This window comes from Heptranchias perlo, chromosome 10, assembly GCF_035084215.1.
Source record: "Heptranchias perlo isolate sHepPer1 chromosome 10, sHepPer1.hap1, whole genome shotgun sequence".
Taxonomy (NCBI): domain Eukaryota; kingdom Metazoa; phylum Chordata; class Chondrichthyes; order Hexanchiformes; family Hexanchidae; genus Heptranchias; species Heptranchias perlo.
The window spans coordinates 70,542,430-70,600,423 of record NC_090334.1 but is presented as its reverse complement, the minus strand read 5'-3'; the positions used below and the strand labels follow the sequence as shown (position 1 = coordinate 70,600,423).

Genomic DNA, 57,994 nt, shown 5'->3' with positions numbered 1-57,994 from the left:
TCACTATCATCACAGTTCTGATGAATGAACGAACTTTTTCCTTCTCCCACCTCTGGGGGACAAAGCGAGGTGGGCTGGATATGGACATAATGTACAATCCCGGATCCCTATCGCACCAGAAGATGTTACTCTAATGCACTGCTTGATTGCACCATCCCTAAAATACATCTCTACAGAGCTGGAGGCACAATGTCGATCTTTCTAAGAGGTTTTCTTCCTTAACCAACACCGCCCCCCCCACCCCAACCCCAAAACACTTCAAGTGTACACAGCTGTGATGGTTAACAGAACCATTCTTCTGCTTACTCTTTTTTAAAATGGAGACAATGTATTCAAATGAATCCTTTTGTCTTGTCACTAGGGTCCACACACACACAATGAGTTGGCAGATAAAGAAAGAGTCGCCATTCACTAGGCCCAATATAGAGATGAATGCTCAATCTGCATAAGAATAGAAGTAGCTCCAATATGGACATGTGGTACGAACAATATGTGTTTTTAGCTTTTTTCAATTCCAACCTCTTCAGGTTCCATTAGCGAGGGGGTGGTAATTAATGTGGTCGTTGCTGCTTAAGGTGTTTTTTGATACTAATTTATTTATTTACACATCTGCGTTCTTTCAAAATTTGGCACCAAGGTGGAATATTGCATAACCCCATTTCTTTTTAAAAAGAAAAGGCCCAATAATTCTGTTTTCATGTGCACTTCTGTAGGAAGTATCCGGTTTTGTTCCTGCCAAATGGAAGGCGTAAAACAATGGCAGTGAAATTGTTTGCAGTTAGTGCTGAAGCCTGGCATTATGCAAAGTTTAATTTTGTTGCAACAAGGTGAACACTGCCCTTTCATCTCTACATGATGAGAATCCATCCAAGGCAAACAGGATAAAGGTCTCACTTTGCTGAAGTGGTACAATGGGCTTGCTGAACACTGACCTATCATCTCTCAGATCTAGAAGAGAATCCATCCCAAACCAAATGGAATGAAGGTCTCTCTGTGTCTGATTAGATGTCACAGTGGGCTTTGGGGATACGCCCTTAATCGCTTGAACTTTGGATTCAAATCATTTCCTTGCACAGACAATGATTGTCTCCTTTTTCTGATTGGGGAAGGAGAGTCTGATGGTAGAAAGCTCTTCTTATGGGAGATAGAGTTATACAGCATGGATACAGATGGATCACTTCAGTCCAAAGAGAAAGGATAATGGATCTCAAATAAAGTGTGGACTGTCCCAATCTTACTAGATATGAGCCAGTAGCATAAAATTACCCACAAGATATACAATCAACACTGGGAAGATGTGGAGGAAGGAAGAGAATGAAAAGAGAGAGTTTAAGCATGGTCATAAGTGAACCTGTCAAATTCCAGAAATTCAATTCATTAGGCAAGATGGTCAGCACCATAATCTTTTGGCAATTATGCCTGTATATTTTGTGTGTATATATATATACATATACATATATGTATATATATATATGTATATATATATATAAAAATGTGCACATTTGTGTGTGTGCATCTACATGTGTGCATGTATGCTTGTGTGAATGTATATGTGTGTGTGCATCTATAATGGAATTAGATGAAGAAAAGTGGGAGGAGGCTTGTGTGGAGCATAAACTCCGGCATGGACCTGTTGGGCTGTAAATTCTATGTAATTCTATACAATAATAAAACCATAGAGGCTTACAGCACAGAAGGAGGCTATTCAGTCCATCATATCCAAAATTAATCGCACTGCCCTGCTATCTCCCCATAACCTTGTACATTACTGCAAATATTTATCCAATTTTCTCTTAAAAGATACAGTGGTGTCAGTCTCAACCTGTCTTGGTGACAAAGCACTCCACGCTCCAACAATCCCATACAGAAAAATATTTTTCCAATCCCTTCTCACTCTGACAATTTTAAATTGATGACTGACTACCGACCAGAGGAAATAGTCTTTCCTATTCACTTTATCCAAACTCTTCATAATTTTAAAAGCCTCTATTTAATCTCTTATCAGCCTTCTCTTCAGTGGAAATAATCCCAGTATCTCAAATCTCTCCTCATAACTATAGTTTGCCACCCCCGCTTTCATTCTGGTGAATCTACACCATTATGGCTTTAATATCCTTTCTATAATGAGGTACTCAAAACTGCACACATCACTCTTAACTGTGGCATAACCAATATTTTGTACAAATTTATCATTACTTCTTTACTCTTGTATGCCCCTTTTATAAAGCTCAAAATTGCTGTTTGCCTTTTTATGGCTTTACCTGCATTTGCACTTTCAGCAAATTTTGTCTTTGAATTCCACATCCTTCAGTGTCTTTCCATTGAATGTGTACATGGAGAAGCTGTATAATCTAAATGGTACTATTTTGGTGGGGGGGGGGTGCAAGAGCAGAGAGACCGGGGGATGCATATTCATAAATCTTTGAAGAAGGCAGGGCAAGTGGATAAGGCGATATAGAAAGCATATGGGATACTTTGTAAATAGGGGCATTGAATACAAAAACAAGGAAGTCATGTAAAACCTTTGCAAATCACTGGTTAGGCCTCAGCTGGAGTATTGTGTTGAATACTTAAGGAAGGATGTCAAGGCCTTGGAGAGGGTACAGAGGAGCTTTACCAGGATGATACCAGGGATGAGGGATTTCAGTTATGTGGAGAGATTGGAGAAGCTGGTTTTGTTCTCCATAGAGCAGAGAAAATTGAGAGACCTAATAGAAGTATTCAAAATTATGAGGGGTTTTGATAGAGCAAGTAGGGACAAACTGTTTCCTCTGACAAGTGGGTCGGTAATCAGGGTCATAGATTTGAAATAATTGGCAAAAGAACTAGAGGGGGAATGAGGAGAAATATTTTCACACAGAGGGTTGTTAAGATCTGGGACGCACTATCTGGAAGGATGGTGGAAGCAGATTCCACAGGAACTTTCAAAAGGTAATTGGACATGTACTTGAAGAGGACTAATTTGCAGGGTTATGGGGAAAAATCTGGCGTGTGGGACTAAATTGGACAGCTCTTTCAAAGAGTGGGCACATGCATGACAGGCCTCTGTGCTGTAAGATTCTATGATTCTCCTTCCAGTCCTTGTTTTTCCTCCCAAAATGTATTATCTTACACTTATCCACATTGAATTGCATCTGCCACCTGTCTGCCCATTCCACTAACCTGTTCGTGTCTTCCTGAAGCTTTACACAATTCTCCTCACTCTTTGTAAATCCCCCTATGTCCACGTCCAAATCATCTATATATGCCGAGCACAAAACTGGACCTAGCACTGATCCCTGCCGTAAACAACTTCCAACCTTTTTCCAATCTGACCAATACCCATGTACCCTGTTTGTGGTATAGATTTGTGTATGTGCACAGGTGCATGTGTGGGTATAGTGTGCCTCTATAGTGGAAGTCTGTACATATATGTGTGTGCTTATGTGTATAGTGTGTATCTATAGTGTGATCTGTATGTGTTTATATAGTGAGACTCTGTATGGGTGCATGTGTATGGTGTGTTTCTATAGTCTGAGTCTATATATGTAGCTGCCCATGTATGTTTGGTGTGTATAGTGTGTATGGGTAAGGAAGTATGATTTTGTATAGTGTATCTATAGAGTAAATTGTGTGTGTAGATATACATTGGTGTGTCTGTACATCTATTGTGCATGTGTTTTCCTTAAAGGAATTTAACTAGCAGGACACCAGGAGACCAGCAGGAAATCTGATTTTGTCCTGACAGTTACTTGGAAAATACATTCTTAGCCTTTCCCAATCAATGTTGACCAGCAACCATAAACCACTTGTGTTTTAGCTTTGCAAGGCATTGTAACAGATTTTACATCTTCAAGGAGTTGCACATGACAATAGGTTCATATCCTTTTCCTTTCTTCTTTGTGTTTCTCAAGATGTCTGGTTTGGATGTTGCTGCATCCAGTGTCAGCATCAATTCCTTCCCCCCTCCTCCCAGGTCAGGTATACTGAATGCTGAGTAAAGCTCCAATAGTATACTTGAACCAAATCAACAACAAATTGCATTTATATAGCACCTTTAACGTAGTAAGATGTCCCAATGTGCTTCACCAAAGCGCTTATCAAACACAATTTGATACCAAGCTGCATAAGGAGATATTAGGACAGGTGACCAAAAGCTTGGTCAAAGAGGTAGGTTTTAAGGATAGTCTTAGAGGAAAGGCCTCAGAAAAGCACTGCTACTGCAAGAGCGGTACTTCCATTTTGTAGGCCTCATTGTTGTGACCTCTAGGGGTGAGATTATAAATGTAGTTCTGATTTGTACTGAACTGTGGCTAATTATGTGTTGTGGACTCACACACATTGGGAACTAGTTTGAGACTAGTTCAAATCTTATTCATGCAGGACCTTTACAGCCAGCAGAGGGAGCTGACTTTCAGTCTGGGCTCAATCAAACCCGAGTCTCAGAACTAAAATGACAGCTCACCCAATTCCCTAATGGGAATATGGTCAAAATTGACATTTAATTATGTTTTGGGGTAGCACATAGCCACATGAAACCTGGCTGTAAATGGACACATTGGTGTCTGATCCTGTAAAGGAACTAGTCTGAAAAACTGAAAATGATGAAAAATAAAATCCTCCAATTTTATATATCTGACACATACCTTATCAGCAACAATTTTAATAAATTACTAGTGGAGTTGACCATAGGTTTAAGAAACAGAAGTAATAAAGAACTTGCACCTTTCACGACTTCAAGATGCCCGAAAGTGCTTTACAGCCAACAAAGTACTTTTGAAGTGTGGTCACTGTTGTAATTTGGGCACCACACTTTAGGAAGGATGTGAAGGCCTTGGAGAGGGTGCAGAAAAAATTTACTAGAATGATTCCAGGGATGAAGGACTTCAGTTACGTGGATAGACTGGAGAAGCTGGGGTTGTTCTCCTTAGAGCAGAGAAGGTTGAAAGGAGATTTGATAGAAGTGTTCAAAATCATGACAGGTTTAGATAAAGTAAATAAAGAGAAACTGTTCCCATTGGCAGAAGGGTCACAAACCAGAGGACACAGATTTAAAGTGATTGGCAAAAGAACCAAAGGTGACATGAGGAAAAAATTTTTTATCCAGAGAGTATTTATGATCTGGAATGCGCTGCTTGAAAGGGTGGTGGATGTAGATTCAATTGTGGCTTTCAAAAAGGAATTGGATAAATATTTGAAGAGAAAAAATTTGCAGGGCTGCAGGGAAAGAGCAGGGGAATGGGACTAACTGGATTGCTCTCACACAGAGCCAGCATGGGCTTGGGCTTGATGGGCCGAATGGCCTCCTGTGCTGTAATGATTCTATAATTTAGGGAAACGCAGCAGCCAATTTGCACACAGTAAGGTCCCACAAACAGCAAAATGATAATGACCAAATAATCTGTTTTTAGTGATGATGTATGAGGGATTGGTCAGGACACCGGGGAGAACTCCCCTATTCTTCTCTTAATAGTAACATGGGATCTTTTACGTCCACCTGAGGGGGCAGACAGGGCCTCAGTTTAACGTCTCGTCCAAAGGACAGCACCTCTGACAGTGCAGCGCACCCTCAGTACTGCATAGAGTATCAGCCTAGTTACTGGAGTGGGACTTGAATTGATATGAGTAAAGTTGCTTATTTTAGACAATAAGAAACATCTGAGCCTAGAATTTCTGAGACTAGCAGGTGTTCTGGGTTACCCTCTACTGCCAGACAAAAGAGCAGAAAATATGACTATTGCACTCAAGGCTGGGTGAAGCAGTTTATCAGCAGTGCAAAAACAGAAGGAAACGACAGTAGCTGCAAGCAAGAAAGGACAAGGCTGTGAGGAATGAAAGGGTTTGCATGCATGGGGCACTGTGAGGGAAGGTACACTTGCAGGTTGCCTGCAGGGAAGTAATGGGACTAGGGATCAGTCATCTCTGGATTAGCCCTTGTGCACAGTGAAGGAAAGGCCTGAATGATTACCACACATATAAAGTGCATTCAAGGGGAAAAAAAAACTTGCATTTTTATAGCGCCTTTCACAACCGCAGGATATCCCAAAGAGCTTTACAGCCAATTATGTACTTTTGAAGTGTAGTCACTGTTATAATGTAGGAAACGTGGCAGCCAATTTGCACGCAGCAAGCTCCCACAAACAGCAGTGTGATAATGACCAGATAATCTGTTTCAGTGGTGCTGGTTGAAGGATAAATATCGGCCAGGACACCAGGGGGGAGAACTCCCCTGTTCTTCAAATGCTGCCATGGATCTTTTACAACCAACTGAGGGGACAGACAGGGCCTCGCTTCAACATCCAAAGGACGGCACCTCCAACAGTGCAGCACTACCTCAAAACCTTCTGATTCAGAGGTGAGAGTGCTACCACTGAACCATGGCTGACAATGCATAAGAGTGAGCTAACTCTGGCTGCTCAGGTCGTCATTAAATTTCTTTCAGCCCTGCACCGCAGTTCTTCGGGTCAGTGAAATGGCACTGACTTATCTAGGAGCATGAGTAGGCCATTCAGCCCCTTGAGTCTGTTCCTCAGATCATGGATTATCTGTACCTTAACTCCTTTTACCTGACTTTGCTCCATATCCCTTGCTATCCTTAACTAACAATAATCTTAATCTTGAAAATTTCAATTGAGCCTTTTGGGGGAGCGAGTTCTAGATTTCCGCTAGCCTTTGTGTGAAAAAGTGCTTCCTGTTTTCTCTCCTGACTGACCTAGTTCTAATTTTAAGATTAAGCAGTCAGAGGTTTTTTGCTACCGACCCTGAACAGTCTATCTCTCCTATGGTGCATTGCACTGAGGACCACATCCAGGTCCAGCTCAGAGAAACTTCCAGCTCTTCACTTTCCAGCTGCCTTTGCTGCCACCTTCAATAGACAATTTGCAAAATCTTTCGGTACTGCCATCGCCCCTTTAAGCAGTAGATTTTATATCCTGTTGCTATAAAACTTCTCCACCCCTCCCTCCCTCCCTCACCCACTCCCACCATACTGCTCCAGTTGTGAGCAGGAGTTACAATCTCAGCCTATCTCACCATGCGATCTACCCCTCTCTGATAGGAATCAGTAACAGTTGATGCTGTGGTATCAGGAGAACTGCATTAATGGAGATACATGTCCATTATCTGAACAAACTGAAGATCAGGACTGGCTGAAAGGGATGGGGGGGGGGGGGGCGGATGGGGGAAATGACAATGAAAGCTGCTTTGTGACCTCTACCACCTAGAAGGACAAAGACAGCAGGCACATGGGAACAACATCACCGCCAAATTCCTCTCCAAGTCACACACCATCCTGACTTGGAACAAATTTTGCTATTCCTTCCTTCATCGTCGCTGGGTTAAAAACCTGGAACTCCCTCCTAACAGCACTGTGGGAGAACCTTCACCACACGGACTGCAGCGGTTCAAGGCGGCGGCTCACCACCACCTTCTCAAGGGTAACTAGGAAAGGGCAATAAATGCTGGCCTTGCCAGTGACGCCCATATCCCAAGAATGAATTTGTTAAAATTGTAGCCCCCCAATCATCCTGTTCTTTCAAAGTGTTCTGTGAGACTTTTGGCAGGGGGGCAGGGGGAAGGCAATAGACACCATCAGCACTGTCTTGTCGTCAGGGCTCCTTTTAAAGTGAGACTCACCCATTTGCACCTTACTTCCTTTTAAAAGAAGGATGTCTCACTATTTGCTTCTGATTGGAAAAGAGATTCTCAGTACTAGGACTATTTTTTGAAAAAAAAAAGTCTCACAGAGATGGGTCCCTATTTTAACTTATCAAAAAGAAATTATTGAGCCTGCATAAGATGGAACAGCTGGAGAGAGAGGAACAGTCAGTAGCATGGACGGGCAGATGGTCAGAGTGCAGTGGAGCACGAGCCAGTGGCCAATGAAGGGGAAAGGAGGCAGGTACAAGGTCCTGCGGCCTACAGTCAGGTCCGACAACGGGGATCCGTCGGTTGTTGTTTGTGAATGGATGTAGTCAGTGACACAGAGTGTGCAATGACCCCTGCTGGTAAAGGAACAACATTTCAGTAGTACTGATCGAGCTGGCTGTATTTTCTTAAACAAACCTCGGTGAAAAGACAAAGCACGGAGCCCAGGACCTACCCAGGCTGAAAACAGCACAAGAGAATTTGAGGTAAATCAGGAAGTAGTGATGTCAGAAGCTGCAAAGTGTTGAAGGCAAAGAAGACTGAGGAATGCAAAGTTCTGAGATCCTGGGAAAGAATGAGTTGGAGTAAGAGAGACAGTGTTAAGGGTCTTGATTCCAACACAGTACTCGGAGAGAGAGAAGGAAGAGAGCCTGTAAGGTGCTGTAGTTTCAGTTTAGGAGAAACAGAAGGACAGGAGCACTAACCATAACAGTACTGATCAAATAGTGACAAGAAAATTTACAATGGAGAGAGCACGACAATGGAAGCCAGAGGTGAGAGAGGGATTGCCAGTAACAGGGCATCCCCCATATTTAAAGAAGGGAGAGAGAGAAAAAAAAACAGGTAACTACAGACCAGTCAGTTTAACATCAGTTGCTAGGAAGTTACTGTCATCAGAGACAGAGTGACTGAGCACCTGGACAGGTATCTGTTGATCAAAGGAGAGTCAGCATGGATTTGTAGCAGGTAGGTCACGTCCAACTAATCTAACCTCAATGCTCCTGGATTAGAAAAGGCAAAATCAGCCATGATTCCCTTGCCTGATTGTATAGCTTGTGACACCTACTGAAAGTGCTTGTGTGTACAAGTTTTAACTTGGATTCCATGGTTAAAATAGACTATCGCTACTCAGCTAAGGCTCAGAAATGAATAATGGCCACTTGGACAACCAGTGCCTGGGGAACTGTACCACAGACGAGGAGTCAATACCTTCAAGAAAGGAGAGAAATCTGTCAAGAAAAAAAATATTTTATATCATGTACAAGATAAAAGTTAATATATTTATGTCATGTCTGGCATGCAACGGACAAAGTGCCAAATTTGAAAGTGTACATCACACTTGCACCTGATTGGCTGCATATAATTCATAAAATAGCAACAAATCATAACTGAATAAGGACAAATGACATCTTAAAAAAAGTATATAAAAGAAGAAAGTCTGCTGGTTTCTTTAAGCCAATTTACAAGCAGCTGTCAATCTACAAACATCCCTTAGCGACAGTAATTAGCTTTTGTGGTCTTAATGGGACAGCTTTAACACAACTAACTTAGCACCAGAATAATACATTGTGTGTTACATGTTTTAACAATCCTGTCACTAAAGGACAGCATAACCGACAATGTATCAGCAAACCATGGGTGTTCTGTTAAAATATAAACAAAAGTGGTGGAAGGGGAAGTACAGTTAGTTCGTCTAATGTCTGCTTTCAACTGGAGGTAGATAGACTGCCTCTTAACCAGAGGGTAGCCACTAAACCATCTACCTAACACAGTGTTGTTAACTCTTTCCCACCTGAGAGTTTTCTGTAGGGGACGCCCTCTTCCCACATCAATACACTGCGAACATTTGAAATAATTTCGATATGCAGCAAGAGGTGAGGCGTACTTTTACTGTGACATAAAACGTGCACCACTGCAGCAGACATCATGTCACAGCAGAAACGAGGAGAGGATACAGAGACATGCACCATACCACACCAGGCATTAAGTGAATGATTCCCTATTACAGAAGCCAACACTAAAACTCCAGCTGTACAGTACCCGACAAATAAACAGTTCCCCTGTACCCAGAGCATCCAGCAAATTTACACAAGAGATTCACGATCCCTACGTTGCCAGACAAGGGTGAACACTCCGGCTTCACTTGGAATGTAGTGTATGTGACAAATTACAGAAATCGATTAAAAACATTTTGCTGGATCCTGTCCTGGCAATACTTTAAAAAACAAAATGTGCATGACAGCTGTTTTCACTTGAGCTGAAAAGGAGAGTCAATATGAAACTGGAAGGGTAGTAAAAGGATGGACACTTGTATCAAAGTGCTGCTAATAACCATTCCCTTCATCTGTTCAAATAGTCGACCAAGGAGAACCATCCATTCCAGAAAGGAGCAAGTGGTGTAGCCACAAGAACGCACAGTTACGGCTGTATCGAGTTAACTATTGTCATGTTTCAGCACCATTAATAGCAGTCACAGTACAGCTCCTCATCTACTTGCTCACATTCGAATCAAATTATCTAATGCTTTTTTTAAAAAAGGTTTTGAGTTGTATTTAAAATGACAACAGGGCAGTTTAGTGGCAGACACTGTGGGAGCCTCAATGTGTGATATCATGGGGTGGCGGGGCGTGGGTTCCTGCCCACGAGCCTCTTCCCACTCCTGACGATGCCGAATGCCTGATCGCGGGCGTGCCACCAGTTAGACACTTTCCCACATGCCAGGAGGGAAAAAAGAAAGGACTTCCTGACACCAGGTTTCATACTGGTAGAAGCCACTGAGTAGGTAAACCTCAAGAGTTTGAAAAAAATAAACATTTTTTTTTAAAAAGTCTCCAAAACATGCAATTGCATTTTCTTCTGATAAGAGAAAATCCCATAACCTCTTCCCATGAGCTTCTGGCTTTTGCAACTTCAAGGGGAAAAAAAAATGCAGAAATCCAAGTCAGATTGGATGAATCTGGATTGCAAGTGAATTACAACCGTAATAATTTCAAAACATTTCTGATACTATCAAGGGACATGCTGCACCGTGTGACTTATCTTCCTCCCCTTTTATCACCTGATATCTCGGAAACATCTTTCACATCCAGGGAAGAACAACAGTTTGGTATGGTCAGCCTCACCAGTATTGGGGAAGGGGTGGGCTCCAGGAGAAGCAGCACACCTGGTCAATAGAGACTAGTAGGAGGGGGGGGATTTTGGACATTGCTTTACTTGAGAAAGGATAGTGGGAAGGAAGAGTAAGAGATGGGATTGGAAAAGTGAGGGTCAGGGAAAGCGGAGGGTCGGAGGTGATCCTCTTGTGGAAGAGGAGGAGCTGTCTGGTCAGTGGAGGGCTATTTAATCAGCACAGACATTATTACCCAGTATATCTCCTGTCTGCATGATCATTGTCATTTGTTCAAGGTTAAAGACTTTGCTGAACACAGTGTCTCGTTGGTTCTTCGCCGATAGACACATTGTCTCTTAGCTGACAAGACCTATGATCAGCACAAGTGTTGCTATAACTGGATAAACATGTGCAGGTGCATTTCCAGTCTTCATGGCAACTGGCCAAGTTCTGCTGGCGTTCTTTGCTCAGGGTTGTTGCAATTGTTTGTGGTCAGGATAGGTACACAAGTTCCCAAATCTGCTCGGTCCACTCCGCTCTCCAACCCAGCTGCTGTCGTTAGGCATTAGGTCGGGCAGGGTATTTCCTGCATGTGCCTCATCTGTAACCATTCAGCTTGTTCCAGTGCACAGAGCTGAAAAAGGAGTGAGATTTTATCTCCTGTATTCCATTCTCCCCCGAGCCGAGCCGGCAGCGATAATCCCACTGCAACAACTGGGAGAGAGAGAGAGAGAGATGAAACAAATCTGGTTAGTCTTGCCTGTCATATGTACACGAAACAGGTGTACAGAAAGGTACTAAACCGTGCTGGGAAATGGACTATTACCAGTCTTCAGTGATGATCTCAAAACACATGGAGCATTGCTCAGTTGCCCACATTCTCAAACTCTGACCCAAGAAAGGAAGCACGTTATACCTGCTTTCCTCACATTAATGCTCAGTTAATTATAACATGGGTTCCATCTATTTTCAGACCCTCCATTTAATTGAAGCCACTACTTTAGTGACCCAAGACCATTCGTCTTTTAGTAATGTCTACTGATGGTGTCCTGCACAACTATGTGCCTTACCCTTTCATACTGGTTTCTCAATCTATCTCTATTAAAATTATTACTTTAGGCCATGTGTAGAACGAAATAGTCTTTTCAGATGGATACTGAACATTTCTATGTTCTTTCCCTTCTCATTAAGTAGTAAGTTTTCTCCTTTTTTCCATGCACCAGTACTTGCCTCATTAGGTGAATGGATAACCTATTCGTAGGCCTTTGCCAATCCTACTCTGATTCAATAGTGTACAATATTGTTACAGCTGTACAGAGCTCTGGTTAGACGCCATCTGGCATTTGCATTCAGTTCAGGATACGCACCACAAGGAGGAGATATTGGCCTTGGAGGGGGTGCAGCGCAGATTCACCAGAATGATACCGGGGCTAAAAGGATTAAGTTACGAGGACAGGTTGTGTAGCCTAGGCTTGTATTCCTTTGAACATTGGAGATTAAGGGGTGATCTAATTGAAGTGTTTAAGATGATTAAAGGATTTGATAGGGTAGATAGAGAGAAACTATTTCCTCTGGTGGAAGACACCAGAACGGGGGGGGAGGGGGGAGAGGAGGGGAGGGGAGGGAGGGGAGGGGAGGGGAGGGGGGGGGAGGGGAGGGGGGGGGAGGGGAGGGGGGGGAGGGGAGGGGAGGGGAGGGGGCAGAACCTTGAAATTAGAGCTCGGTCGTTCAGGGGTGATGTCAGAAAGCACTTCTTCATGCAAAGGGAAGTGGAAATCTGGACCACTCTCCTTCAAAGAGCTGTTGAGGCTGGGGGTCAATTGAAAATGTCAAAACTGAGACAGATAGATTTTTGTTAGGCAAGGGCATTAAGGCTTACAGAACCAAGGCGAGTAGATGGAGTTAAAATGCAGCTCAGCCACGATCTAAATGAATGGCAGAACAGGTTCGAGGGGCTGAATGGCCTACTCCTGTTCCTATGTTCTAATGCATTGTCCAAATCTTTCCCTCTAGTGAAGAAGTGCTCAGTTTCTGTTCAATGCACTTCCTGATGTGTCATTGTTCAGCTCAGACAAGGAGCTCACTGTGCAGGGAAAAACGGAAGGCAAAAAGCTCGATCTTACCAGTCTGCGGCACAGCATGATGATTGTGTGGCAATGCCCTTCCACACACTGCCACTCTAACTCAGTTATCAAGATGTTATACACCTTGTCCCTCTTCCCCCGTGCCCCCCCCCACCTCAAACCCACAGTCTCACCCCACCTCCCAAAAGCCAAATCAGCATCTATAATCTGCTGATGCTCATTTTCTCAAACAATCCACATTATGTTGTGTCACTCAGCCAGCTCCATATCTCAACCTCGCACTTCTAACAGACCTACTACTATTTAAACCGGGTGCTGCAGTGGTACTAGTGATCACAATGCTGGCTTAGTGACCAGTGAGACTCTGGTTCAAGTCCCACGTCAGGTTGTCACTTGAATCCTGTGACTACAGTTAGAATGTATTTGTTCAGTTTTTACCAGAGACTGGTAGTGACAATTCTGGAACGTTTTCCCCATCTCAGCCCAGCACCACAATGAACCCTGTCAGCAGGTAACTGATCCAATAAAACGCCCATCACTTGGGCTGACCCCTCATGAGCAAAGTGATTTAGATTATAAACAGACTGTATACAAACCATGCAGTGTTCTAGATCATAGTGTATCACACTGTATCTAAACTTCCCTCATGTTTAGATCACAGCAATAGAGACGGCAATTGAGCAAAATCTTCATGCTTAGAGCTGTCAATTTATGAAATGGATTCTCACCGATTCAAAGAGAGGTGGTACACAGGTTCAGGATGTGAGAAATGACAAACATGAATTATATCAAAACCTGGAAACTGGATGTTTTCTTCATTCCTACATTTTTCTTGGGCACGGTGTTACTTTAGATCGCTTCGGACTATATCTCAAGCACAACATTGTTCTGGGTCACTCCCATGACTACATCTGTCAATTGGTAGCACTCCTACCTCAAAGTCAGAAGGTTCAAGCCCTGCCCACTTCAAGGCTTGAGCACAAAATCCAGGCTGACACTTCAGTGCAATATTGGAGAGTGCTACATTGTCACAAATGCTGACATTAGGAAGAGAGATGTTAAACTGAGGCCCTGTTAGGATGGACTCAAAAGACTATTTGAAGAAGTGCAGAGAGTTTTCCTGGTGTTCTAGTCAATATTCTTCCCTCCACCAATGCTACTAAAAATAGATAATCTCAATTGCTGCTTGTGGGACCTTGCTGTGCACAAACTGCCTGTTGCATCTGCCTACAAAAATAATGACTACACTTGAAAGTTGTTCATTGGATTTGAAGCACAGACATCACGATAAGGTGCTTATATAAGTGGATATCATCTATTCTTATATCGAAAGCGCTGTTATTCTAGATCAAGTTATGCCAGATGGAACTAAAACATCGTTACTTGTCCCGTACGGACATCGAATTTCCTCAGAGAATGTCTGGACGTACACAGCACAAACTGCTAATTGGTATCCTCACCTGTTGGAGAAGTGACACCGCTGCAGGACTGAGATGGTCTGGGAGTCGGAGCTGGGTGTGAGAATGGATTCTGGAGGGGTAGCACTGAGACAGGGTCTGGGACACACAGAAGGAAACAGAACATGAATATACAACAATGGGGATCACACGATTCTGGGTGAACAATAGTTTGGATTTTATTTCCTCATTAGGGGCAAATCTTTTGACAAGTCAATTCGCAAGACTATCACCTTCATTAATCTGTTTAAAAGTCTGACAGAATTATTTTTAATATGATATTATGGAAATGATTTTTTTTTGCAGTTCACTATCCCCCAATAATCTGCGACACAGAGATCCTACAACACACTGCCCTAATTATACAAACTCACCCACAACAAAGGAACTAGCTACAAATACAGAACAGCAGTCACTGAATTGCAATCCAATGCCTTTTAAAAATCCACGTACATAACATCCACTGCATTTCCTTAATCAATCACTGTGTATTGATAATGTTGTATATATGGAGTTTTAAAAAGGTGTTTGATAAGGTGCCAGATAAGAAACCCATTGATAAAAATTAAGGCACATGGTATTAAAAGGGAATGCGACACAATGGATAGCGAAATTGAACAGAAACAAAGAGTAAAATGGATATTTTTCAGACTGGAGGGATGTAAACAGTGGTATCCTCCAGGGGTAAGTGTAGAGGAGAGGGAGGTATTCATAAGGGAAGACATAAACAACATTAAAAAAAACCCAAAATTTATGACTTGTGTAAATGAGATTGAAGTCCTGGACAAGCTGAAAGGGTTTAAAACGAATACACCCCCAGAGATAGACAATATTTATCTCAGAGTCTTGACAGACACGAGGACGGAGAACTGTGGGACACGAACAATCATTATGAGGGAGTCAACAGACTCAGACGTACCAGCAGATTGGGAACAGGCTAGTGTGGTACCCGTTGCTGACAACATAGGTACAGGCAACTACAAATCCATTGATCTTACTTCAATTCCATGTAAAATAATGGAATTGATGATAAGGAGTACATTTGAGGATTATCTGTATATCAACAACCTAGTTAACAAAGCTTTAGAAGGGGAATATCCTGCCTGCCAAGCTCTTTGATTTCTCTGAGGAAGCCATAATCCAAGTGGATCGTGGTAAGCCATACAACACAGTGTACCTAGACTTCCAAAAGGCATTTAATAAAGTTCCACATGAACATTAAGCTCAAAGCTGCGGGGATTCAGGACAAAAACTTGGGAATGGATAAGGACTTGGCTGAAGGGTAGAAAACAATTGGTATTTGTTAGAGGAGTCATGAGGGTGGACGGGAGGTGGAGTATGAACTTAGGGTTCAGTGTCGAGACCACTACTGTTCCTAATTTATTTCAAATGACTTGGATTCATAACTCGATTGCAAATTGGTCAACTTTGCAGATGCTAACTAACAAGGAATGACAGGGGCACTGAAGGAGGCAGCTCAGAAATTACAGAATGAGATAAACAAAATGTGCGAGTGGGTCGGACAATGGCAGATGAAATTTAATGCCGATAAATGTAAAGTAGTGCACATAAGAAAGTAAAATGGGAACATGTCCTCTATGAATAGTGTTTGAATAGCTTAAGGATGAAGTTGAAAGAGACCAAAGGGTCTTAGCAGACTCAACACTCAAGTCCAACCAATGCAGAGCAGCAATCGACAAAGTCAACAGAATGTTGAAGTACATAACCAAAATTAGTCAGAGGGAGTTGTGACCAAACTATAGTGTGTTCTGGTCGCTGGAACAATCGGAGAAGAGTTGAGGAATGTCAGGGGTTTGAGCTAAGAGAAAAAGTAGAGAAGCTTGGACTTTTGAGCCTAGAAAGGAGGTCATGATGTGGAGATGCCGGTGATGGACTGGGGTTGACAATTGTAAACAATTTTACAACACCAAGTTATAGTCCAATGATTTTATTTTAAAATCCACAAGCTTTCGGAGGCTTCCTCCTTCCTCAGGTGAATCCACATTCACCTGAGGAAGGAGGAAGCCTCCGAAAGCTTGTGGATTTTAAAATAAAATTGTTGGACTATAACTTGGTGTTGTAAAATTGTTTACAATTAGAAAGGAGGTGTCAGAGGTGACCTTATAGAGGCATTCAAGATAGCTAAGGGAACGGACAAGGTAAATCCAGAATATCACATGAATTTAAATTGCGAGAGTAGAAGGGGACACAGAATCAAACTAGTAAAAGGCAAATTTAGGACTGATATCAGGATGTTCTTCATGTAAAAGAATGATCAACAAATGAATGGACTCCAAGAGAGTAGTGGTGGTGAAAACTCTGGGTTCATTTAAGGAACAATTATCTGGAGCAATGGTTGGGGGGGGTGGGGGTGTGGTCAGGGACTTTAGGGCCTTTCTGAATGGATGAAGATTATCAAATGGCCTTCCTCATCTATAATTACCTTGTGACAAGGTTGGGTTTGCTTGTAATGCCCCAAGGGTTGGATAGCCTGTCGTCACTTGGCATCAAGTATCAAAGCCTTGGAACTGTACTCCAGTAAGGAGCAGTCAACACCTCCAGAGCAAAATGGGTGGGGAGGTGAGGAAAGGAAAATTGATTAGCAAAAAATGGAATTAGGTGGTTTTATTTTACATACAAGAAAACCTCTCTCAGCTAAAGATGTTGCATGGCTCTGGGACACCAGAAAGGAAGAGGAGAAATAAGAGACGTACGTATAGATTACAATTCATGGAGCGCTTGGTTTAATTTTTATTTCATCTCAGAGGTAGACTCCTTACCCATGAAATGTAGATCATACCAAATACTTCAACCCATCATAACAATCTGTCCTAGTCAATGCACCTACCCACGTACATACAGCCGGTATAAATCTGAATAAAGCAGATATAACACAAGGTCAGGATGTCACAAAAGCATCAACAAGAACAGTTACCGTCCCGGTTAGAAGCTCATACAACAAAGCGCCAAGGCTCCACCAGTCACAGGCCTCTGTTACTCCTCCAACCCCACCGACCTCTGTCAAAATCGAAAGAAACATTTAGAAAATCAGGGAGGTCGTATTGCTGACATCAAATGGATAAAAACATTAAAGATTTCAACACTCCATACTTCTAATTTTTAAAAAAAACTTACTTTTCTCCTTTCCCTCCTCAATTAATGGCATTATGCAACTTTCCCCCTCTATTTGAGTCTCCTAGATCATTAACCATTCCACTATTTCTAGGCCTCAGTCAATGTTGCAGTGCATGTGGCAGCAGAGACCAGCGAAGGAGCGATTCTCCCTTTAGCTTTTCTTCCATTAGTAGCACTCGTGCCTCAGGGTAAAATATACTTAAAAGGAAGACTATTTCGCTCATCTTAGTTCATCCATCCAAATCAGTCCTACATTCCCCCATTGTTGCATCTAATTGTTTTGTTAAATTTTCCAGGGGTTTCATCTCCACCATTCTGCTTCAAAGGCTATTCCAAGTCTGGATCACTTTGTGTGAAGAGTTTCCTGGTATCAGCCCTAAAATTATCTTTTACTAGTTTGAATCTGTGCGTCCTTAACTAATCCTTGGAGCTAGGACATATTGGAGTAGAGAGGGTTTTGCTTTGAATCCAACTTGTGCCACATCTCAGCATTAACTGAGGCCTACAAGTAATGGAATTCTCTACTCCAGAGGGCTGTGGATGCTCAGTTGTTGAGTATATTCAAGACCAAGATCGAAGAATCTTTGGACACTAGGGATATGGGGATTGGGCGAGAAAGTGGAGTTGAGGTAAAAGATCATCCATGATCTTATAGAATGGCGGAGCAGGCTCGAGGGGCCGTATGGCCTACTCTTGCTCCTATTTCTTATGTTCTTACAACTAGCTGCTCGAGTCTGCTATGGAAAGAGGACGGCACATTATCATAGAAATTTCAGCAAAGAAGGAGACCAGTTAGCCCATCATGCCCCTAACAGTGCTAGCCATATATCAGAGCTATTGACTCTGATCCCTTATCGTGTTCTTTCCCCATACTCTGATATTTTTCCTCTTCAAATGTTTATCTAATTCGCTCTCAAATATTATATAGAATTGCATGGAATGTACAGCACAGAATCAGGCCATTCAGCCCAAAAGGTCCATGCCGGTGTTTATGCTCCACACGAGCCTCCTCTCCTCCTACTTCATCTAACCCTATCAGCATATCCCTCATGTATCCATCTAGCTTCCCCTAAAGTGCATCTGCACTAGTCACCTCAACTACTCCTTGTGGTAGCGAGTTCCACATTCTAGCCACTCTCTGGGTAAAGAATTTTCTCCTGAATTCCCTATTGGATTTATTAATGACTATGTTAAATTTACGGCCCCGAGTTCTGGTCTCTCCCGCAAGTGGAAATATCTCCTCTACGTCTACCCTATCAAACCCTTCCATAATCTTAAAAAAACTCCATCAGGTCATCCCTCAGTCTTCTCTTTTCTACAGAAAAGAGCCCCAGCCTGTTCAATCTTTCCTGATAGGTATAACCTCTCCGTTCTGGTATCATCCTAGTAAATCTATTGTGCACCTTCTCCAGTGCCTCTATATCCTTTTTAATAATGTGGAGAGCCGAACAGATCACAGTACTCCAATTGTGGTCTAATCAAGGTTCTATACAAGTTTAACATAACTTCTCTGCTTATCAATTCTATCCCTCTAGAAATGAACCCTAGTACTTGGTTTGCTTTATGGTCTTATTAACCTGTGTTTTTTGGGGGTAGTCAAAATCTCCTATGATTATTATTCTTTACTCATTTCACATAGTTGTTTACATATTTCTTCCTCCACCTCCTTTCCACTATTAGGTGGTCTGTAGTATACCCCTATTATTGTGATCAATCCCTTATCTTTTATTTCAATTCATATGGATTGTGTTTCTATCCTTCTGTTAGTTATGTCCCTCTTTTCTACTACCATTGTTATCTCTAATTAGTACAGCTACTCCACCCCCACCCCCCCACCACTCTCCTTCCTTCCCTATCCTTTCTGATTATGTTATAGCCTGCAATATTTATTTGCCAGTCCTGTTCTTTATGTAACTATGTTTCAGTTATTCCTACTACATCTGGTTCTTCGCTACGGTTTACGGCCTTCAGTTCCCCCGTTTTATTTTGGACACTGTTTACATTGCTGTACAGGCAGTTTAATTCATCTTTAATAGTTGTTCCTTTTACTTTATTTTTAACAGTCCTTTTATACTTCTGTTTTATAACTGTATTTGTTCCATGACCATTTATGTCATCTTTATTCCTTACCCTGGTCTGACCTTTACACTCATCTCCTGTTTCTTCTATCTTTAAATGTTGATTAGCTCAGCTTCAATAGGCATGTTTGGTAATAAAATTCAAATTCTAATATCCTTTAGCATGAAAAAAAATCTTCTATGCTGTTAGTACTAATTCTAAATTTATACCCCCTGGTTACGAATTCACTGACTAATGGAAATAATCTTTCACTACTTCCTCTCAAACCTTTGAGCACTTTAAACGCGCCATCCATCCCCTTAATCTTCTCTATTCTAATGAATATAATCTGGATTTTTCCAAAGTCTCTCGTCTTTATATCCTCTCATCGCTGGAATAATCCTAGTGATGTTGCACCTTTTCAATAACTCTGTTATCCTTTCTATAAGGAGATGCCCAAAGTTGCACTTGGTTCTCCAGCTGTGACTGAAACAGTGTGTTATACACATTCATCACCTCCCTGTTTTTATTTTAATTTCCTTGTATATAAAATCTAGAATCTTATTTGCTCCTTTCAAAAGCAAAAAAAAAAATGAAATGAACAAGTTTTGTGTTTATATAGTGTCTTTCATTTCCTTCAGATGTCCCAAAGCACTTCAAAGCCATTGAAGTATTTTTCAAGTGCCTTCACTGTTGTTTTATAGGCAACGGGGTAGCAAGGTTCCACAGGCAGCAATGAAATAAAATCTGTTTTAGAAGGGATTGGAGAGATAAATGTTGGTCAAGACACTGGGAGAAATCCTCGGCTTTTCTTTAATTGTGCCATGAGACCTTTTACATCCACCTGAACAGAGAGAACAGGGCCTCAGTTTAACGTTTCATCTAAAAGACAAGGCAGCCTTCCCTCACACTGCATTGAAGTGCCTGGATTATATGCTCATGTCCCTGGATTGCAGCTTGAATTCACAAACTTCTCACTGAGGTGAGAACGCCATTACTGGCACAAGCTGACAACTCATGGCTTTTACTACTTACAATCCTATTTTTTAAAAGATCTGTGTATGTATCTGTACTAGTGGCTCTCTCGCTCCTTCTCACTTCATTGACAATTTTACTATCTAGGTTACATTTCCATTCTCCGTTCTTTTCCCCAAATTTTCAGAGCTATGAGAAAAGAGTAGGGGAGTGGGGGTAATGGGGTAGCTCCTTTAAAGAGCCTGCACAGGCACAATGGGCTGAATGGCCTCCTTCTGTGCTGTAAGAGTCGATGAGTCTATGTACTACTTCACGTTTATCTACATTGAACTCCATTTTCCCACTCAGAATTGGTACTGTTCTTCAAGGTGAATTAACATGACAGAAAACACTTTTGGGATCCAGTTTTAATCACTGAAAAAAGACAGAAGCGATCTGAAAGTCAACAGCGATTTAACCAAACACCAATACAAATTTCTCTCAGCACTAGCTCCAACATCCAGCAAAAGGACGTCAGTCAGAATGAGGTCAATCTACAACAAACATTATCAAAGTATGGTACAGCACAGGAGGTGGCAATTCGGCCCATTATGCCTGTGCTGGCTCTTTGAAAGAGCTATCCAATTAGTCCCATTCCCCTGCTCTTTCCCCATAGCACTATAATTTTTTTCCCTTCAAGTACTTATCCAATTCCCTTTTGAAAGTTACTATTGAGTCAGCTTCCACCACCCTTTCAGGCAGTGCATTCCAGATCATAACAACTTGCCGCGCAAAAAATGTTTCCTCATCTGGCTCTTTTGCCAATCACCATAAATCTGTCTCCTCTGGTTACCGTCCCTTCTGCCACTGGAAACAGTTTCTCATTATTTACTCTGTTAGAACTGTTCATGATTTTGAACACCTCTAACAAATCTCCCCTTAACCTTCCCTGTTCTAAGGAGAACAACCCCAGCTTCTCCAGTCTCTCCACATAACTGATGTCCCTCGTCCTTGGTACCATTCTAGTAAATATCTTTTGCACGTTCTCGAAGGTCTTGACATCCATCCTAAAGTCTGGTGCCCAGAATTGAACACAATACTACTGCTGAGGCCTAACCAATGTTTTGTAAAAATTTAGCATAACTTCCTTGCTTTTGCACTTTATGCCTCTATTAATAGACTTCCCTTTCGTGGAGCCGTGTTGACTCTGCCGGATCATATTGTGATTTTCTAGGTGCCCCGTTACCACGTCCTTGGTGATGGATTCCAGCATTTTCCCAACTGCTGATGTCGGGCTGTCTGGCCTGTCGTTCCCTGTTTTCTCTCTCCCTCCTTTCTTGAATGGCAGGGTTGCATTTGCTCCCTCCCAATCCACTGGGACCGTTTCAGAATCTAGTGAATTTTGGACGATCACAACCCAGTGATCCACTGTCTCTGCAGCCACCTCTTTTGGAACCCTGGGACATGGGCCATTGGGTCCAGAGGATTTGTCGGCTTTTGGTCCCATTAATTTCTCTAGTACTTTTTCTTTGCTAGTATTGGTTACTTTAAGTTCCTCACTCTCGTTGGACCCTTGATTCCCCACTATCCTCTGGGGCAGAGTGATCGTAATATGATATTGAGTTTGAGATTGATGCAGTGAAGTTCGAAACTAGGGTCTTACATTTAAATAAAAACAGTTACGTAGGTATGAGGGGCGAGTTGGCTATGGTAGATTGGGAAATTAGATTAAAAGATAAGTTGGTAGATAAGAAATGGCGAACATTTAAGGACATAGTTCATAATTCTCAACTAATATACATTCCATTGAGGAATATAAACTCCATGGGAAAAATGATCCAACTGTGGCTAACAAGAGAAGCTAAGGATAGGATTAGATCAACAAGGTCATCTATGTGCAGAACCACAAGAGATGGGCGAGATCCTGAATGAATATTTCACATCGGTATTTACGGTTAGGGAACTTGGGGAAATAAATAGTGATGTCTTGAGGAGTGTATATATTACAGAGAGGGAGGTGCTGGAAGTCTTAACGCGCATCAAGGTAGATAAATCTCCGGGACCTGATGAAATGTATCCCAGGACGTTATGGGAGGTTAGGGAGGAAATTGCGGGTCCCCTAGCAGAGATATTTGAATCATCGACAGCTACAGGTGAGGTGCCTGAAGATTGGAGGGTAGCAAATGTTGTGCCTTTGTTTAAGAAGGGCGGCAGGGAAAAGCCTGGGAACTACAGACCGGTGAGCCTGACATCTGTAGTGGGTAAGTTGTTAGAGGGTATTCTGAGGGACAGGATCTACGGGCATTTGGAGAGGCAGGGACTGATTAAGAACAGTCAGCATGGTTTTGTGAGAGGAAAATCATGTCTCACGAATTTGATTGAGTTTTTTGAAGGGGTAACCAAGAAGATAGATGAGGGCTGTGCAGTAGACGTGGTCTACATGGACTTCAGCAAAGCCTTTGACAAGGTACCGCATGGTAGGTTGTTACATAAGGTTAAATCTCACGGGATCCAAGGTGAGGTAGCCAATTGGATACAAAATTGGCTTCACGACAGAAGACAGAGGGTGGTTGTAGAGGGTTGTTTTTCAAACTGGAGGCCTGTGTCCAGCGGTGTGCCTCAGGGATCGGTGCTGGGTCCGCTGTTATTTGTGATTTATATTAATGATTTGGATGAGAATTTAGGAGGCATGGTTAGTAAGTTTGCAGATGACACCAAGATTGGTGGCATTGTGGACAGTGAAGAAGGTTATCTTGGATTGCAACGGGATCTTGATAAATTGGGCCAATGAATGGCAGATGGAGTTTAATTTAGATAAATGTGAGGTGATGCATTTTGGTAGATCGAATCGGGCCAGGACCTACTCCGTTAATGGTAGGGCGTTGGGGAGAGTTATAGAACAAAGAGATCTAGGAGTACAGGTTCATAGCTCCTTGAAAGTGGAGTCACAGGTGGATAGGGTGGTGAAGGCGGCATTCGGCATGCTTGGTTTCATTGGTCAGAACATTGAATACAGGAGTTGGGATGTCTTGTTGAAGTTGTACAAGACATTAGTAAGGCCACACTTGGAATACTGTGTACAGTTCTGGTCACCCTATTATAGAAAGGATATTATTAAACTAGAAAGAGTGCAGAAAAGATTTACTAGGATGCTACCGGGGCCTGATGGTTTGACTTATAGGGAGAGGTTAGATAGACTGGGACTTTTTTCCCTGGAGAGTAGGAGGTTTCGGGGGGATCTTATAGATGTCTATAAAATAATGAGGGGCATAGATAAGGTCGATAGTCAAAATCTTTTCCCAAAGGTAGGGGAGTCTATAACGAGGGGGCATAGATTTAAGGTGAGAGGGGAGAGATACAAAAGGGTCCAGAGGGGCAATTTTTTCACTCAAAGGGTGGTGAGTGTCTGGAACGAGCTGCCAGAGGCAATAGTAGAGGCGGGTACAATTTTGTCTTTTAAAAAGCATTTGGACAGTTACATGGGTAAGATGGGTATAGAGGGATATGGGCCAAGTGCAGGCAAATGGGACTAGCTTAGTGGTATAAACTGGGCGACATGGACATGTTGGGCCGAAGGGGGCCTGTTTCCATGTTGTAACTTCTATGATTCTATGATACTATAATAAAGCCCAGGATCCCACATGCTTTTTTTTTTAAAAACAGCCTACTCAACTTGTCCTTCCACCTTCAAAGATTTGTGCATGTGCACCCCCAGGTCTCTCTGTTCCTGCATCCCCTTTAAAATTGTTCCATTTATTTTATAATGCCTCTCATTCTTCCTTTCAAAATGCATCACTTCGCACTTCTCTGCATTAAATTTCATCTGCCACGTGTCTGTTCATTTCACCAATCTGTCTATGTCCTTCTGAAGTCTGTTACTATCTTCCATTGTTTACTACATTTCGAAGTTTCGTGTCATCTGCAAACTTTGAAATTATACCCTGTATTATTCCCCCAGATTAGTTAACCAGTAAACCCATTAGGGGCCTCTTCCCAAATTTCTTGCCTCCTTCCTATTCGTTATATATGAATCAGTTTATAGTGAGAGTGTTGGCGAACTGTTCAAGCACGAGGGTCATCACAGGCAACCTGGTTTGGTTCACATCTGGCATCCATATATATGCATTTCAAGCAGCAGTCGCATAATAAATAGGAGCAAAGAACCTTGATTTTAGTGCTCCCAAAGCGGCACAGCCCAGATCATCTAACTCAGCCCAAGTAGAGAATCTAGAACCTTTGTGATCTGTATGCCTCAGCAAATATGATGTAATTACCAACTGAGTTAATCCAGGAAAGCCAGTACACCTACTAGATTCAGTCTTTCAGTCCCTACCCATTACCTGGTGCACAGTACATATCCTCTATGGCTTTACTGCTACACTGAACTTCAACTTCACTCCATTGGCCAAAGTAGGTGAGGCAAATGTGGCCTGTCAAGATAGAAAACAGAAAATCTAGTCAATGAATTAGCGCAGCACAACTTCCATCCCAGTATGACAGGAGAAGCAATATTTGAGAAATACCAGTATAAATTTTTCTTCACTTTTCTCCCCTCTCACCTGCACTGTCCACAAGTATATTTCTTGGGTTTAGGTCCAGACATACAATTCCCTGTTGATGTAGGCTTTCTAAGGCGAGGACCAACTCAGACATCCAGATTCTAATTTGATCCTCTGACAGACCCAAGGAGGCTTGGCTTGGGATGGACAGTTCAGCTTTTGGATGCTGAGGTGAAAGAGATGAAGACTGCCCATCATCTGCTTTGCAGGGATCTGAAGACACTGAAATCCTGTTAGAGGACCTTCCACTCTCAGTGCTGCAAAACGTGTCTTTGCTTGAAACGGTTCTGGAGTCACAGTCCTCATGGTCGCAGCAAGTTTCAGAGACTGGAACCTGGTTTGGAAGTTTAAGCTGATAGTCAAACCTCACAGGACTCTCATCTTCACAGTTCAATACTTCCAAATCCCTAGGTGAGACACCTTTCAATTTTAATGACTTTATTGGAGGTTCAATTACTGTTAAAGATGATATCAAATGTACATTAGGTTGCTGAATAGGTTGCTGAACAGGGCTGAGCACACTCACTGAAGTCTTCTGCTCCGATTGGCCCTTACCCAAGACAGTGACAGTTGTATTTCTCACAGGCATTGCAGACGATGATCCCACAAGGACCAGCTCAGAGTTATCCATAACACAGTTGACTTTGCTATGGTTCTCAATTGTATCTAAAGGATTGACTGTAATTTGGTATGATCCCCTTCGCCCTTGCCTTATGCTAGCCTTTAAGTTCAAGCTGGTGGCTCTAACAGGGCTTCTAATTGGGCTAGCTTTGTGCTGAGACCCCTCATTAACCAATGAGGCTTTCTCTTTCAATAAATCTGGAGCTGCTTGGCTTTGGTGAATTTTTGATGACTTTGGGTTCAATGTTTCACTGGAATCTTCAGCCTCTAAAAAACAATCATGGGACCGTAAAATCTTACCCTCATATAGAAGCTGACTCTTTTCATGCTGAAGGTCTTTTTGCATCAAACTGTTCACAGTTACGGTCATGGTGTGGTTCACAGTTTTACTGCTTTGAATTAACTCGGCATCCTTTTCTGAAAACAACTCAGAGATGTCAAAGGTTACATCATCACTGTATACAGGGTGTGCCACCTGCAAACTTGTCCCCTCACCGTTTCCCTTCAAGCCAGTCAATGTTATGCAACCTTTCGAAATTCCATTATTTCCCTGCCAAATGTTTGCCTTGTTCTCACTCTCATTCTGTATACTTAGTTGATCTGTGCCATTTACTTGGTTAGGTGACTGGTCATTCACAAGTCCTTGTGTCCTTGATTGTGGGTCACTGATGCCATCAGTGCTGTCCCCGTACTTTTTGTTGCATTCTATGTTTGTTCCATTCTTGGTCTCTCTTTGCCAGTCCCTCTTGCTGTTGGCTGTAAGTGTTGAATCATCATTACACATGAATGAGAGAGAGGGTGCAGTGTAGCTGTTCTTCAGTTTAATGGTCTTGTGATGTGGACTGGAGCATTCTGGGAATTCCATACCTTTTTCTGTGACGGACGGATGGAAGTGGCGCAGCTGAGACCAGAGCTTCCCTCCTGAAGACAAAGAAGGAAAACAATGAAACTCAAGTGTTGCATATTGCATTAGACATAAGCAAACATGCCATAAATTTACACAGTAGCTCCAAGAAGTACACAAAGCCAAAAATGATGAAAGTGTTACCCATGTGCCAGCCTTGGCTCAGTTGGTAGCACTCTCACCTCTGAGTCAGAAGGTTGTGGATTCAAGTCCCACTCCAGAGACTTGAGCACAAAATCTAGGCTGACATCAGTGCAGTACTGAGGGAGTGCTGAACTCTCGGAGGTGCCGACCTTCAGATGAGACGTTAAACCGAGGCCCTTTCTGTCCTCTTAGGTGGACTTGAATGATCCCATGGCACTATTTCGAATAACAGCAGGGGAGTTTTCCCAGTGTTCTGGTCAATACTTATCCCTCAGCCAACATCACTAAAACAGATTATCTGGTCATTATCTCATTGCTGTCTGTGTGCAAATTGGCTGCCGCATTTTCTACTTTACAACAGTGACTACACTTCAAAAGTACTTAATTGGCTGTAAAGTGCTTTGGAACGTCCTGAGGTCATGAAAGGCGCTGTATAAATGCAAATCTTTCTTTCAGGTTTTTGTGTGTCAGCGGAACCACTCTTATAAAGAGATAGGAAATTATGAATTTTTTTTTAAAGTGCCCATTTGTCCTATTGAGTTCACTCCTTCCCACAGCCAATGCAGAGCATGCACGATCATGGTCTCTTCTCCTGGATTACTACAGGTAAAACATTAATCTACATTATTCAGCCTAAACTAGTTTCGTTCCACAGATGAGACGTAGTCATAACATGACAGGAACCATAGTGTACAGTAGAGTATTTGATCATCTAGGATCATATTTATCCATGTAACCCTAGTCCTCCTCTTAACCAGATATCTGGCCAATTTCTTTTTAAAGTATTTGCTCAACGTAACCATTATGGTGGGATTCTATTCCACATACCTACTGCTTTGGTGGAAAACCAAACTTAAATGTCTGTGTAAACACAATTGGCTGATAGTAGATTGGAGAAAATATATACCTTGAATATGGAAAGAAAGTCAGTTTACTTTCAGCTATGGTCTATGAAAAAGCTGGGGGTGGGGGGAGGGGGGAGGGAAGTGTAGAGCCAAACACAGTTGTGTTATGATGTCCACAGAGCACAATTTACTGTCTTTTTCTCTCTCCTTCCCCTCCACCCGAGGAACCATAAATGAAAAAAATGATCACCCCTGTACCCCCACATTAACTACATCCAGCAGCCAAGTCAGTTAGTCATAGGGCACACTCCATGCTAGCAATTTTTGAATGCTGAGCTTTGTTGTCACTTTAAATACCTTTGGTTACCCACTCTTAGGTTCCCTTCACTCAATCCCATAAATTTCATTCTTGCGTCATTCCTCCTCCTCCTTAACTGCCTTCATCAGTTCATTACCTGGTACATGCTCCAGATGAAGGAAGACAGTGTCATCACTGACATAATACTGCAGGAGTTGCACCATAAACGGAACACCCTGTGGGATTATTGTCTGACGCTCACGGTTCACCAGGCTACATTTGGGCAGGCTCTATAAAGAGAGAAAAAAGAATTAGCTGTACCATGGCACATTGAAGCTCAGGAATTCATTGTTGTGAGGGACTGCAGACACAAACCAATAATCCCACCACTCTACAGCACTATGCTGCCTTCTCTTAAAGTGGATTTCAGATTATTATGCTATATTTATACATCAGTGTTGTGGCACAGATGCCCGAGTGCTAAAGGCAAATATGTTTCTGTGAGCAATTGATCTTAGTTCATTTTGCTCAAAGAAATTCCCATCTTGCATGACTTTATCCAATTGTTTCAAGGATAACAGGTGAGCAGAGTCAAGATGGCAAACAGGAGCTAGGCAATTTGCGATTCATAAATGAGGCAAGTACAGAAATGAGGTTAGTAACATCCATTAACAGTTTAAAATTTAATGTATAAAACGCAGGAGTCAAAGCTCATGGGCCCGATAGCACAGTGCTATTAATGATGACATACCCCACTACAGTGCAAGCTTGGCTCAGTAGTAGCACACTAGATTCTGGGTCAGAAATGTGTTGGTTCAAGTCCCAATGCAGGACTTTAGCACATAATCTACTTCCTGGCCTGGCACCCATTTTCCTTACGCCGGTCTGCCAATCAACTTGGAACTTTATGTTAAAGGCACTGTATAAATGCAAGTTATTGTTGTCAGCCACCTTGACGTTCTAGATGTCCAGTGCCACAAACTAAGCTTACTCAGAATCAACAGTTCAAACCCAGCTCAAGTGAGGGGCTTTGGCAAAAGAGATTGGCACTTTTTTGAAATGTGTGAATCAACCCAAATATATGAAACTTGGGAGTTCAGATTTCAAGGTCCATCACATCTCAAAAAACCCCCCCACAAATGTAACCATGGTGCCTAGGGTTGCCAACTCTGGCTGGACGTATTCCTGGAGGTTTCATCACATGACCTCCCGCCTGTAACAGCCCTGCATAGTCAGACAGCCTTTTCTCCCCCATTTCCAATATTTCTACAACTAATAAAGAAATGTGTTCAAAGAATATGAAAAAAACACTTTTTTTTAATACCCTATGATTTATCTCCTGGGTCGCTCGCAGCAGTGTCCAGGGGATTAATCTTTAATTCCTAGAGACTCCAGGGCAATTCTGGAGGGTTGACAACCCTAATAGTACTCAGCACCTTACTTGCACTGAGTCGTAGACTAACATTTGTGGTGTGTGCAGGTTACAATCAACAAGGTGCTGTGGAGAAGCTGCTGCTGGGTGTATTAGGCCCTGGTTTATTAGCTGCCTCTTTGGTCTTAGGCCTTCTATTTCAGAGACCACCCTGCTCATCCATACTTGGAGCTTTATGTTTTCCATCAGACTTTTGATCAAATTATACAGTGTTTGCCATGTTCAGAATCTCCACAGGTTATACATCGTTTGAACAAAATACATACCCATGAAATATTGCTTTGTGATTGCAAGCATTATAATGCCACATAATCAGTAGGCACATTTATCAGGATAGATAAATGTGCCTACTGATTACATGGCATTTTCATCATGTCAATATAAATAATGCATACTGTTCCAGCAGAGTTAAATAGCTGACACTTAAATAAAAAATAAATAATTAGTGTCACATGGCACTTTGTAGGTTATGGGATTCGTCCTCAGATCAGCTGCCCAACAGGGCATGACAGTACTAGACTGACTCGGCAAAACAAGCCTATTGTTACTAGTGAGTGAGCTCAGTTTATCCCACTGCCAAGCCCCATAAAGAACCATAGCAACAGGAAAATAAAGTGACAAAAATGGAATTTATTGTTTTTTTTTCCCTCTCAATTGTTAATAATATCAAACTCATAATGGAGGTGTGCATCTTCATTACAGTCAAGTTTACTCAAACATGAGATAGGATCTTTTGAAAGAGTCAAAAAATTTGCCATGCTATTGTCCTGATTGAAAAGAGCTAATCAACCACAAGAACATTTCCTGTCAACTATCCGCACAAGTCACCTACCAATTGAATGTGCCAGACTGTACCACATTGCTTAGTTGTTTTCTTTTGTACATAATGCATTTACCCTATAATCTCATTGGGACAGGCTGCGGAGAATTACCAAAAAGGAAACTACATTTAGACTAAAGTAGAATCCTACAGCTAAACGTTACAGAGAACTGCAAACTTTGATTCAGTTGTGTTTATCTCTCTGTGCAGCACAGAGATGAATTAAGCTCCTGCAAACTAGTGCTACATAATATGTACAAAGCCTGTATCCGGTTTCACTGAGAAACAAGATTGCTCATTTCCTTCTGAAAGGTACTTAAAATCTGGAAGAAGAATTCAAAGCTTGTGAGCCGTTTTGGATAGTTCAATATCTCCCCTATACTGCTCCTTTCTTTAAATCATTCTGTTCCTGAATAAACCTGGTTAAACCTGACAAAGGCAAAACAAGCCCAGTCGACCTGCAAAGTCCTCCTCACTGACATCTGGGGACTTGTGCCAAAATTGGGCGAGCTGTCCCACAGACTAGTCAAACAACAGCCTGACATAGCCATACTCACAGAATCATACCTTTCAGCCAACGTCCCAGACTCTTCCATCACCATCCCTGGGTATGTCCTGTCTCACCGGCAGGACAGACCCACCAGAGATGGCAGTAGAGTGATATATAGTCAGGAGGGAGTGGCCCTGGGAGTGCTCAACATTGACTCTGGACCCCATGAAATCTCATGGCATCAGGTCAAACATGGGCAAAGAAACCTCCTGCTGATTACCATCTACCGTCCTCCCTCAGCTGATGAATCAGTCCTCCTCCATGTTGAGCACCACTTGGAGGAAGCACTGAGGGTGGCAAGGGCACAGAATGTACTCTGGATGTGGGACTTCAATGTCCATCACCAAGAGTGGCTCGATAGCATCACAACTGACCGAGTCCTGAAGGACATAGCTGCCAGACTGGGCCTGCGGCAGGTGGTGAGCGAACCAACAGGAGGGAAAAACCTACTTGACCTCATCCTCACCAATCTACTTGTTGCAGATGCATCTGTCCATGACAGTATTAGTAGGAGTGACCACCGCACAGTTCTCATGAAGACGAAGTCCCGTCTTTGCACTGAGGATACCATCCAACGTGTTGTGTGGCACTACTACCGTGCTAAATGGGATAGATTCAGAACAGATCTAGCAGCTCAAAACTGGGCATCCATGAGACGCTGTTGACCATCAGCAGCAGCAGAATTGTATTCCAGCACAATCTGTAACCTCATGGCCTGGCATATTCCTCACTCTACCATTACCAACAAGCCAGGGGATCAACCCTGGTTCAATAAAGAGTGTAGAAGAGCATGCCAGGAGCAGCACCAGGCGAAAATGAGGTGCCAACCTGGTGAAGCTACAGCACAGGACTACATGCATGCTAAACAGCGGAAGCAACATGCCATAGACAGAGCTAAGCGATTCCACAACCAACGGATCAAATCAAAACTCTGCAGTCCTGCCACATCCAATCGTGAATGGTGGTGGACAATTAAACAACTAATGGGAGGTGGAGGCTCTGTAAACATCCCCATCCTCAATGATGGCGGAGTCCAGCACGTGAGTGCAAAAGACAAGGGTGAAGCGTTTGTAACCATCTTCAGCCAGAAGTGCCGAGTCGATGATCCATCTCGGCCACCTCCTGATATCCCCACCATCACAGAAGCCAGTCTTCAGCCAATTCAATTCACTTCATGTGATATCAAGAAACTGATGAGTGCACTGGATACAGCAAAGGCTATGGGCCCCGACAACATCCCAGCTGTAGTGCTGAAGACTTGTGCTCCAGAACTAGCCGCACCTCTAGCCAAACTGTTCCCGTACAGCTATAACACTGGCATCTACCCGACAATGTGAAAAATTGCCCAGGTATGTCCTGTCCACAAAAAGCAGGACAAATCCAATCCAGCCAATTACCAACCCATCAGTCTACTCTCAATCATCAGCAAAGTGATGGAAGATGTTGTCGACAGTGCTATCAAGTGGCACTTACTCATCAACAACCTGCTCACCGACGCTCAGTTTGGGTTCCGCCAGGACCACTCAGCTCCAGACCTCATTAGAGCCTTGATCCAAACATGGACAAAAGAGCTGAATTCCAGAGGTGAGGTGAGAGTGACTGCCCTTGACATCAAGGCAGCATTTGAACGAGTGTGACACCAAGGAGCCTTAGTAAAATTGAAGTCAATGGGAATCAGGGGGAAAACTCTCCAGTGGCTGGAGTCATACCTCGCACATACCGAGCGGAGCGGAGGGAGCGTCCGATAAAAGGCGGGATTTCAGAGCGCTGAGAACAGCTGAGAGGAGCCGAGTGGAGTGGAGGGAGCGTCCGATAAAAGGCGGGATTTCAGAGCGCTGAGAACAGCGGATCGGAGGGAGCTGCGACGGAGTTCGAAGTGACGTCAGGAATCAGATCGGGACGCGACACAGGGGAGGCACCTGATTGGTGAGTAGGTTCAGGTGAGTATTTCTACTTATCTACAGTAACTAAAGTAAAAAGAAAGGTAAGGTCTGCAGGTCTTATAGCAAGTCGCGTTTTTTTTAGTGAATCAAGGTCCCTAGTGTAGTTAACATTCTCTAAATTAAGAACAATTTAAAGGAGTAAACTCCTTAAAGGGAGTGGTAAGTAGTTTTTCTTTCCTTTTTTTTCTCTTGACGTTGTAGTTGTTGTTAAGCTAACTTAAGGGTTAAGTCATGGCAGGAGATCCCACAGCCGTGTCATGTTCCTCTTGTGGGATGTGGGAATTCAGGGATCCTTCCTGTGTCCCTGATTCCTTCACCTGCGGGAAGTGTGTCCAGCTGCAGCTACTGTTTGACCGCTTGACGGCTCTGGAGCTGCGGATGGACTCACTTTGGAGCATCCGCGATGCTGAGAAAGTCGTGGATAGCACGTTCAGTGAGTTGGTCACACCGCAGATAAAAATTACTGAGGGAGATAGTGAATGGGTGACCAACAGACAGAGGAAGAGTAGGAAGGCAGTGCAGGGGTCCCCTGCGGTCATCTCCCTCCAAAACAGGTATACCGTTTTGGATACTGTTGGGGGAGATGGCTCACCAGGGGAAGGTGGCAGTGGCCAGGTTCATGGCACCGTGGCTGGCTCTGCTGCACAGGAGGGCAGGAAAAAGAGTGGCAGAGCTATAGTGATAGGGGACTCGATTGTAAGGGGAATAGACAGGCGTTTCTGCGGACGCAACCGAGACTCCAGGATGGTATGTTGCCTCCCTGGTGCAAGGGTCAAGGATGTCTTGGAGCGGCTGCAGGACATTCTGGAGGGGAGGGTGAACAGCCAGTTGTCGTGGTGCATATAGGCACCAACGATATAGGTAAAAAAACAGGATGAGGTCCTACAAGCTGAATTTAGGGAGTTAGGAGTTAAACTAAAGAGTAGGACCTCAAAGGTAGTAATCTCAGGATTGCTATCAGTGCCACGGGCTAGTCAGAGTAGGAATGACAGGATAGCTCGGATGAATACGTGGCTGGAGAGATGGTGCAAGAGGGAGGGATTCAAATTCCTGGGTTCATTGGAACCGGTTCTGGGGGAGGTGGGACCAGTACAAATTGGACGGTCTGCATCTGGGCAGGACTGGAACCAATGTCCTAGGGGGAGTGTTTGCCAGTGCTGTTGGGGAAGGTTTAAACTAATGTGGCAGGGGGATGGGAACCGATGCAGGAAGTCAGTGGGAAATAAAATGGTGACAGAAACAAAAGGCAGTAAGGGAGAGTGTACAGAACATGACCGGACAGATGGTCTGAGAAAGCAGGGCAAAGACCAAGGGAAGTCTAGATTAAACTGCATTTATTTCAATGCAAGAAGTCTGATGGGCAAGGCAGATGAACTCAGGGCATGGATGGGTACATGGGTAGAACTGAAAAATAAGAAGGGAGAGATCACTTTGATAGGATTGTACTACAGACCCCCAAATAGTCAACGGGAAATTGAGGAGCAAATATGTAAGGAGATTACAGACAGCTGCAAGAAAAATAGGGTGGTAATAGTAGGGGACTTTAACTTTCCCAACATTGACTGGGACAGCCATAGCATTAGGGGCTTGGATGGAGAGAAATTTGTTGAGTGTATTCAGGAGGAATTTCTCATTCAGTATGTGGATGGCCTGACTAGAGAGGGGGCAAAACTTGACCTCCTCTTGGGAAATAAGGAAGGGCAGGTGACAGAAGTGTTAGTGAGGGATCACTTTGGGACAAGTGATCATAATTCCATTAGTTTTAAGATAGCTATGGAGAAGGATAGGTCTGGCCCAAAAGTTAAAATTCTAAATTGGGGAAAGGCCAATTTTGATGGTATTGGACAGGAACTTTCAGAAGTTGATTGGGAGAGTCTGTTGGCAGGCAAAGGGACGTCTGGTAAGTGGGAGGCTTTCAAAAGTGTGTTAACCAGGGTTCAGGGTAAGCACATTCCTTATAAAGTGAAGGGCAAGGCTGGTAGAAGTAGGGAACCTTGGATGACTCGGGAGATTGAGGCCCTAGTCAAAAAGAAGAAGGAGGCATATGACATGCATAGGCAGCTGGGATCAAGTGGATCCCTTGAAGAGTATAGAGATTGCCGGAGTAGAGTTAAGAGAGAAATCAGGAGGGCAAAAAGGGGACATGAGATTGCTTTGGCAGATAAGGCAAAGGAGAATCCAAAGAGCTTCTACAAATATATAAAGGGCAAAAGAGTAACTAGGGAGAGAGAAGGGCCTCTTAAGGATCAACAAGGTCATCTATGTGCAGAACCACAAGAGATGGGTGAGATCCTGAATGAATATTTCACATCGGTATTTACGGTTGAGAAAGGCATGGATGTTAGGGAACTTGGGGAAATAAATAGTGATGTCTTGAGGAGTGTACATATTACAGAGAGGGAGGTGCTGGAAGTCTTAACGCGCATCAAGGTAGATAAATCTCCGGGACCTGATGAAATGTATCCCAGGACGTTATGGGAGGTTAGGGAGGAAATTGCGGGTCCCCTAGCAGAGATATTTGAATCATCCACTGCTACAGGTGAGGTGCCTGAAGATTGGAGGGTAGCAAATGTTGTGCCTTTGTTTAAGAAGGGAGGCAGGGAAAAGCCTGGGAACTACAGACCGGTGAGCCTGACATCTGTAGTGGGTAAGTTGTTAGAGGGTATTCTGAGACAGAGGATCTACGGGCATTTGGAGAGGCAGGGACTAATTAGGAACAGTCAGCATGGTTTTGTGAGAGGAAAATCATGTCTCACGAATTTGATTGAGTTTTTTGAAGGGGTAACCAAGAAGATAGATGAGGGCTGTGCAGTAGACGTGGTCTACATGGACTTTAGCAAAGCCTTTGACAAGGTACCGCATGGTAGGTTGTTACATAAGGTTAGATCTCATGGGATCCAAGGTGAGGTAGCCAATTGGATACAAAATTGGCTTGACGACAGAAGACAGAGGGTGGTTGTAAAGGGTTGTTTTTCAAACTGGATGCCTGTCCAGCGGTGTGCCTCAGGGATCGGTGCTGGGTCCGCTGTTATTTGTTATTTATATTAATGATTTGGATGAGAATTTAGGAGGCATGGTTAGTAAGTTTGCAGATGACACCAAGATTGGTGGCATTGTGGACAGTGAAGAAGGTTATCTAGGATTGCAACGGGATCTTGATAAATTGGGCCAGTGGGCCGATGAATGGCAGATGGAGTTTAATTTAGATAAACGTGAGGTGATGCATTTTGGTAGATCGAATCGGGCCAGGGCCTACTCCGTTAATGGTAGGGCGTTGGGGAGAGTTATAGAACAAAGAGATCTAGGAGTACAGGCTCATAGCTCCTTGAAAGTGGAGTCACAGGTGGATAGGGTGGTGAAGAAGGCATTCGGCATGCTTGGTTTCATTGGTCAGAACACTGAATGCAGGAGTTGGGATGTCTTGTTGAAGTTGTACAGGGCATTGGTGAGGCCACACTTGGAATACTGTGTACAGTTCTGGTCACCCTATTATAGAAAGGATATTATTAAACTAGAAAGAGTGCAGAAAAGATTTACTAGGATGCTACCGGGACTTGATGGTTTGACTTATAGGGAGAATTTAGACAGACTGGGACTTTTTTCCCTGGAGAGTAGGAGGTTTCGGGTGGATCTTATAGAAGTCTATAAAATAATGAGGGGCATAGATAAGGCAGATAGTCAAAATCTTTTCCCAAAGGTAGGGGAGTCTATAACGAGGGGGCATAGATTTAAGGTGAGAGGGGAGAGATACAAAAGGGTCCAGAGGGGCAGTTTTTTCACTCAAAGGGTGGTGAGTGTCTGGAACGAGCTGCCAGAGGCAGTAGTAGAGGCGGGTACAATTTTGTCTTTTCAAAAGCATTTGGACAGTTACATGGGTAAGATGGGTATAGAGGGATATGGGCCAAGTGCAGGAAATTGGGACTAGCTTAGTGGTATAAACTGGGCGACATGGACATGTTGGGCCGAAGGGCCTGTTTCCATGTTGTAAAAAGAAAGGAAGATGGTAGTGGTTGTTGGAGGCCAATCAGCTCAGCCCCAGGACATTGCTGCAGGAGTTCCTCAGGGCAGTGTCTTCGGCCCAACCATTTTCAGCTGCTTCATCAATGACCTTCTTTCATAAGGTCAGAAATGGGGACTTTTGCTGATGATTGCACAGTGTTCAGTTGCATTTGCAACCCCTCAGATAATGAAGCAATCCTTGCCCGCATGCAGCAAGACCTGGACAACATCCAGGCTTGGGCTCATAAGTGGCAAGTAACATTCACACCAGACAAGTGCCAGACAATGACCATCTCCAACAAGAGAGAGTTTAACCACCTCCCCTTGACATTCAACGGCATTACCATCGCTGAATCCCCCACCATCAACATCCTGGGGGTCACCATTGACCAGAAACTTAACTGGACCAGCCATGTAAATACTGTGGCTACAAGAGCAGGTCAGATGCTGGGTATTCTGCGCCGAGTGACTCACCTCCTGACTTCCCAAAGCCTTTCCACCATCTATAAAGGCACAAGTCAGGAGTGTGATGGAATACTCTCCACTTGCCTGGATGAGTGCAGCTCCAACAACACTCAAGAAGCTCGACAATATCCAGGACAAAGCAGCCCGCTTGATTGGCACCCCATCCACCACCCTAAACATTCACTCCCTTCACCGCCGGCGCACCGTGGATGCAGCGTGTACCATCTACAGGATGCACTGCAGCAACTCGCCAAGGCTTCTTCGACAGCACCTCCCAAACCCGCGACCTTTACCACCTAGAAGGACAAGGGCAGCAGGCACATGGGAACAACGCCGTTCCTTCATTGTCGCTGGGTCAAAATCTTGGAACTCCCTTCCTAACAGCACTGTGCGAGAACCTTCACCACACGGACTGCAGCGGTTCAAGGCGGCGGCTCCCCACCACCTTCTCAAGGGCAATTAGGGATGGGCAATAAATGCTGGCCTCGCCAGCCCACATCCTATGAACGAATGAAAAAAATTGTTTCGCCAGTTATGAAATGTCTGCCAATACTGTCCATATTCTGAAGTAACAGGACGTGGATTGGAATCCTAAGTATTATTCAGTAAACAAAAAGAGAGACAGGATTATTTTCTTCCCCCACTATATCCCATAAACATTATGCTCAAGGTTAACTTTCACATCACATGTAGCAAGGCTTGGTTGTGGGAGCTGCCTTTTAGGTGAAAACAAGAAGTATTGGGAACAAGTCTGAATCACAACAGCAATAATAAAAAAAAGCTAGTAAAATTAAATAAAAAGAGTATAACAACAGAGTCGGAGTCCTGTCTCACTCGTGGCAGCACTTCCCGTTGTGAAGCTGCTTAAAAGCCGACACTTAACTTCATAGGGTTTTTTTTTGGTTTCGTGGATTCCCTACAATCCATGCAAAAAGGTACAGCCCTAAGCCTTGCACAACTGAGATTGCAGTGTACTGTGCACAGGATTTCAACTTACTCAGTCACCACATTGTATTGAATCAAATATTGGGATTCTGGATCGGTGTCCATGCAATAGATTATTCATTATAACAATGAGGACATTGTGAAACCTCACTATTCTCTAGTTCAGTGTCAATCATACTCAGCCTCACAACAGATCTTTTATGATAGCAGTGACTGCACTCCTTGCCAGTTTATAATTCAGACACCTACTTTGACTATGAAGGGCTCGTTTGTGGAAGGATTCTGTACCAACAGCACCTAAACAGAAAGGGGGGAAAAGAAACATTAAACTCATTGCTTTATTTAATTTAGTTAGTGAAAAGGCTGATACTGTTAAAGCTAAGGAATCTTACAACACCAGGTTATAGTCCAACAGTTTTAATTGAAAATCACAAGCTTTCGAAGGCTTTCTCCTTCGTCAGGTGAGTCTGACGAAGGAGAAAGCCTCCGAAAGCTTGTGATTTTCAAATAAAACTGTTGGACTATAACCTGGTGATGTAAGATTCCTTACATTTGTCCACCCCAGTCCATCACCGGCATCTCCACATCATGACTGTTAAAGCTGACTGAGCCAAGAGGACCCTTCTATCAAATGAGCGATGGTCAGAAACTCCTAGCCAATCACCTTTCACTTCCAGAAGCGGGGTATTTTCGAGGAATGGGGTTTTTTTTTTGGACTCTCAGGTCCTGGTTCTATTGCTCTGAATTTCCCCTCCCCCCTCATGTTTACTGCAACTCGAGCTTTCCCCGAGAGTTCAACATGGCAGCAGGAAGGCAAGGGTAGTGGGATTTTGAAAGCGGTACGTTCCAGGAACTGAGTGCGCCTAAAAGTGCTCGAGGAAAGCAGAAATTGTGGGCAGATCACCATTGCAAAATTTCGAACCCCGTTATGGTTATAAAAAGGGAGGAGGGGAAACAGGTAACAACAACAACCTACGGAGGAAATCCCCAGAGAAACATTTCTGACTAAGCGCTACTGAAACCTGAAAGGACGTGGAATGTACCTGCAGCTTGGTTTTTATAATGAAAATTATGTAAGGGGAAAAAGGGAAACAAAGAACAATCTGCTCTGCTTTAAACCTGTGACATGAAGACGTCTGAATATCACTACAAATCAAGTACACATACAATCTATAACAAAATTATCCACATCAAATTACCACAGAAAATGTCTGAGCAATTCCTTAAAATCAGTAACAATTCATAAGTTGGAATAAATATAATGGCCAGCCCATCACAGAGGATCTCACTGGGGCTACAAAGGACAATGCATTAATACTAGCAATTCCATTTTAAATATTAAAAAATTATATTAAGTCCACAATTTAATAATAAGAGTCTTTTACTACAAATCAATTGCGCATTAGCAAACACTGATGCTATAAATTACATTATAAATGGTGCAGGGGGAGTGAAGAGGGAATGATTACCGTGTCGATGATCGCTATCACCTTGGACGTTTTCAGGTCCTCTACCGGGGAGCTGAGAATTCTATTCGGCCGAAACCTCAGGCTGCTGAAACCCTACAAATGGTGGAAGAAAAATGAGGGAGTTGACAACGTCTGTGGTCAACAGTTCCAGCTTTCAATATAGGGGAATAAAGTAATCACTTGATGCATTATATATAAGCAGACATAATGCCACAGCATAAAACAGTCCTGGGAGTACGTGAAAGGACAGTGTAAAGGATACTCCATCTAAACCCATTCTATACCTGACCCAGACATGTTGGATGCTGAGATTGGGGGAAAAAAAGTGGGAAAACTCATTACATTCCCACTACTGACTGACATTCTTTACATTGATAGAGGGGGTAGAGGGGCATACATTAGTACAGTTGCAATCTGTAAGATGGCATCAGCATGTCATCTATTCTATTAACCCAGTAAATCCAAGCAAAAAGGCATATGCAATGAAAGCAGTGATGCAGTAATAGGAATGAACACCATCACTGTAGCGATAATAATCTTGCAATTTTCCATTTCCATCCACCTAACGCAATCTGATGACAAAAGGGAAACAAGCATCATGACAAGTGTTTAGTCAGCTTTGTGTTTCTTTGGGGAGGTCTAAGAACCAGAAGAATCGCATGTAATTTTCATCAACGTGCAAGTAGTGCAATGGTGTTGACAGAATTGCTCAAATAAATGATGCGATGACATGAAATTCTAAAGGGTCTGCCAAACACTTACACGAAGATTGCTTCCTCCCCACTTCTCTTAGGTTATACAAAATAGTTAACATTATTGAGTATAAATATTATGTGTGTGTCTATTTTGGGGGAAGGAGAAGTCAGGTATATATGTTGGATAAAATAATACGTTATTTTTTAAAATATTGCTGGCTCAGCCTTACTGAGTATCTGGACATCAGTGGTACAGTCTTGTTGAATATTCAACCAGTGCCCTGTCCAGCCCAGTCCCAATGAACATGCAGGCAGCATGCTTTCCAGGATTTGCCAGTCTGGTGCAAGCCCTAAAAAGTGGGTACATTACACGGACAATGCCAGTCCTCAACGTCATAACATAACTGGCATTCATGGAAGCTGTCACAGCAATTCAGGAGGCCCCATGGGAGGAGATCGGAGATTGTCCTGACTACAGAAATGAGAAATCTCAGGAAAAAGGACCGACTTTTGTCACAGGAGCTCAGCCTGATATCTATCCCGTGTTAATTTAGTACGTTAAAGGCGCTATATAAATGCAAGTTGTTGTCTTTGCAAGATTTAAAACATGCCATCAGTTGCCAGATTCTACGTAGCTCTTCGTACCCCAGAATCGTCGGTACCATTTCCTAAGCTTCCCTGTAAGTGAGAGTTGAATATTTCCTCTGCTCGCTTCAAATACTGGGTTGTTTTTCGCTTCACAGCCTCGCGCCGCTCTTTGTTCGGATCAACTGCAATAAAAAAAAGCAGAACAACGAAAGTTGGTCAAACCAGAACGGTGAGTGAATTAGGATGAGCAGCACACACACACTCCACAGCTGAGGCAATGGTTGACCAAATTCCAGGCCTCTGCCAATGCTGGGAGAAAATGCATAAGCCCAAGAACGATTCTTCCCCCCCACCCCATACCCTCCTTCACCACAATGTCGTGGCAGGACTTAGGAACTCAATCGCATGGATGGGGTTTGTGGGCATGGGCGCTTAGGGCTCATTATTCCTGATGGGGCCACTCATCTGTAGGTAAGTTAGAACGGTGCAGACCTCAGGATTATTCTCCACCATCATCAATGCTGTCTCCATAAATCAAAATCAACTGGCACCCTGCTTGCTGGCACAGCAGGAGAAATGGATAATGTCAACGCTCTTTCCAATTCTTTCCCAAAGTGCAAGACTGAGGAGCCGAGGGTTGCAGGACCTGACAACCTAGCTAAAGACAGACAAACGCGATGCCAGGCACGACTAACAGACTGGGGTGCCATGATGGCCCTCCAACTCGCACCAAGATGATCACCTGGTTGGGCAGCCAACACGGTTCTCCACACCCTTCTGAAAGGTGAACCTCCTATAAAACTGTCATTTCCTTTGTCAACTTCTACGAGTGTACCAATGCCGCATCATTAAAGAGCTCCATTACTGAAAACAGCGAAACTGTACCAATTTGATATCCAGACCCAGATTTCAACCAAAACAAATAGTTTAGCTGGATTAAGTTTTAGTTGACCATTGAATCAATATCTGCTTTTCAACCTTCTCAATATACTTGCTCTAAGCATGCATTACGGTTGAGAAAGGCATGGATGTTAGGGAACTTGGGGAAATAAACAGTGATGTCTTGAGGAGTGTACATATTACAGAGAGGGAGGTGCTGGAAGTCTTAACGCGCATCAAGGTAGATAAATCTCCGGGACCTGATGAAATGTATCCCAGGACGTTATGGGAGGTTAGGGAGGAAATTGCGGGTCCCCTAGCAGAGATATTTGAATCATCGACAGCTACAGGTGAGGTGCCTGAAGATTGGAGGGTAGCAAATGTTGTGCCTTTGTTTAAGAAGGGCGGCAGGGAAAAGCCTGGGAACTACAGACCGGTGAGCCTGACATCTGTAGTGGGTAAGTTGTTAGAGGGTATTGTGAGACAGAGGATCTACGGGCATTTGGAGAGGCAGGGACTGATTAGGAACAGTCAGCATGGTTTTGTGAGAGGAAAATCATGTCTCACAAATTTGATTGAGTTTTTTGAAGGGGTAACCAAGAAGATAGATGAGGGCTGTGCAGTAGACGTGGTCTACATGGACTTTAGCAAAGCCTTTGACAAGGTACCGCATGGTAGGTTGTTACATAAGGTTAGATCTCACGGGATCCAAGGTGAGGTAGCCAATTGGATACAAAATTGGATTGACGGCAGAAGACAGAGGGTGGTTGTAGCTGTTTTCAAACTGGAGGCCTGTGACCAGCGGTGTGCCTCAGGGATCGGTGCTGGGTCCGCTGTTATTTATGATTTATATTAATGATTTGGATGAGAATTTAGGAGGCATGGTTAGTAAGTTTGCAGATGACACCAAGATTGGTGGCATTGTGGACAGTGAAGAAGGTTATCTAGGATTGCAACGGGATCTTGATAAATTGGGCCAGTGGGCCGATGAATGGCAGATGGAGTTTAATTTAGATAAATGTGAGGTGATGCATTTTGGTAGATCGAATCGGGCCAGGACCTACTCCATTAATGGTAGGGCGTTGGGGAGAGTTATAGAACAAAGCGATCTAGGAGTACAGGTTCATAGCTCCTTGAAAGTGGAGTCACAGGTGAATAGGGTGGTGAAGAAGGCATTCGGCATGCTTGGTTTCATTGGTCAGAACATTGAATACAGGAGTTGGGATGTCTTGTTGAAGTTGTACAAGACATTAGTAAGGCCACACTTGGAATACTGTGTACAGTTCTGGTCACCCTATTATAGAAAGGATATTATTAAACTAGAAAGAGTGCAGAAAAGATTTACTAGGATGCCACCGGGACTTGATGGTTTGACTTATAGGGAGAGGTTGGATAGGCTGAGACTTTTTTCCCTGGAGATAGTCAAAATCTTTTCCCAAAGGTAGGGGAGTCTATAACGAGGGGGCATAGATTTAAGGTGAGAGGGGAGAGATACAAAAGGGTCCAGAGGGGCAATTTTTTCACTCAAAGGGTGGTGAGTGTCTGGAACGAGCTGCCAGAGGCAGTAGTAGAGGCGGGCACAATTTTGTCTTTTAAAAAGCATTTGGACAGTTACATGGGTAAGATGGGTATAGAGGGATATGGGCCAAGTGCAGGCAATTGGGACTAGCTTAGTGGTATAAACTGGGCGACATGGACATGTTGGGCCGAAGGGCCTGTTTCCATGTTGTAAACTTCTATGATTCTATTCTATGATTCATTCTGAATTTTCATTGTTCTCGCTACAACCTAATGTCCCTGACACAAGCGCAATCTTCTCATATTTAAGTAACAAGTTTTATTTATTTGACAATTTTCTTCCCTCGTGTCCTAAATGCATCAACTCCTTTGACTTCCACCAGATGCTGGGCACCCTCCAGCACCTCAACCAAGGAGCTATTATTCACGTGTGAGCTTACAGTGAAGGTCACCAAGCTACTCACCATGAAAGACATCACAACCAAACCCAATCCTGTCTCATTCAATCTGCACAAGTGGAACAGGATAATTTTCCCCTCCATAACATAGAAGCACAGTGGTCAATTCTAGCGGCCCCCTCCAGATCAGTTAACTCATCATAGACTAGGCCGCAAAACTGGGCCTTACTGGGTTAACTACTCATTACATAACCTAGCTGAGCCACCAAGAGAGCTCCGAGCCCTTTGAGTCATATGTATTTACATTATTATTAAAATGGGGCACTGACTGCTTCTGGGAAAGGAGGAGAGCGCATTACGTCTGCTGCCATAATAGCATGCAAAAATGGCACAATACCTTCGTGACAATTCACTGCAAATTAGTCCTTGGTTTAAAAAAAAATTGAAAAAAATATTTTTCCATCTCCTCCCCCACACCCAACTTTTTCCCCCCACTGCTCCTGAATGCAGTGATTCATGGCCAGGATTGTTTCCATTAGCATCCAAGCTAAGGGACCATCTATTATGGTATGACTCAGCACCATAACAGATGGTGCATTTAGCCAAATCAGTGAAGCTGCAACAAATAAAAGATTTGCCAAATAGGTGAATAAAGACGGCCCTGCTCTAAATATAGTGGCAAACAGAACATTACAAAGAAGCTGAATGGTCTAACGGTAATAATGGACTCCAAGGCATTTGTTTGAGGTTTTATGCAGGACAGCTTCACCTTATGACAAACAATAACAGATGCAGTATGACTTCCAATTTACACACTGTTCATTAATGCCTCAATAAACTAATCTAGTCTCTTCTCCAATTACTGTGGATTAAAACATTTGGAAGTTCTAAATAAAATCTATACCTTGCACTCCCTTCAAGAGTAGGTCCACGCCATTCTTGTAATAGTTAAATGCAGCTTCGTAATCCTCATTAACCTCTCTGTCCAACGCTAAGCGGATCTGTTTTGCCGCATCAACCAGGTAGTCTCGTTTGGTGGCTGTGCTTCTGGTTGCCAGTTGGCCCTCCTGGATGCTGGGAGACACTCGGCTCCGGATCTGCTCCAAGTAGACACGGGCCTGGGACAGAGGCCGAGTGCAGGGTTCAGCATCCTGCCCAGGTGGCCTCTCTCCAGTGAGGCTGTGCATGGTCGGTGTCTTCAGGACAAGTCAGGCTGTTCAGCATTCAGTCCAGTTCAGTGCCATTGCTGCCGTGGAGAAAATCAGCTCAGAGTCTACATGACAAGGGCAGAAAGACAGAAAAGTTATTGTTTTAAATAGGTAATTATAGCCTTCATTTTTAAACGTTTTTATTCATATATGATCATCAAGAAGTGGGAAATGGAACAGTTTTCATTTTCGGCATCCAGTGTTAGCAACAAGCATTCCCAGAAAGGTATATCATGGGTTAGATGCAAAGTAAAGCTCCATCTATTGTGGTGAGTGTGTCTAAATCCTTACCACAGAAGGACAGTCTCAACTGCACCCATGTGACATTTACATTGCCCACATCCTCATGTCCTTCCTGAGTGAGATTGATAATTTATTGAACGATGACAGTTTTGTAATGCGACCTCACAACCAGTAGGTTAAGACTGCCCCGTGCTCATTTTGAACTCTTACAGATGTTAGAGACTTTCAACCCATCTGTTAAACTATTTAAGATTTAAAAAAAATGTAAATGTCAGCTTCTACTAGATTCGCCACAAATTTCTTGACATGAAAAATGGCAAATGTGTTGATGTTTTAAAAACCTCACTACGTGGTAGCCCAGAGTGGTGGGGTGTGCCTGAGCAAGTTTACCATGCATCTACCTTGTACTATAACGGACTAAATCATACAATTGGAAAATATTCCTGCTGACATCACCAGGCCTTTTTGCATCACGTATAGCTTCCTCTCCAATAGGAAGGCTAGCAAATGACCTTCTGCAGTCCTGAGCTGAAATCCCTATTTAATAAGATGTGTGAGAGTGAGTAAAATAGAACTTGCATTTATATAACACTTTTCACAAGCCTAGAACATCTGAATGTGCTTCACAGCCAATTAAGTATTTTTTTTTTAAAAAGCATAGTCACAGTCGTAATGTACACAAATACATCAACAAGGACCCATAAACAGCAATGAGATAAATGAGCAGACAATCTGTTTTTTTTAAAAAAAGTAATGTTGCTTGAGGGATAAATATCGGCCAGGACACTGGAAGAACTTACCTACTCTTCTTCACATGGTGCTATGGAATCTTTTACATCCATCTGAGAGGGCAGAGTTGGTTTGGGAGGTGCTGCCAAAGAAGGCTTGGTGAGTTGCTGCAGTGCATCCTACAGAGTGTAGGATGCACTGTAGCATCCCAGAGGGTATGCCAGTGTTGGAGGGAGTGGATGTTTAAACTGGTGGATGGAGTGCCGATCAAGCAGACTGACTTGTTCTGGATGGTGCATAGCTTCCTGAGTGTTTTGCAGCTGCACCCATCCAGGCATGTGGAGAAGATTCCATCACATCCCTGGCTTGTGCCTTGTAGGTGATGGAAAGGCTTTGGGGAGTTAGGAGGTGAGTCACTCGCTGCAGAATACCCAGCCTCTGACCTGCCCTAATAGCCACGGCATTTACGTGGCTAGTTCAGTTGCGTTTCTGGTCAATAGTGACCCCCAGGATGTTGATGGTGGGGGATTCAGTGATGATAATACCAATGAGTCTCAAGGGAAGGTGGTTAGGCTCTCTCTTGTTTGGGATGGTCATTGCCTGGCACTTGTGTGGCATGAATGTTACTTGCCATTTATCAGCCCAAGCCTGGGCGTTGTCCAGGTTTTGCTGCATGTGGACACGGACTACTTCATTATCTGAGGAATTTCGAATGGAGCTGAACACTGTGCATTGTCAGTGAACAGCTCCATTTCTGACCTCATGATGGAGGGAAGGTCATTGGTGAAGCAGCTGAAGATAGTTGGGCCTACACACTGCCCTGAAGAACTCCTGTAGCAATGTCCTGGGGCTGTGATGATTGGCCTCCAACAACCAGAACAGTCTTCCTTTGTGCCAGGTATGACTCCAGCCACTGGAGAGTTTTCTCCAATCCCCATTAACTTCAGTTTTAATAAGGCTGTAATGAGGTCTGGACGGAGTGATCTTGGCAGAATCCAAACAGAGCATCAGTGAGCAGGTTATTGGTGAGTAAGTGCCACTTGATGGCATGATTGATGATTTCTTCCATCATTTTGCTGATGATTGAGAGTAGTTTGATAGTGTGGTAATTGACTCTTCAGGAATGTGGCAGCTGGGAATTGTCAATTTCTGCTAACTAACCACGGGAAGTGATTTGCCTTCACATACTGGAACTGCCATAGACTCATACATATTCTCAATGTGGTGGATGGGGGAGGAGGAGGTTATGAGCTGAGCTACTTTGGGATAGTTGCTACTAACTAAAGACTGAAATCATAAAATCACAGAATGATACAGCACAGAAGGAGGCCATTCGGCCCATCATGTCTGTGCCAGCACTTTGAAAGAGCTATCCAATTAGTCCCAATCCACTGCTTTTTCCCCATAATCCTGAAATGTTTTCCCCTTCAAGTATTTATCCAATTCCCTTTTGAAAGTTATTATTGAATCTGCTTCTACCACCCTCTCAGGCACTGCATTCCAGATCGTAACAACTCACTGTGTAAAAAAAAAACTTTCCTCATGTCACCTCTGGTTCTTTTGCCAATTACCGTAAATCTGTGTCCTCTGGTTAATGACCCTTCTACCACTGGAAACAATTTCTCCTTATTTATTCCATCAAAACTCTTCATGATTTTGAACATGTCTATCACATCTCCCCTTAACCTTCTCTGCTCCAGGGAGAACCACCCCAGATTCTCTAGTCCCTCCGTGTAATTGAAGTCTTTCATCCCTGGTATCATTTTAGTAAATCTCTTCTGCAACTCTCCAAGGCCTTGACATCCTTCCTAAAGTGTGGTGCCCAGAATTGAACACAATACTCCAGCTGGGGCCTAACCAGTGTTTATAAAAGTTTAGCATAACTTCCTTGCTTCCTTTTTTTAAAAAGGCCTTTTTTTAAAATAGCCTTCTCAACTTATCCTGTCACCTTCAAACATTTGTGTACATACACCCCCCAGGTCTCTCTGTTCTTGTACCCCCTTTAAAAATGTACCATTTAGTTTACATTGCCTCTCCTCATTCTTCCTACCAAAATTAATCACTTCATACTTCTCTGCATTAAATTTCATTTGCCAGGTGTTTGCCCATTTCACCAGTCTGTTTATGTCCTCCTCACTGTTTGCTACATTTCCAAGTTTTGTGTCATCAGCAAACTTTGAAATTATGCCCTGAATGCCCAAGTCCAGGTCATTAATATATATCAAAATGAGCAATGGTCCCAACACCGAACCTGGGGGACACCACTGCACACTTCCCTACAGTCTGAAAAACAACTGTTCATCACTACTCTCTGCTTTTTGTCCCAATCGTATCCACGCAGCAACTGCCCCTTTAATTCCCATTTTAAAGTCATATATATTCTGTCTTTATCTATAATATTAAAAATCTTCTATCTGCTTGTACTTCCTGTCAACTTTCTACCCAACAGTGGCAGGATAGTGCAATTACAATGTGATAAGTTTACAAAGGCAGTTTCCATTACAATTATGCACAAATGGAAAAAGTTGAAACAAAAAATTGTGCAAACTTAAGATTTTTAATATATTATTGAGATGGTGCCACGGAATCACACCTACAATTTTCCTGATCTTGGCTGTGGCACCAGGTGTGGGGGGGGAGGTGGCTCATGGAACAGCTGACAAGGCATTGTAGCTATGGCAACATTCTGGCTACTAGGACAGCGTCAAACAGAAACCGTCACAAAAAACTTAAAGGTGGCTGCAGCAGTGGTAGTGTTTCTTAACCATAAGGTCTCTTATTGTCACCAGGAAGCACATCCACATGGTCATCGTCTCAAATCAATCACAATTCAGGAACGGCAGCTCTGCATCTGAAAGAAAAGAACTTGCATTTATATAGTGGCTTAGGATGTCCCAAAGTGCTTTACTGTCAACGAAGTACTTCTGAAGTGTAGTCACTGTTGTAATGTAGGAAACGCAGCAGCCAAGTTGCCACAGCAAGCTCCCACGAACAGCAATGAGATAAACGACCAGTTAATCGGTTTTAAGTTTTGGTTGAGAGGTAAATATCAGCACTCCCTTCGTATTGCATTGGAGTATCAGCCTAGATTATGTGCTCAAGTCTCTGGAGTGGGACTTGAACCCACAACCTGCTGATTCAGAAGTGAGTGTGCTGAGCCAAGGCTGACATCTGCATGAAAAAAATACAGCAATGAAAATTTAGCTATCCAGCTTTTGAGGGGCAGGAAGAACCATAAACTACTCAATCACATTTTAAAAAAAATTCAAACAGTTTCAGTGATTATTTCAGCAATACATTTTCTGTTGACTTGCTCGGGTACTGTAATGACTGTCACTGATTACGTGACATGATAGCATTAGGTGCTTTACTCATTATGCTTTCAGCAAGACTGGGACCAATTTGGCACTAAGTTCTGAAAAACCTGTTTGCAAACCAGCTGTTTGGATTTGCCAACATAAAAAGAGAACTAATCACCTTTATTTGGTGTGTATGGAAACCAGTTGCTAAATTAACTGAAGAATTCTGTTGGCAGTTAGGTGTTTGTTTCTTTTACTCCAGTTGTCAAAAGTTCCTGAACCAGCAACCCTTTCTGTGTTTGCATAAGCAACAAGACCAATGTTAAACTCTTCTGCCTCGATCATATGAGCTTTGTCAGTTCTCTGCCTTGGAGTAAGAAGGGGCCAACATGAAGGAAGGCTGCTCTACATTTGGGCGTGTGTAGGTGAGGATAATGGGCAAAACATGTTTTCCCTGGTTCAACTTCTGCCACGTTAGCCCAACATGAGTGGCAATGATAATAGGTCAACTGATAATAGATGTGGAGCGTAGAACAGGACTCAGTACAAGCTAAAAAAAAACTATGCTTTATTAGGTGCCCTTTTATATTACTGCACTGGCAGCAGTGTTTTTCCAGCTGTAGGTGGCAGAGCATTCAGTCCATAACGTTTTCACATTTCTAGCTTGTATGAACCTTGCCCTCCATCTGGAAAGGTCCATGACTGGAAAATGAGAGGTGCAATCATGCTTTTTTTTTAAAAAAAAAGAAAATCCCAAAATCATGCATGGTTGTATCTTTGCTGCTCAGTTATTCATCTCGGTGCAAATAGGGTAGACTCTGGAGAACTGGGAGCCCCAGCAGATTGCAGAAGTGCTTCAAATGGAAGTGATTCTCTATAGAAAAGTGGCAAAGGCTGATCCTACCAGATTGGTCGCTTAAATTTCAGCTGTGAAAAGAGACAGAAAGTCATCTTGCCACATCTGCTGCTCATTCAGCACAGGAAGAGTTAACAGCAAAACTGGTGACATCTGCACGGTGGAGACAGCAACCCCCGCGCACAGCACAAGCTTCACGAACACAGAATGCTCATTGTGGATTGGCTGCTGATGACGTCATCCTTTTGTAACTGTCACAGGCAGACACCCACCTGTGGAAGCTTGGTGTTCAGCTCTCCTACTCTGCCACTGCGCTCACTACAATGGGAATGGAACAAGCAGCACTGAATAGTACCAAGCCTGGCTTAATGACAACCATTCTTGTGCCAACTTAAAATCATGACGAGCACGAAAACGCAACCGATTCTTTTAAAGCTTAACAAAAACAACTACTTTTAGAAAAGGGTTTACTCTAATTTCTATGCTTAACCCCATCCAGTCCTTGTACACTATTCTCCAGAAGACCAGCAGAACATAAACGGTCATGTTCTGTAACATAGTCAATCACCTACATCCATCTCAGTCCTTACAGCCTTCAACCATCTTCTGAAACAGATATTTAGCCAGCTTTTTTTTAAAAAAAAAGTTAATTAATACTGATTTAACTGCTTTTTGGCTGGGATGGGAATCTGTTGCATATATCCACTATCAAATGAGGAAAAAAAAATTCTTCCAGCATTTGGCTTAGTTTTTGTACTTCTGCCCTCCAGGTATGAGACAATGGGCCAGGTTAAGTTAGCTGCTTACACCTACATTATCAATTTTTTTTAAAAAAGGAGCCTGCATCACATCCCTTCACAATTTTCTTGCCAACAAAAATAAGTTCATTTGAACATCACATCATTACTTACAATTCTAAAGAATACATCAATGTTCTTTTGAAGGTTGGGCGCCCAAAACTGCACACTTTTTAATATGTTCATGCTAATGAATGCTACAAGCTTAAAATAATTGTTCAATTGATGCATTTAGTGCTCCCATTAGCCCACTTGATTAGCTTCATGTTAACGGGATACTTTCACTATACAGTGAACAACCACATCCAAACTTTCTTCTCTTACCATTGATAATAGAAACCCCTTTTATCCTGTATGTATATCACATTTTCTGTTTTAATGTGCTTTACTTCACATTTATCCACATTAAATCAACTTGTCATGCCTTAGCCTTAATGGGCTCAGATCCCTTGGATAGTATAAGTTAAAATACAGTATACAATGGACTTTCCTGGCAATCAAAACCAGTAGGTAATGTCATAATGTCCAATCTATCACCATAGTCATCATCATTGATCAATACCATGGAGAAAGAAAAAAAATGAAACACTTATTCACATGAATGTCACAGTAAACCAAAAACAGATCCATGGGAGTAACTGCAAGACATGAATTTATCTTGGAAGGTTCAGAGAATGGTGATAAAGTTTATGACCACTGTTGTGACAAGCAGTGTGACGGGGCATCAGGAAGACTGAAGCAATAATTTTCACCTCGGATCATAAACTCCGATGCTATGCCACTGACCCCATCCAACCCCTCCCCACAGCCCTCACACCCTGACCCCCCCAACCCACCCACTCCCCACTCGGCCCCACAGCAACACTCCATCCCTCTCCCTTTGAACCTCTGTATGCTTGTTCTACGCTTACAAATTAAAGACATCTTGGCTCATAAATTAAAGACATATTTCAATCCCCTTAACTATCTTATATACCTCTTTAAGATCACCTCTCAGGCCTCCTTTCTAGACCAAAAATCCCCAGTTGCTCCAGTCTTTCCCTCCCACACACACTGTAAAGGACATTGAGACCTTTTCCACATTAAAGGCACAATATGATCTGTAGGTAGGTATACTGACAATCATCTGGCTATTCTCTGTATATATTACAGCAGGTTACAGGAAAGGTCCATGTTCATTATATAACCACTTGTGAGTGTCAGAAAATTGTAAACAGTCTTATAGACACAGTACCACAGCCATCCAACAATACAGTGGATGAGGCAGCAACATCTTGGGGGCTCAGATAATACGAGAACCTGCGGCAGTGAACAAAACTATTAATGTCACTTCAGCCCTGATGTGCATCACTTGCTTGTTGCATGCACCACTGTGTGTTATTCTGCATAACATATAGAAACATGGTGATTTCTCACCATATTGTCTCTTCCATTTTTTTTCTTGCTAGTGGCAAGTATCACGGCAGCCAAAAGGTTTGAGAACAGAGCAGGACTTAATTTTACTGACACATATATAGAAGCTACTGTATTGTAACAACTGCAAAAAAGGCACAATCTTCATGAAAGAAACTGGCAAATATTTCTTCACTTGTTTACAAAATCAAGTTATAAATTCACTGAACATGGCATAATGGTGATAATAATCTCTTAACTCGCCTTCCGAAACAAAAAGGCTTGCCAAACAAACACTTCCCCTGAAGCCAGTGAGTGCCTTTTAAAAAAAATCTTATGCTAATGAAAGCTACTTAGATACCATCACAATATCAGAGGTGTTAATTTGCCAAATTTTCATGTGGCACTCACAGCCAGTTACTCTCAACATGTCACATATTTCACACTTTTAAACAGTAATGGTATCAGACTGTGCGAGACCCTCTCGCTTCAAATGATTATCCACTGGGAGAGAATCCAGGTTGGATTCATTTCTATGCTAATTTTATTAACCATTAGTTAATTAGCAGCCACGCATGGAGTTTTAACATCTGCAGACACAGGTCATAGATCACAGGGGAAGAATGGTTGAATCTTTATACAATTTGGAGACACCCTGTTACTCTGGTCCAGCATTACAGCCACCATCCATATGTATATATATATTTTTTTACATATAGTTGATTTTGAAATATTACATTTAGATTATACACTTTTCTTCCATCTGTGATGGAAGAAAAGTGCAGGTACGTTAAAAATTGTGAATTAATAACTCGATTTTCCTTTTTCTAAATAATTTTAGAAAACAGGATTAGATTTATTTAAAATGTAGTCCTTGCCATTTGCACGGAATCTGTCTCTCCCACTCGCTCCCCTCCCAGGTGCTCTGCATGCAGGGGTTGGCCCGGGGTCGGTGGAGCACCACTCGAGTTCTGGGCTCCCCGGTCACTTGCCTCCACCACCACCACCACCGCCGCCTCGTTACAATGTATCACGAATCAGCAACAGTATCGCTTTCGCCTGCTACCCGGTTTCATTTCACCGGCGATTCCCTCCTTTCTCCCCCCCCCGATGCACCAGTTGTTTTTTTTTTCTCCCCCACCCCACATATTTACCCTCTTTTCCAGCTGGGAATATAGTACTTCTTGCAGCTTTCACCACTATGTCACTAAAAAAAAATTTTTTTCCCCTCCCACTCACAGCAGCTTTACGGCAATGTTGTAAATTTTTTCTTTTTTTAAAAAAACAAGAGGTTCTCGTCCAAATAAAAAGTCGCAAACCGAGGGAGGAGCCGACGGTTTGACTGGCAGCAGTGGTCGGTTTTGTTAAAGTGCCAGTCACCCGCTTTTGTGCCACGGAGTTGTTCAAGACGTTATTTCACGAATGAACCAGACAGCTCCGTTGCTGCAGTGGGCATTTGGAACATTATTTACCCCAGTAACCAAATAGAGGGACGGGTGATGTGATGACATCTTTGCCTTACGCCTGTCCCGATTCACACCGAACCTTTTTGATTTTATGTCCCGAGACGCCGGGACTGTCATCCCGCAGCCCACCTCCGCGCCCATTTCAACAGCAGCCGCTGGAGACCGGCTCATCGGACGTGTCATCCCGTCGGGAGATTGAAAATGTCAGATCTCGACGAGGCTCAAAAAAAAAATTAGAAATATTTCATTTCTCCTTTACGGTCTTTCGAGAGAGTATTTTTTTTAGCAATGAAACGTCATTCGGCGCCTCGAGTGACTTCCTCTGAGTAAAATGTGCCGCAATGTTGTTGAAATGGGGGAGAAGGAGGAGGAGGAGGAGGAAAGTTAAGTTCTGATTCAAGGAAATCAATACTAGAAAAATAATGGCAGCGTTTCAAGGGGAAATTTAGCTTTGAGAATAGAGACTGTATCTAATAAACAGTTAACATGTGATATAGTCACTGTTGTTCAAGTTGGTAGCGATACTTGACACCACAGTCCGCATCCTTACCTACACAGTCCTTCATCCTTCACTCCTAACATCCCCATGCTCCAATGAGTTGATTTAAAAATTCTCCTCTATGCTTTCAATTCCCGCCATGGCCTTTCCCACACTACCTTAGTGATCTCCTGCTTTACCTTCCCCATATGCTTCTCTAACAGTGAGCTACTTCTGGTTCCTTGCTCTTTCTGCTCCAATACCGGTGGCTGGTCGTTCAGCTGTAAATACTTCTGATTTCTGGAACTCCTTCCAGATTTATATTGCCTTACTTGGTTTTACAACCCTTCTCTCCAAATGCTTTCCACTTCCACCCTAAATCTCTTCATTTTCCCTCTTGTTTGGTGTTCATCGTTCTTCCCCCTCGTTAATATAAAGCACTTTTGACATCTTCTGGCATATGAGAGCCACAATAGAAATGCAACTTGTTGTGCAGCGACTAACAGACGTGTGGGCTTGGTTGCAAGAGCAGGTCACCAATGTCTTTCATTAGTCAAATGCTTCTTTGTTTTCCTTTGCTCCATAATTCAGTTTATTTTAAAATCATACATTCTGTCCTTATTTTTGTGTGATATTTTTGACAAAACTTATAACAAATTGGGAAACAGAGTGGAATAGGTTGAAGAATAGTAGTTTCTTTAAGGCACAGGCTGAGGAGCTGGGAAATGAAAAACTGAGAAACTACAGTGCCACATTGGCAGAAGGGTGTAATTATAGTGTGATAAGTTTACATACAGTTTCCATTATACATTTTAACATGAATTTATCATGGAAAGAAGTTGATAGATGTGTACAGAAATAAGGTTTTTAATATTATAAATTTTGTTTATATTTCAGAATTTTTTACTTGAAAGGCAGAAGACAAAGGCATAATAAAGAGAAATCACAATAATGGTAAACCACTGCCATCAGTACTAAGAAACAAAAAACAGATCACCATACTTCAGATCTTAAAAAATCAAAATGAGTGAGTTTCAGTCCAAATAAGTGGGACTTGACATGTTGGATTCTTTTCTTCCTCGTTTGAAGTGACACTTCTTTGATTTTAAAACGTGACCTCTATTCATGTATCTCATTCTCAAAAAAAAAATGAACTCGGTCGGGGTGTGTTTTGTGAGAGATGTCTCTTATTTATAAACATCATTCCGAGCGAACCTTCAACCCGTTATAGAGCCGGGTGGTGGTGACTAATTATCATGATGTGGAGATGCCGGTGATGGACTGGGGTTGACAATTGTAAACAATTTTACAACACCAAGTTATAGTCCAGCAATTTTATTTTAAATTCACAAGCTTTCGGAGGCTACCTCCTTCCTCAGGTGAACGTTTTCACATCGTTCACCTGACGAAGGAGGTAGCCTCCGAAAGCTTGTGAATTTAAAATAAAATTGCTGGACTATAACTTGGTGTTGTAAAATTGTTTACACTAATTATCATGACAGAGTTGCCAAGCGTGAGCAGAAGGGTGGCCATATTGATTTTCTTTTGGTTGTTGCCGCCAAACCGCGAGGCGAGGGCGCAGAGCTCGCGCGCTCCGACCGCTTTAAAAACGGTCGCCAGGGTTACCAACCGACAGGTCCGTCCTGGAGAGAAGGAGGTAGGAAGAGTGGCCGTTAATGCGGCGATCCTCTGGGATCATGGATGAGGGGGCGGGGTTGAATATATGGAATAAAAAGTAAACTGTTTACGAAGCCCGAGACTGGGGTGGTTGGGTGTGTGCAGACAGACAGACAGACAGACAGTAAAACGCGTCAGGTTTTAGGTTTGGATGCTATTCAAAGTAGATCCAGAATAAGATGGCTGAAATCGTATCCAACACACCCCTTCCTATTTCGAGGGTTTAATGATCTACTCAGTACCCCGATCTCTCCTCCAACCGTTTATTATTTCTTTTTTTTTAGTCTGCCTGGATTTTGCATCCAATATTGAATCTCTGGTACTGCTGCCTACTTCAAAAATTACCACCCTGGGCTGCCTGTCTTCAAACCTCCTTCAGGTTACCTTCCGGTGGTCCCCATATACTGACCCTTTTTTATTGCAACTCCCCCCTCTCCCCACCCCTCCACCTCTCCCCACCCCTCCCCCTCTCCCCTTCTCTCCCCCCCCCTTCTCTTCCCCCACCCCCCTCTCCCCTTCTCTTCCCCCACCCCCCTCTCCCCTTCTCTCCCCTCCCCCTCTCCCCCCCTCTCCCCTTCTCTCCCCCCCCTCTCCCCCCCCTCTCCCCCCCCCCTCTCCCCCCCTCTCCCCCCCTCTCCCCCCCCCTCTCCCCCCCCCCTCTCCCCCCCTCTCCCCTTCTCTCCCCCCCCTTCTCTTCCCCCCCCCTCTCCCCCCCCTCTCCCCCCCTCTCCCCTTCTCTCCCCCCCTTCTCTTCCCCCCCCCTCTCCCCCCCTTCTCTTCCCCCCCCCCTCTCCCCTTCTCTTCCCCCCCCCCTCTCCCCTTCTCTTCCCCCCCCCCCTCTCCCCTTCTCTTCCCCCCCCCCTCTCCCCTTCTCTTCCCCCCCCCCCTCTCCCCTTCTCTTCCCCCCCCCCTCTCCCCTTCTCTTCCCCCCCCCTCTCCCCTTCTCTTCCCCCCCCCTCTCCCCTTCTCTCTTCCCCCCCCCCTCTCCCCTTCTCTTCCCCCCCCCTCTCCCCTTCTCTTCCGCCCCCCCTCTCCCTTCTCTTCCCCCCCCCCTCTCCCCTTCTCTTCCCCCCCCTCTCCCCTTCTCTTCCCCCCCCCCCTCTCCCCTTCTCTTCCCCCCCCCCTCTCCCCTTCTCTTCCGCCCCCCCTCTCCCCCCCTCTCCCCTTCTCTCCCCCCTTCTCTCCCCCCTTCTCTCCCCCCCTCTCCCCCCCCCTCTCCCCCCCCCCTCTCCCCCCCCCTCTCCCCCCCCCTCTCCCCCCCCTCTCTCCCCCCCCTCTCCCCCCCCCCTCTCCCCCCCCCTCTCCCCCCCCTCTCCCCCCCTCTCCCCTTCTCTCCCCCCCTTCTCTTCCCCCCCCCCTCTCCCCTTCTCTTCCCCCCCCCTCTCCCCTTCTCTTCCCCCCCCCTCTCCCCTTCTCTTCCCCCCCCTCTCCCCTTCTCTTCCGCCCCCCCTCTCCCCTTCTCTTCCGCCCCCCCTCTCCCCTTCTCTCCCCCCCCCCCCTCCCCTCTCCCCTTCTCTCCCCCCCCCCCTCTCCCCTTCTCTTCCCCCCCCCCCTCTCCCCTTCTCTTCCCCCCCCCCCTCTCCCCTTCTCTTCCCCCCCCCCCTCTCCCCTTCTCTTCCCCCCCCCCCTCTCCCCTTCTCTTCCCCCCCCCCCTCTCCCCTTCTCTTCCCCCCCCCCTCTCCCCTTCTCTTCCCCCCCCCCTCTCCCCTTCTCTTCCGCCCCCTCTCTCCCCTTCTCTTCCGCCCCCCCTCTCCCCTTCTCTTCCGCCCCCCCTCTCCCCTTCTCTTCCGCCCCCCCTCTCCCCTTCTCTCCGCCCCCCCTCTCCCCTTCTCTTCCCCCCCCTTTCCCCCCCCCCTCTCCCCTTCTCTTCCCCCCCTCTCCCCTTCTCTTCCCCCCCCTCCCCCTTCTCTTCCCCCCCCCCCTCTCCCTTCTCTTCCCCCCCCCCTCTCCCCTTCTCTTCCCCCCCCCCTCTCCCCTTCTCTTCCCCCCCCCTCTCCCCTTCTCTTCCCCCCCCCTCTCCCCTTCTCTTCCCCCCCCCTCTCCCCTTCTCTTCCCCCCCCCCTCTCCCCTTCTCTTCCCCCCCCCCTCTCCCCTTCTCTTCCCCCCCCCCCTCTCCCCTTCTCTTCCCCCCCCCCTCTCCCCTTCTCTTCCCCCCCCCCTCTCCCCTTCTCTTCCCCCCCCCCTCTCCCCTTCTCTTCCCCCCCCCCTCTCCCCTTCTCTTCCCCCCCCCCCTCTCCCCTTCTCTTCCCCCCCCCCCTCTCCCCTTCTCTTCCCCCCCCCCTTCTCTTCCCCCCCCCCCCTCTCCCCTTCTCTTCCCCCCCCCCCTCTCCCCTTCTCTTCCCCCCCCCTCTCCA

General features: G+C 43.9%; 1 protein-coding gene across 5 annotated transcripts; it reads right to left on the bottom strand.

The window, feature by feature from the left end:
- Positions 1–8,858: 8,858 nt before the first annotated feature.
- rps6kl1 (ribosomal protein S6 kinase-like 1) lies at positions 8,859–53,747 on the bottom strand. Of its 5 annotated transcripts, none has more exons than XM_067991990.1 (12): positions 53,565–53,747; positions 48,269–48,526; positions 44,400–44,768; positions 40,758–40,882; positions 39,418–39,510; positions 38,198–38,245; positions 27,952–28,084; positions 24,983–26,524; positions 24,764–24,853; positions 17,212–17,294; positions 14,280–14,375; positions 8,859–11,449 (listed from the first exon to the last, which is right to left on the bottom strand). In XM_067991990.1, exons 3-12 carry the CDS (start codon positions 44,680–44,682, stop codon positions 11,333–11,335), a joined length of 2,610 nt encoding a protein of 869 aa, XP_067848091.1. In that variant the 5' UTR covers positions 44,683–44,768; positions 48,269–48,526; positions 53,565–53,747; the 3' UTR covers positions 8,859–11,332. The 5 variants fall into 5 exon arrangements, with proteins under 5 accessions (XP_067848091.1, XP_067848088.1, XP_067848089.1 ...); XM_067991987.1 differs by lacking the exon at positions 53,565–53,747 and adding an exon at positions 53,174–53,269; XM_067991988.1 differs by lacking the exon at positions 53,565–53,747 and adding an exon at positions 53,174–53,269 and having other exon boundaries at positions 48,273–48,526.
- Between the last annotated feature and the right edge of the window lie 4,247 nt (positions 53,748–57,994).

Coding starts and splice junctions, on each gene's coding strand:
- rps6kl1 (XM_067991990.1), bottom strand. CDS start 44,682: ATGCACAGCCTCACTGGAGAGAGGCCACCTGGGCAGGATGCTGAACCC. Junction 39,511..40,757: donor ATGGTACCGACGATTCTGGG/GTACGAAGAGCT, acceptor CACCATTTGTAG/GGTTTCAGCAGCCTGAGGTT. Junction 14,376..17,211: donor ATGAGCTTCTAACCGGGACG/GTAACTGTTCTT, acceptor TGTGTGTCCCAG/ACCCTGTCTCAGTGCTACCC.